The following is a 72,089-nucleotide window of genomic DNA, read 5'->3' on the forward strand; positions in this document are numbered from 1 at the left end:
GTAGTGTTCTTCATCGCTACTACATCGAGGAGCTCCTTCCTCACCTGAAGATCTCTATTAACACTTCTAATAAATATGGAAAGCTGCGCTGTTCCAGTGATATCAACACTTTCGTCCAGAGCTAGAGAATACGCCATAAAATCTTTATAGATATTTGCAAGCTGGCTCTGGACGTCGTCTGCCATGTCCTGTATGCGACGCATAATGGTCATGTCAGATAATGGCACAATCCGAAACTGTTCAACTTGAGATGGACACAAATGTTCCGCTGCAACTACCAAACATCTTTTATTAAATCGGCATCAGTGAAGGGGCGCAGGGATTTTGCTAAAAACAAAGCAATTTTGTAACTCACTCTGAGAGCTGCCTCAGTTGATTTTTCTTCGTCGTCCAGATCTTCTTCGGATAGCTTCTTTTTAAGTTTAATAACTTCCTGTGCACGATCTGGTCAATCACATTTTCCACGTCCGTTGTCTTTCGCGTGGTACGACATATAATGTCGCAGCAAATTAAATTTCCTAAAAGAATTCAGCGTTTTGTGACATACTAAACATTTTGCAACACCATCTTTTTCTGTAAACAGATACAATCCCTCCCAATTGGGGTTGAACTGCGAAAGCATGGTTGGGGTTACACAACGGCGATTTGACATGATTCTTAACCAGCGAAGTGACTGTTGGAGCTGATCGTAGTACTTTTAACGTTACACAGTCGGCGCGAATTCAATAGGCACGCTGCGGCCCTATTCAAACGTGCGCGCGCATTTCCCCTCCCTCCCCTCCCTCCCTACTCCTCGACCTTGCACCTGCTCGTGAGCACGTGCCTGAGCAGACGCGAGTACTCGCGCTCAAAACCGGCCAGTTGTTAAGCCCTGATCTACGTGAATAGATACAGGCGACCAGACAGGACGGATACGTACGTATCACCTGTCAGAGTTCCATCTAGACGTACCAGGGATCCCATATCACTCCAACCACACACGCCGCACGCCATTACAAAACCTCCACTAGCTTGAACAGTCTCCTGCTGACATGCAGGGTCCATGGATTCATAAAGTTGTCTTCATATCAGTACACGTCCATCCTCTCGACCCAATTTGAAACGAGACTCTTCCGACCAGGCAACATGTTTCCATTCATCAACAACCCAGTGTCGGTGTTGAAGGGACCAGGCGAGGCGTAAAGCTTTGTGACGTGCAGCCACCAACGGTACACGAGCGTGGCTTGGGCTCCGAAAGCCAATATCGATGTTTTATTGAACGGTTCGCACGCTGACACTTGTTGATGGACCAGCATTGAAATCTACAGCAAATTGCGGAAGGATTGCACTTCTGTAACGTTGGACCATTGTCTTCAGTCGTCGTTGGTCCTGTTCTTGCAGGATCTTTTTCAACCTTCAGCGATGTGGGAGATATGATGTTTTACTGGATTCCTGATATTCACGGTACACTCGTGAAATGGTCGTACGGGAAAATCCCCACTTCATCGCTACCTCGGAGATGCTGCGTCCCATCGCTCGTTTGCCGTCTGTAACACAACGTTCAAACTAAACTTAAATGTTGATAACCTGCCGTTGTGTATACACGGTGGTCCATTGATCGTGACTGGGCCAAATATCTCACGAAATAAGCGTCAAACGAAAAAACAACAAGCAACGAAACTTGTCTAGCTTGAAGGGGGGAAACCATATGGCGCTATGGTTGGCCCGCTAGATAGCGCTGCCATAGGTCAAACGGATATCAACTGCGTTTTTTTAAAAGTAGGAACACCTATTTTTAGTACATATTCATGTAGTATGTAAAGAAATATGAATGTTTAGTTGCACCACTTTTTTTGCTTTGTGATAGATGGAGCTGTAATAGTCACAAATATATGGCCCACAATTTTAGACGAACAGTTGGTAACAGGTAGGTTTTATAAATTAAAATACAGAACGTGGGTACGTTTGAACATTTTATTTCGGTTGTTCCAATGTGATACATGTACATTTGTGAACTTATCATTTCTGAGAACGCATGCTGTTATAGCGTGATTACCTGTAAATACCACATTAATGCAATAAATGCTCAAAATGATGTCCGTCAACCTCAATGCATTTGGCAATACGTGTAACGACATTCCTCTCAACAGCGAGTATTTCATCTTCCGTAATGTTCGCACATGCATTGACAATGCGCTGACGCATGTTGTCAGGCGCTGTCGGTGGATCACGATGGCAAATATCCTTCAGCTTTCCTCTCAGAAAGAAATCCGGGGACGTCAGATCCGGTGAACGTGCGGGCCATGGTATGGTGCTTCGACATCCAATCCACCTGTCATGAAATATGCGAGCTATGCGCCGGATATCCATCATGTTGGAAGTACATCGCCATTCTGTCATGCAGTGAAACATCTTGTAGTAACATCGGTAGAACATTACGTAGCATATCAGCATACATTGCACCCTTTAGATTGCCATCGATAAAATGGGGGCCAATTATCTTTCCTCCCATAACGCCGCACCATACATTAACCCGCCAAGGTCGCTGATGATCCACTTGTCGCAGCCATCGTGGATTTTCCGTTGCCCAATAGTGCATATTATGCCGGTTTACGTTCCGCTGTTGGTGAATGACGCTTCGTCGCTAAATAGAACGCGTGCAAAAAATCTGTCATCGTCCCGTAATTTCTCTTGTGCCGAGTGGCAGAACTGTACACGACGTTCGAAGTCGTCGCCATGCAATTCCTGGGGCATAGAAATATGGTAAGGGTGCAATCGATGTTGATGTAGCATTCTCAACACCGGCGTTTTTGAGATTCCCGATTCACGCGCAATTTGTCTGCTACTGATGTGCGGATTAGCTGCGACAGCAGCTAAAACACCTACTTGGGCATCATCATTTGTTGCAGTTCGTGGTTGACGTTCCACATGTGGCTGAACACTTCCTCTTTCCTTAAATAACGTAACTATCTGGCGAACGGTCTGGACACTTGTATGATGTCGTCCAGGATACCGAGCAGCATACATAGCACGCGCCCGTTGGGCATTTTGATCACAATAGCCATACATCAACACCCATATCGACCTTTTCAGCAATTGGTATACAGTCCATTTTTTTCTTTATTGTTATTTTAAACACCTTGTACAAAGGTGGGCTGTCAGCAGCATAGTACGCTGCTCTTCAGCCGCGAGTGGTACAATATAAGACATAAGGGAGGTACAGATGATACAATAAAAATGGTGGGCAAAAGACTGTAGACACAGAAAACAATATACACGAAGCCGTTCACGCTGGACAAGAAAAAACACTAAAACCTGTTGACACAGCGCACGAATACTGACGACTGCGACGGCACATGTGAACGGTGGGGCGTGACGGCGAAAGAACACTAAACACAAAGACGAAGGCACACCCACGAGACACTGATGGCGATGATCTCCGGCGCGCGAATGTCCACTGAGCGTGTACGAGTCCGGGGACCTGCCAAGAGAGGAGGAGGGGGGCGGGAGAGGGAGAGGGAGGAACAGAGATGCCAAGGGCAGGGGAGAGAGGGGGGAGGAAGGAAGGGAGGATGGGGGTTGGGGAAGCCCGGGGGAAGAGGGGTGGAGGAAGGGGGGATGGAGGGAAAAAGAGAGAGAAGGGAGGGAGGGTGCCTGAAGGAAAAAAACACAGGAAGTGGGAGGGGAGGATCGAAGTTGGTGGAAGGGGTAGATGGAGGGGAGGAGTGCATCATCAGAGAGAGGGTGCTGGCGGAAGCCACTCTGGGGGAGGGTAAGGAGGGTGGAGAGATGGAGAGCAGGTGGGACATGGGAATACAGGTGCGGCAGCGGGTGGGGTGGGAGAGGATGGGTGAGACAAGCGGGTGATGAGGATCGAGTTTACGGGTGTTGTAGAGGATCCATATCTTTACGATAAAAAGGAGGAGGTGGGGGAATGGAATGAGGTCGTACGGGATCCGCATGGGGGAGGGGAGACGGATGCGATAGGCGAGGCAGAGAGCATGGCGTTCAAGGATCTGAAGGGAGTTGTAAAAGGTAGGGGGGGCCGAGAACCAGGCAGGATGGGCGTAACAGAGGATAGGGTGCATGAGGGATTTATAGGTGTTGAGTATGGTGGAGGGATCCAGACCCCACGTACGGCTGGAAAGGAGCTCGAGGAGACGGAGTCGGGAGCGTGCCTTGGCTTGGATTGTCTGGAGATGGGGGGTCCATGAGAGGCGATAGTCGAGGGTGACGCCAAGGTACTTAAGAGGGGGGGGGTGAGGGTGAAAGGAGGCCATAGATGGTTAGATAGAAATCGAGGAGGCAGAAGGAAGGGGTGGTTTTGCCTACAATGATCGGCTGGGTTTTGGAGGGATGGAACTTAAGCAACCACTGGTTGCACCAAGCGGTGAACCGGTCAAGATGGGATTGGAGAAGGTGTTGGGAATGCTGCAGGGTGGGGGCAAGGGCAAGGAAGGCGGTGTCATTGGCAAACACGGTCCATTTTAACACGGGTAATGTATCACGAAGCAAATACCGTCCGCACTGGCGGAATGTTACGTGATGCCACGTACTTATACGTTTGTGACTATTACAGCGCCATCTATCACAAAGCAAAAAAAGTGGTGCAACTAAAACATTCATATTTCTTTACGTACTACACGAATATGTAATAAAAAGTGGGGGTTCCTATTTAAAATACGCAGTTGACATCCGTTTGACCTATGGCAGTGCCATCTAGTGGACCAACCATAGTGCCATCCGGTTTCCCCCTTCAAGCTAGATGAGTTCCGTTCTTTGTAGTTTTTCGTTTGATGCTCATTTCGTGAGATATTTGGACCACCCTGTATACATAAATAAGCTTGTACGAATCTCGGAGTGCGAGTCCTGCTTGCAACTGTCCAGTTTTTTTTTTTAAATTTTTTTTACGGGTGACAATGTGCGACGATATGGAGCAGCGCAGATGTAGGAGCTCTTTAAACGAGAGGATATTCGGCGAATAGACAGACCTGAACGTTCTCCCGACTTAAGTCCCGTTTAGCCAAAGCCTTCTGGATACCAGATGGTGTTGACTGAGCACGTGTGGAATGCACTGGGGAATTGTACTGTGTAATATCTCCATCTTCATACTCGCAGAATCCATGCGCAAAATAGTTTCATACAATAGCTATGCAATGAGCGCATAATTATTCTTTGTAGTACTCTCTCTGGTGGTCGTTAGGAAAAAAAAAGCTTCCGAGATTGTCTTCGTGCCGATTAGCCTGAGCTTGGTTTGAAGAATTGTAATCTGAATACTGAGATTTATGACAAAAGGTAACTGAGACGAAATTGTGCGATTAAAAGGGAAATATACAAATATACGAGTATTGCTCCTTCATACAAAAGGTGTGTATTTGACATTTGAGAATTAATGGTATTCATCGATATATTGCGTAGTTGTTCATCAGAAGGGAACTTCCGAAAGACTGGATACGAACCTGCATTTAATAATCCAAGAGCTCCATTACTTCTTCGGAAGGTTAAACTTCATCGAAGCCAAATATCCGCTTGATCTGAGGTTTCCCGACATTATATAACGCTCCCAAACATACGAGGCATTTTATTTGTACAGATTAGCAGACTGCCGCAAATCACGAGCCTGCAGACAAGAAGAATCATCGCCTGATTTCATTCTAACAAGTAAAATTTCTGAATCATTTTGAGTGACTGAGCTATGACTGTGTTTCATATTATGAATGACTGATTGCTCGAACGAATTGAGAACTACATAATTACGTAGATAGGAGGAAAAATTACAACTGCAAAACGTACACATGCACCAACGACCATCCAACAGATGTCATCCGCATTGGTGGAGAAATGGAACGCCCTACCCCAAGAACTGCCGCCGGCAGGGGGGCACGTTGCGGAGAACTGTATGAAATTCGGTCCGGGTCATTTGAGCGTTTTAGGACTGTACATGGAATTTACAGATACCTCGGGTTACATCTTTTATATGTAATAATCTTTTATACGTAATGAAACTGCAGTTGCTGGGATGCTCCGCACTCAAAATGTGCTCTAAAAGCGGAAATGAAAAGAATAAGCTACGTGCGGTGGCTGCACCTGCAAAAGTTCATCTTTCGGTCGGTCGTTAAGGGCAGCGCGGCGGCGGCCGGTGTGGCCTCTTTATTGCCGAAGTTAATGTGCTACACATACCTTTGTTCGCGTTATCGCTGCGCCATAAAAGCGCTTTAAGGACGGCGCTGGATGTCTTGAGAGTTCCTTTCAGAGCTGCTACACCGCGAGGCGTACACAGAACGAGCAAAGCCGAGTGTGGTGCTTTTCGCGAAAGCGGAACAAAAATGGACGACATGCTGCTCAAGACTCTGAAATCCTTTTGTGGCAGAACAGTAACCTGTTTGAAGAAACATTTACTTCTCTCTTTTCGGATCCGTGTGGCGCCCTTCTACATTTCCCTTTTGCTTTTTCTGTTGCTATAGTCAGGCTTACCTCTATTCTGAAGTCGTCCCCTGTCTGTTATCATCTTCGCTCACTCTAGTAGGACAAGTGGGAAGTTTCACAGCCTGATGTAGAGACAGGGATGATTTAATCTTTTTTACCTATGATTTATTACTGTATGGCTCAGCGGATAAATGATCGACCACAAATACGAGTACAAAGATCGACTGGACCTGACGGGATACCAATTCGATTCTACACAGAGCACGGGAAAGAACTTGCTCCCCTTGCCGTGTACCGCAAGTCTCTAGAGGAGCGGAAGGTTCCAAATGATTGGAAAAGAGCACAGGTAGTCCCAGTCTTCAAGTAGGGTCGTCGAGCAGATGCGCAAAACTATAGGCCTATATCTCTGACATCGATCTGTTGTAGAATTTTATAACATGTTTTTTGCTCGCGTATCATGTCATTTCTGTAAACCCAGAATCTACTCTGTAGGAATCAACATGGATTCCAGAAACAGCGATCGTGTGAGAACCGACTCGCTTTATTTGTTCATGAGACCCAGAAAATATTACATACGGGCTCCCCGGTAGATGTCATTTTCCTTGACTTCCGGAAGACGTTCGATACAGTTCCACATTTTCGCCTGATAAACAAACTAAGAGCCTACAGAATATCAGACCAGCTGTGTGGCTGGATTGAAGAGTTTTTAGCAAACAGAACACAGCATGTTGTTGTCAATGGAGAGACGTCTACAGACGTTAAAGTAACCTCTGGCATGCCACAGGGTAGTATTATGGGACCATTGCTTTTCATAATATATATAAATGACCTAGTAGATAGTGTCGGAAGTTCCATGCGGCTTTTCGCGGATGATGCTGTAGTACACAGAGAAGCTGCAGCAATAGAAAATTGCAGCGAAATGCAGGAAGATCTGCAGCGGATAGGCACTTGGTGCAGGGAGTGGCAACTGACCCTTAACATAGACAAATGTAATGTATTGCGAATATATAGAAAGAAGGATCCTTTATTGTACGATTATATGATAGCACAACAAACACTGGTAGCAGTTACTTCTGTAAAATATCTGGGAGTATGCGTACAGAACGATTTGAAGTGGAATGATCATATAAAATTAATTGTTGGTAAGGCGGGTGGGAGAGTCCTTAGAAATTGTAGTCCATCAACGAAGGAGGTGGCTTACAAAACACTCGTTCGACCTATGCTTGAGTATTGCTCATCAGTGTGGGAACCGTACCAAGTTGGGTTGACGGAGGAGATAGAGAAGATCCAAAGGAGAGCGGCGCGTTTCGTCACAGGGTTATTTTGTAAGCGTGATAGCGTTACGGAGATGTTGTAGCACCCCACCTGTCACTTAGCTGGTTTTGGCGTGTGTTCACCCAAACTAATTGACTAACAGATCAACAGAGTGTGCAAAACTGCCGCAATATCGGATAACGCAAAAAAGTAATATGGCCCTGTGACTCCTGATTGAACTGCGGTGGCAGTGTTGACATTAATTTATTCAGAATTGATCACTTTTAATTAAAAAGGGGTGCACATTGATGTTATATTCAACTATTGAACACCAGATGCAAATGTTGAACATGAAATTAATTAAGAAAGTGACTTGGGATTTCAACTACTTGACTGAAAACAGATGCAGTCGATTAGCACAAATTTATTTTAACTCAAGACCTTCAATCATGACATTACAAGACTCTCCTATCAGGCAGTGGTAATAAATTGCGTTTGCGTGGAGTAAAGCGCGATACTCAAAAGTAATTCCTATCGACTGACCCAGGCGTAATGCGAAGTGCGAGAAGAATTCTACAATACACGGCCCTCGAAACTGTCGTGGAAACTTTACCGGCGTGATCCAACAAATTAATCAGTGGCCTAACTCAAGCCGGAGCGGGCGAAATATCACCGAATACAGCGTGGCAGAGTGGCATCGTTGTGTGGATGTCAGCCGACCTCGTAGTGCTGAACCAAAACTTCCTACCTCCAAGCTCAATTGTTCCCTTTGCTAAGTCCTAAACTGCAGAGATGCTCACTCTTTCTCAGGCAAGCTGAGTCAAGAACGCCACGTCCGCACTCTAGGCAAGCTGGGAACGGAAGACCACTACAGAGACTTCTCACAGTTCGCTCTTTCCCTCGGTTTCCCCTCCAGCAAAATCACTTACGCCAATTGCAGTGCAAGTCACGTTAATTATGCGTCGCTTTCCAGCGCCGACCAATGCCTGCTCTGGGAGTGAACAAATTCCCACAAAATTTCCCTTCCTCTCAACTTCTGTTATTTAGCTCCTCCCAGGCCACCCATCAAGGTTAGCGTTTGCACATCACCAAGTTTTCCGGAATTCTGACTCCCAGGAGAGTACTTCAAATTCCTTGGTCCTACGTTCCCATCAGAGGTCGGCATATTTTATTCTGTCACTCTTCATCTGATTTGCTTCAGACTCTGCGGACCGTGAATTCAGCGTGAAGTTCCTATAGTCACGAACACACATATTTTGACCTCTGTTGACCGCTCCACCGTAGCTTGTTTCACAGAAAATGGGGCGACAGACATTTATCAACAGGTGTACAAGTTCTCCGTCTGTTTCCCGGTACCCCAGCATGGAGTCGGGGTCAACCACCCACTCACTGTCACTCATCTTAAGGCAGTTGGAGGCTGCGCCACGTTACCGCTTTCTCAGAGCTTGAGCCGCCCTAAGCTGCCTATTGTTGCTTTCCTTAGCCGCTCCCCCGGCGGCCACGGTCAATTCTGAGTTCTTTCCTGGGGTAAACTAGCCTCCAGTAAATCGACGCGTTTCCACAAAGTTTTCATGTCGTGCGAATTACTATCACCCGACATTAGTTAATCCAATACATCCATACTATACCCTCTACAAGATGCATTGTGCCTTGTCAGTCATTTTTTTCAGCCCTACTGTTCGCTTAACGTGAGTTAGGTGATCTTTAATGACTTCATGTAAGGGGCATAGTTCTTGCCGTCTTACAATGTTTAGCAAACTCAAGTGGCAGACTCTGCAAGAGAGGCGCTCTGCATCGCGGTGTAGCTTGCTCGCCAGGTTTTGAGAGGGTGCGTTTCTGGATGAGGTATCGAATATATTGCTTCCCCCTACTTATACCTCCAGAGGAGATCACGAATGTAAAATTAGAGAGATTCGAGCGCGCACGGAGGCTTTCCGGCAGTCGTTCTTCCCGCGAACCGTACGCGACTGGAACAGGAAAGAGAGGTAATGACAGTGGCACGTAAAGTGCCCTCCACCACACACCGTTGGGTGGCTTGCGGAGTGTGAATGTAGATGTAGATGTAGGTTGTTTCAAACTGCTAAGCGCGGCATCGTCGGCCAGTGGAGTACGGAGGGACAGCACGTGGCTGGTGTCACAGATAGGCCACTGCTGCGGCTTATCTGGGCCGCGCGCGCCGCCCACACGCATGTGACCTCCTACCGCTGCAGCTGTCCGTTCAGCGCACTCGCGTCCCTCCAGTCCCCGCCGGCCTTTGCCGTACAGGGCCGCGGCACACACACCTTTGCGGCGCGGGCTCCCTGCCTGCATACGCCGTACGTATACAAACACGCGGCCGGCAGTCCAGAGAAAGCGATCCTCCTGGCACTTGGGCACTGCTGTGTGTTCTGCCGGCGCGGCCGCGCAAGCCGACCGTTTGCACAGTGGGCGAAAGCCGCGACCGACGCCTGTCCGTAACCTTTGGCGCCGCGCCGTGCGTGCAGCGACGGCTCTACGCGGAGGCCTGGCGGTGGATGAAGGGGGGCGTGGCACGGACAGGAGGCGGCCAAAGCACACTAAAGTGGCGCTGCCAGGGGGCTACATGCTGCGAATACTGTAAATATACGCTACTGGCCATTAAAATTGCTACACCACGAAGATGACGTGCTACAGACGCGAAATTTAACCGACAGGAAGAAGATACTGTGGTATGCAAATGATTAGTTTTTCAGAGCATTCACACAAGGATGGCGCCGGTGGCGACACCTACCACGTGCTGACACGAGGAAACTTTCCGACCGACTTCTCATACACAAACAGCAGTTGGCCGGCGTTGCCTGGTGAAACGCTGTTGTGATGCCTCGTGTAAGGAGGAGAAATGCCTACCATCACGTTTCCGACATTGATAAAGGTCGGATGGTACCCTATCGCGACTGCGGTTTATCGTATCGCGACATTGCTGCTCGCGTTGGTCGAAATCCAATGACTGTTAGCAGAATATGGAATCGGTGGGTTCAGGAGGGTAATACGGAACGCCGTGCTAGATCCCAACCGCCTCGTATCACTAGCAGTCGAGATGACAGGCAGTAACGATCGTGCAGCCACGTCTCGATCCCTGAGTCAGACGTTTGCAAGACAACAACCAACTGCACGAACAGTTCGACGACGTTTGCAGCTGCATGGGCTATATGCTCGGAGACCATGGCTGCGGTTACCCTTGACACAGCATCACAGACAGGAGCGCCTGCGATGGTGTACTCAACGACGAACCTGGGTGCACGAATGGCAAAACGTCATTTTTTTCGGATGAATCCTGGTTGTGTTTACAGCATCGTGTTGGTCGCATTCGTGTTTGGCGACATCGCGGTGAACGCACATTGGAAGCGAGTGTTCTTCATCACCATACTCGCGTGATGGCGTGATTGTATGGGGTGCCATTGGTTACACGTCTCGGTCACCTCTTGTTCGTAATGACGGCACTTCGAACAGTGAACGTTACATTTCAGATGTGTTACGACCCGTGGCTCTACTCTTCATTCGATCCCTCCGAAACCCTACATTTCAGCAGGATAATGCACGACCGCATGTTGCAGGTCCTGTACGGGCCTTTCTGGATACAGAAAATGTTCGACTGCTGCCCTGGCCAGCACATTCTCCAGATCTCTCACTAATTGAAAACGTCTGGTCAATGGTGGCCGAGCAACTGGCTCGTCACAATACGCCAGTCACTACTGTTGATGAACTGTGGTATCGTGTTAAAGCTGCATGGGCAGTTGTACCTGCACACACCATCCAAGCTCTGTTAGACTCAATGCCCAGGCGTATAAAGGCAGTTATGACGGCCAGAGGTATTTGTTCTTGGTACTGATTTCTCAGGATCTATGCACCCAAATTGCGTTAAAATGTAATCACATGTCAGTTCTATATAGTATATTTGTCCAATGAATACCCGTTTATCATCTGCATTTCTTCTTGGTGTAGCAATTTTAATGGCCAGTAGTGTAAGTAATCCTCCGCAGACCAAGGCAGTGATGTACCGTGGTGTAAAACATAAAGATTTTAAAATTTTATTTTAATTTTAAAATTTTATTGTGTTTTGAAATCGGTATGCATGTGACAGCGTGCTCTACCTAAAACGTTCCAAAACGCCGCGCAATAAAACGGCATTTTCCGCTGGTCATGCCTCGGGTTCTATTGGTTCAAATGGCTCTAATGGCTTTAAGCACTATGGGACTTAACATATGAGGTCATCAGTCCCCAGGTCTTAGAACTACTTAAACCTAACTAACGTAAAGACATCACACACTTCCATGCCCGAGGCAGGATTCGAACCTGCCACCGTAGCAGCAGCGCGGTTCCGGACCTAGAACGGCTCGGCCACAGCGGCCGTTTGTTCTATTGGTGAGGTATGGTGAAGTGTTTTGGCTAGCCCTTGGGCTGAAGACCATTTTCATACCCAACAGAAGGATCGCCTTAAGGTCACTACCATACACTACATTCTCAAAGTATGAATATTACACACTTCCCGTGCTTAGGCAGATGGAGCAAATGGATTAGCTCTTTTTGCAATTAGTGGGCAATGGTGGGCTTGATGGGACTTACGGAGACACCATTAGTTCATGTGTGGTTCCTCGGAAAACCGTGAAAGAAGGCTTCTTGCTATATTTTCGGGGTTACCAGCGAACCAATTTGAGGATTCCAACTAAAGAACCAGTGAATTACAACCACAACAGACAACTCCACGATATATTAAAAGATATAAAAAAGGGGTCCAAACAAATGTACCCACTGTTTTAAAGTCTATAACTTACAAACTAATTGACGGAGTTGTCTCATTTTTGGTGAAAGTGTAGCTTATAGTGGAACTTAAAGATGTAACTGTAGGTGTTCGAAATGGTCACCATTAACATCCACACACAAACGATGCCGCCGAACTGCAGCACGAACTACTGACTGCACTGTTTTCAGCTGGATATTTGCCCATGAATGTACGATGGGTTCTCGAAGTTCGTCCAATGTGCGTGGCTTTTGTCTGTAAACGACATCCTTTAGTGTTCCCCACAGGTAAAAGTGCAGTGGAGTTAGGTCTGGGGAACGTGGTGGATACTCCACAGCACCTCTACGGCGTATCCATCTTCCTGGTAGAGTTTCGTCGAGATACGCCCTAACACGATTTTGGTAGTGGGCTAGGACACCATCTTGTTGAAAGTAAACTCTTCCGTCTCCATACAAGTCTCGGATGCCAGGTAAAATGGATGTCTGAAATTCTGAAGGTACACCTCACCGGTAACTGTGCTGTCAAAGAAGAATGGCCTAATCAAGCACCGGTAAGATAACCCATACCAAAAATTCGCTCCTAGGAAATTCACGACTTTGTCTACATGGACGTTCGGCTTTTCAGAGGCCCAGTAGATGCAATTGTGGCGATTTACTGTACCAATTAGATTGAACTGTGCCTCATCAGACCACACAATCGTCTCCGCAAACTCTTCATCGTTGCGCACCATGTTAGTAAACGACTCGCAGTACTCCATTCTACGATCTGGGTCGTCCTCGTTCATTGCGTGTAGCAGTCGTGGGATGTAGCACTTCCACTTTGCTGTCTTCAAAATTCGCCGAACACTTGAGGACTCACTCCAGTTTCACGGGCACACTGTCTCAGACTTCTGTGGTGAGCGAGTGAATTGTTGTGCTGCAGTTCGGCGGCATCGTTTGTGTGTGGATGTTAATGGTGACCATTTCGAACACCTACACTGATATCTTTAAGTTGGACTTTAAGCTACACTTTCACCAAAAATGAGACAACTCCGTCAATTAGTTTGCAAGTTATGGACTTTTAAACAGTGGATACATTTTCTTGGACCCCTCTGTATTTGCTCAGAGTTCTTAAAACTATCTCACAGTTCCTTTCAGGATAGATGTCGTATTGACTAAACGCACATAAGAAGAAGAACCATCGGTTGTGATTCATTAATTTCTATTTGTGACGCTGTTCCAAGACGATCTACTAGGTGTTTCAGTTGCCGCTAGGACTGAAACAATCTACGTCTGACAAGAGTAGATTTTCAGTACAACGGGAAAAGTCAAAAATCGTATACAGCGCATACAGTTAGCTATATACGCGGTAACCGTTCGTTTGCACATTTTTGACATGGTTTTTGCATTTTCTAAAATACCATTTTTGACTATGTCACGATGATTTGAAAATGGGCCCCGGACCGAAACTAGTCGTCGACTGAACAAAAAAAGACGAATTTGTAACTTTGGACAGGTTTCTCGTTGTATTGATTAACAGAAGTTGCTAACCCACAGCTATTCCAACTCGCCGGAAGTTCTTAAAGAATAGATTTTATCACATAAAATTGTTATATGTATTTAGCTAGGCCTGAAACTTACGATCTTTATACTCAGTTAACAGCGATCATTGATTTCAGTTTCATTTTCCTTCGGCAACGGCCTTGCCACAGTGGATATACCGGTTCCCGTGAGATCACCGTAGTTAAGCGCTGTCGCGCGTGGTCGGCACTTGGATGGGTGACCATCCAGGCTGCCATGCGCTGTTGCCATGTTTCGAGGTGCACTCAGCTTCGTGATGCCAATTGAGGAGCTACTCGACCGAATAGTAGCGGCTTCGGTCAAAAATACCGTCATAACGACCAGGAGAGTGGTGTGCTGATCCCCACGCCCCTTCTATCCGCATCCTCCAATGAGGATGACGCGGCGGTCGGATGGTCCCGGTAGGCCACTTGTGGCCTGAAGACGGAGTGCTTTTTCATTTTCCTTCACATCGTACAGCGCCCCATTTGACCCGCGTATCAGAATAACAGTACCCCACTTGGAAGACTACACCACATGACGCTTCGAGCCCCACTCGTGACATCAACCGGACGCGGCGCAAACAACGATAGGCCACGCCACGCCTGTGTACAATGCTTCATTAAAGTGCGCGTCATATATCTTGGCGGCCGAGTTTAGGTTCGTTCTGTGCATCTGACGTCACAAAACACAGTCAGCCAATGAACAGAGAACGACGTTGCCAGATCTCGACAGCAGTGCAGAGCACGGCCGAGTGTCTTCAGTTTTAGAAACGTTCAGTCATAAATAAAGTAATAGAACAAAAGCAATGTCTTGATAGCAGACTTTCTTTAACAGAAAGTTTGGAAAAAGCATTCTTTATACCAATTGCTTCATATTCTATTAATTAATTAAACCAAACAAGCAATAAGACTCCTAATTCAGGCGATAGCAAGGAAAGGTGTTTGTTTCAATCTCACGAACTGCTTTTTCGCAATAAAGAACAGTGGTAATTGTTTATTTCCTATTGTACATCGACGAAGTATGAGTAATTCATAGTCATACCAACAGTGTTTATAAGTAGTTGCGTAAGGTGTTAGAGTCCGTATTGAGTTACACTGTTCAAAGAGATGAGGTAGTGGAACGGTTAAGGTGTTGGGCTGCGAAGTGAAAGGTTATGAGTTCAAACCTTGTGCAGTGCTTAATATTTTCTTTATTTAGAAACAATATTGAGTGCCTTACTTCACGAATTTTATTCGTTTGAATGAAATTTCTAGTGCTTTGTCTCTTTATTAACTTTTTCGCTGCTGCAGACACGTGCTCCCCGCATTCCGCGCTGTGCGCGATTTTGTCACCCTGCACTTCTCGCCTGTGCAGACACATGGTGTTCCCACTGCTTTGACACACTTATCATTCGATTTCACAAAAACTATTTGGCCAAAAAATTTGATTTTTACACGTCTTCTTGCCTGATACCTTCCCCCCATAAATGACTTAATTTTGTTTTGATGTGCAGCATTAAATGTAGTAAACCATTGCACAAAATTTTGAAGAGTTTGCAGAGGTAAAAGTCCATAGCGTATACTTTCCGTATGGCAACTAAAATCGACCATACGGAAAGTATACTCTATGGACTTTTACCTCTGCAAACTCTTCAAAATTTCGTGCAAAGGTTTACTATATTTAATGCTGCATAATAACTGCGTTGAACATCGAAACAAAATTAAGTCATTTATGGGGGGAAGGTATCAGTCAAGAAGATAGGTAAAAATCTAATTTTTGAGCCAAATAGTTTTTGTGGAATCGAATGATAAAGAGTGTCAAAGCACACAATGTGTCTGCACAGGCGAGCAGTGCAGTGACAAAATCGCCCACAGCGCGGAATGCAGGGAGCACGTCTCTGTAGCAGCGAAAGGGTTAATGCGGCTGTGGTGGCTTTATTTCATGAACTGCGCGCTCCCCCCTACACGTAAGCTTGCGAACTATGCTATAGTATGACGCTGCTTCTATTGGCGCGTGCGTCGTGTGCAACTGGCAACGCAGCAATCTCCAGCGTCTGGGCGGGCATGCGCGAGCCGCCAAGATAAAAGAATTGAACTATAGTTAACACGGAGGTGGCTCCCGTAACAGCGCCAAAGCACAGTCGCGCATCCGCCAGAGCTTCACAGCAGCTCACTCCGGTGTGCATTGCGCTCGGGTTTTCCCCCAAATTAGGTTCCCACTGAGCAATGATATTCAATGGGGAATAATTTAGTGTCTCTCGTTGGGAGTCAACACTCTTGTGACCGGTCTGCTGCGGCCGCTGCTTCTAGTCCTGCGACTAACTCTTCATCTTTGTTTACTACTTACACTTGTATTCCTATCTACAGGTAATAAGAGACTAAAAGCAGTACATGAGTTTTGTTATTTAGGGAGAAAGAAACGATGATATCCCAATTAGAGAGGATATAAAATACAGAGTGACAACAGCAAGAAAAGAGTTTCTAAGAAACAGAAATTTGCACACATGAAATATAAATTTGTGAGTTATTAAGTCTGGAGTGTGGACTTCTATAGAAGCGAAACACGGACGATAAACAGTTCAGACAAAAGCAGAAAAGAACCTTTTGAAATGACGTGTTGCAGAAGAATGCTGAAGATTAGACTGATAGATCAAAGAACTATTTAGAAGATACTGAACCGAAACGGGAGACACAGCTAGACTAAGAAAAGGTGTCAATTGATACCACACTTCCTAAGGTATCAAGGAACCATCAACTTGGCAATTGTTTCTGCAGAGGACATCACCTCTTAACTTATCAGACCTAAAGTTTCAGTATCCTGATAAGCCACATCTCAAATGCATCAGTTTTTTTTTCGATTTTGTCAAGTACACAGACATACATTCTGAGAAATTTCTGTCTCGAATTAAGACCATTGTATGATACTAACAGACTATTTTAGCGAGGAATTCTGCTGTTGCCTGTGTTACCCTCTTTGCGTTGTCCGCATGTACTTCGTAATTACTCGTTTTGATTTTGAGATTGCCTATAATATCATTTCTGCTGCTTTTCTATACGTCTTTCTTTTACTGACATTCGAGTCACATTTTCTGCTCAGCTGACTGTTCATTCCTATTTAACAGGTCTTATAATTTTGCCTCGTTTTCGTTGTAGAGTACCACCCTTACACCCGGGTCTTTGCCTGTGTTCATGCATGGAACGCTTATTACAGAAATTTCTCCCCACCCCCCTCCCCCGCTCTCTCTCTCTCTCTCTCTCTCTCTCTCTCTCTCTCTCTCTCTCCACCTCCTCCTACACCCTCTCTCTGTCCATCTTTGGCCCTCTATCTGAACACCTCCTCTTGCCACCTCTCTCTGTTCATCTCATCCTCCCCCTCTTCTCTGTCCATCTCTTACTCTCATACATCTGTGGATCTATTCCTTCCCCCTTTCTTTGAGCATGTCATCGGCCGACTCTCACTATCCGTCTCTTCCCTCCCCTCTCTCTGCTCATTCGCATGTAAACCGCCAGGGACGCATTCCAATACTAGCAGTACAACACACCAGTGGTGCAGGGCAGCCTAGATGCCAAAAATTAAAAACCGTTTTCACTCTGTACCCCCTATGGGAACTAGGTGGTTCTTATCCCACAATATTTCTTTCCCCACAATAAGTAGTATGTATAGAAAATTTGCTTAAAATAGCTCCACTGGTTTAGGAGACGACGAGGAGTACACACACACGCACGCACACACACACACACACACACACACACACACACACACACATCTGATTATTTATTTTGTTACTTCTTCTGCTTGGTTCTTGCGCATATTACCTGTCCCTTCCTACACAACAATTACATATTTTTCTGAGGATTTCATGTCTCTACTAACCGATACAGCAACAAGTGGAGGAACATGTATTGAATAGCGGGTTCTCTTCTGGTCAACTGTTGACTGCTGAGCATTGTGAACTGAAGTAAGGAAGTCGAGGATGGCTGAAGGAATAAGCTTAGCACAAAGATTATCCCTGAAGAGGTAAAAGCAGTAAAGGAGGATTCGCTATCTCAGCCAGACTCCTGGATTTCGGACAGGGGATGTTTTGCGGTCGAGAGTCGACGTGATCCACGACTGCACCGTAAGCTGCATGCATATGGCATATATTTGGCACCGCCTTTATAGGCATAGATTTCCTGCAGAAACTTCGCTGAATCCGAGGCCAGTCGTGTGGTAGCCCTAGACCGGATTCCTTGTTTATCTTGGTCCACGTTCTGTTTCTTACGAGTGGTTCTTTCTTCGCACCGTCGCGCGCTTGCATTTCCGTGTTTGCTCCTACCGGTGCTTACCGACCCTGTGGCGTCTTTCGCCGGCGCTACGCTGCGTGTTTTTCCGCGTTCGCAGACAAAAATAGTGGATATCAGAATTACCGCTGAGCCTTCAGTTCTGTCTTAGAGAATTTTCGGTCGCAGACGCTAAAGGATAATTTTTCAAAGCGAAAACCTTGCAAAATTTCCTCAGACATCTTACGCTTCCTAGCGACACAGAAGCACGTACGCACACGCATACACAAACATATACACACACGGTTTTCGTATTTTTGTCTGGAATGATGTTATTCTAGAACCAAATCGCAAGAACTCCAAGTTAACGGTTTTCTGGAGGTTCCCATTGGTTCCCAGATGTATGCTGCAGCTTATAATTCCCTTGAAACGTTCCTCGTTATGAACCCCTTTGCTCCACGTCGTCTTCAGTGAGTTTTAACTACTGTTTATGGTGAGAAATAGATTGATCCAATTCTCTTCTTTTACGCAGTTTCCCTTATTTAGCACGAAAACCAGGGTGTCTGCTTGCCTTGATATTCAGCACTTGGATTTTAAAGTTGTTTCATTGTCTCAAACTATTTGCAATTAACAGTGTTTTAAGAAAATTCAGATGCAAATGCAGGTTTAGTTTTTTATTTTTTATTTTTGAGCAAACAGATGAACTACCACATGGAAAGGAAAAGAAAGTGTCATGTGGTAGTGTTGTCAGGAACGACTCGAAGTATAGTTTAAGACGAAGACTCGCATAGTGTTTTTCTCGTTTGAGCTGCACGATGGTGGGAAGAGGGAGACGGTAAAATCCGGTGCCAACGCACACCCTACCTGTTCCCGTGAAATAGCAGCAAAGGGTCCGTCTGGCTTGAAGCCGTCCTCACACGGGATTATAACACGTTCGTCAACGTGGAACGGGTACAATTTAAGGACGTCACAACATGGTATTCCTTTGTTCTAGAACTGGATTAAATCGTTTGCAGCTGAAGACCATATTTGGAGGGTTTTATATTGTAACTTACGTGCACATACTATGAACATATGCTGTCTCAAACAACCAGCACATCGAGAACCTTGCATGGGGGCTTAATTAAATATAATGAATGCAAATATTTTTTAATTTTTCGTAGCTGTATGTTCGGTTACGCTGTCTCGTTAACGGTTGGCCCTGACTAGTTTTAGTACGCAATCTGACTGCATAGAATAACAACAAAGAATGAAAGAAAATTTTCGTTAACACCATTAATTAACTAAGTCCCCAGCAACTATAAAACGTACGAAACCAAAGCACAAGTGTAACTGTTTTGTGTGTGGAAGTGTGATTCAACGTACACATCTGGCACGGTTCTTCTTCAATAAGACAAGAAATTTTAAATACCATTTATACTGAAGTAAAATAGAAATACTATAATTGCGCAAGAAAACCAGAATTACACTCTAATACAAGAACACAAGCCAGATGCTTTGTTGACTGAACCTGTAATGACGCATTATTTAAGACATTGAAATAATAAAAAAAAGGGAATTTTTTTTACCTTCATATATATTGACGAAAAGCACTCTGATCATTACAATATCTCCATTCGAACATCTGCTGTCTAGCCCATCAAACAACTGCATAAAACATGGAACAAGCACTCCCTACTACAACATCTCAACAAGCACTCACTACTACCACTCCACAAGCTATGACTACTACCACATTTCGACAAGCACTCTCCACCACGACTTCTCGATAAGAACTGCCAGTGGAGGCGGCCGAATAATACTCTTTGGCGCAATCTCTGGCGCTGTGGCTCAGTGTAGCCACCTTTCATATGCCCTTCCTCCACGGGCCAGAATTTAATGGTATTTTTGCCAGCATTGGTGGTGAAAATACCACCAAATTCGTCCACAAAAATACAGACAAAAATAAAAGATAATATTAATACGTAAATATCACATAATTAGATAAAATTTTGGCTTTGCACTGACCTTTCAAAAACCTAATATATAAAATACAGTAAGCAATACAAATTCTTTCATACATGTGACTTTACGTAATAGTTTACACAACACACAAAAAATCAGTTTGCACAAATGTTCACATAAAATGCTTTCAATGATTGAAAAAAAACAAGTAGTTGATAGTTCCGGCAGTAGCACCCAGCAATGGTCAACAGGTGCAAATACCAACAAGTGACATCATTTTAGTAGAAGCAGTTCCATCAGTGGCATCCAGTAATGTTGAACAGGTACAGACACCAACAAGTGACATTATGTCAGTAGAAGCAGTCCATCAGTGGCACCCAGCAATGTTGAACAGGTGCAGACACCAACAAGTGACATTATTCAGCAGAAGCAGTTCCATTAGTAGCACCCAGCAATGTTGAGCAAGTGCAGACACCAACAGGTGACATCTTTTCAGTAGAAGCAGTCCATCAGTGGCACCCAGCATTGTTGAACAGGTGCAGACACCAACAAGTGACATTTCAGTAGAAGCAGTTCCATCTGGGGCACCCAGTAATGTTGAACAGGTGCAGACACCAACAAGTGACATCATTCAGCAGAAACAGTTCCATTAGTGGCACCCAGCAATGTTGAGTAGGTGCAGACACCAATAAGTGACATTATGTCAGTAGAAGCAGTCCATTAGTGGCACCCACTAACGTTGAGCAGGTGCAGACAGCAACAAGTGACATTATTTCAGTAGAAGCAGTCCATCAGTGACACCCAGCATTATTGAACAGGTGCAGACACCAACAAGTGACATTTCAGTAGAAGTAGTTTCATCAGTGGCACCCAGTAATGTTAAGCAGGTGCAGACACCAACAAGTGACATTATCTCAGTAGAATCAGTCCATCAGTGGCACCCAGTAATGTTAAGTAGATACAGACACCAATAAGCGACTTCATTTCAGTAGAAGCAGTTCCATCTGTGGCACCCAGTAATGTTGAACAGGTGCAGACAGCAGTCCATAATATTCACTATCACTAATCACACAGTTCATCAGCAGAAATTAAACATTTCCAAGTGGCACCCAGCAATGTTGAATAGGTGCAAGCACGAACAAGTGACTTCATTTCAGTAGAAGCAGTCCCATCTGTGGTACCCAGTAATGTTGAACAGGTGCAGACAGCAGTCCATAATATTCACTATCACTAATCACACTGCTCGTCAGAGTTTATCAGCAGAAATTAAACATTTCCAAGTGGCACCAATCATGTAGAAAAGGTGCAAGTAACAGTCCATAATATTCACTATCACTAATCACACAGTTCATCAGCAGAAATTAAACATTTCTGAGTGTCACACATCAATGTTGAACAGGTGCAAGCACGAACAACAGTTTGAATTCACACACAATTGCTTTTACAAAATTATTATCAATGCTCTTTTACAAAATTATTATCAATGCTCTTACACTAAACATACAAATTATAAGAAACACACAAATGATATCAGATAATTGTCATATTAGCTATTACAAATACACAAATATCAGTACACCTATAATATTTATGGGTGTCAGTGCAAGCCACAACAAACAAGTAAGACAATATTTAGGAGATAGGTCGGTACCAATTATTTGGGATTAGGAAAGGAAAACACACAAAACACACTCACTCATCTTTCATCCACATTAATTATTACTGTGTAATTGAATAGTGTTAACTGTGTAAATGCAATTCTGTCCAAAATTTTATGTTCAACTTGTGTATCAAGTAGTAGTGACAGCAATGTATAACAGTCAATAATAGTCAACGTCGTAGTCATCATGTCAAGAGCCATGTTTGCCAAGCAAAATGTACGGTTGCTGAACAACTGTCAGTGTGCCAAGATATGCAAATACTTCCTCTCTCCAAAAAAAAGTATATACTGCTTAGTGATTTAACAAAGTATGTGTGTAGACAATCTTCCTTCTAATTGAGTGTTCTAGTCTGCCATCTTCATCCGCCTTGTTCCATATAAACCAACAAAAAAAATATGCTCCTCACTTACTTTACCTCTTATCCACCAAAACTCCAATAATCATCAGCATCACACAATCTCAATACTTCAATAATACCTCTTATGTCGATACATATAAACCTTATCATCAATATCATATACCTTACCTCTTGTCCACTAAAACTCCAATAATCATCAACTTCACACACTCTCAATACCTCAATAATACCTCTTCAATACATCGATACATATAAACCTTATCACCAATATCATTTCACTTCCATAACAACTCTTTCCTCTAGTCAGTCTCCTCGAACAAGTACAGATAAAATCCTAATGCAAACTTCATCATCCCATACAATCCGTAGACGCACAACCTGTGTGTAATCCATCTGACCCATATCTTCTACTCATTATGAATTATAAAATACATTTTGGTTACCTTGTCCATCATTAAATAAAAGAAATGCATACATGACCTCTAACAGACTTTAGTTCGAATAACTCTCAGTAATTAAGTACGATTACGGAGTGTGAATGATCACAATATTTTACAGTGTGTACACCACTTCAAGAATCATGGCAGAAGCAAACATGTGGAGTATTTTTTGTGTCAAGTGTCACTTCCTATTTCAATTGCTCACGAAGAATGCAGTGTAATAACTGTCAATGGTCTAACCCTAGTGTTGGTATGTCATGTCGTTAGCTTCCTTCTTATTAGCATAAATTTATACAGCTTCCATAAAACCTCCAGCTCATGTGACTTCTATGAAGTTTCTTGTACTAATGTCGTTCGTCGAATTATAGCAGTTCATTTTCTTATCTTAAAAATATAAGGCACTGAGCGTAAGCAAAACATGCAACAGTGAGTAAATATACCAGTAGAGAACAGAATGTCAACAAGTGGATACAGCACAATCCCTACAACGAGGCTCTGCCAAGCGAACAATCTATAATTAATAACATAGTGTGACCTAAACTCTATGTTCGTACACCGTATATCAGCATTTCTATATACCAACTTAAAGAGTAGTTATGACAACAAAACAGAAATATGTAAATATGCAATCCATACGCAAAGCAGCAAATATATATCTTACATAATAAACAGGTCATTATCATCATATCTGCATAAGCAAATAAATGTTCATATGTAATCTTAATAAGTAAACATGAAGGCGCAAGCAGATAAAGCACGAAGTATAACCTACATACATAGCCACATGAGCACAATTAATCAGGTGACAATTATAATTTAAATAAATAAGCGCAGCAGGCACATAATAGAAAAATATGACATCAGTGAAAAAGCAGTGCAGCCAAGCGATGCATAATATATACAAATAACAACCCTGTTCATTAATCAATCATTGTAAAAATCAGTTAACGTACGCAAGCACGTCGCTTCACAAGTAAATTCATAGAACATGAAATTAGCACAAAGTATGAATCACGTAATCGCGAGCAGCAAATTACGTCTAAAGTACGTACCTAAGTGGAAATATGTTATCTGAAAAATAAACTCAATTAATAGTTACCTTTTTAGTTTATTACTTTCTTCTTCGAAATGACATTCTTCCTGAAAATTTCTCGATAGCAAGTCCTCTTAACGTCGGACACACACAGAATTTACCTGAAGTTCTTAAATATTTTATACAACCGTATCCTGAAAAATACTGAACGTTAATAACATAATTTACCAAGTCACTATAGCTTTATACTGAATTTAATCGGAGAAATCAAACTGTGTATTTGTTTACGGCTGTCAGTGCAGTCGCACTGAGCGCTCGATCAGCTGTAGGCGCGTGACGTGGGAAGTGATTGTTTGCGGTCAACGACTGCCATGTGCGGCGCGCAGACTTGACTGTTGCTTTGAGTATGTGCCGCCGCCAAAACACAGCGCGGTATCCTTGTATTCTCTGCATGTTTACATGTAGCTGTTAGTTTCTCTATAGAATATAATTCCACAAAAATTTTAACGTTCGATTTATGATGTATTCCCTTGGAGCGTCGAGATTTAAGAGTTTCTACTTCAACAGTATTATCATGAATAATTCTGCGAACTCTATATGGACCGTTATAAAGCAGAAAAAATTTCCAACACAAGCCTTTTCCTTTGTGAGACAAACGATGAGACTTAATTAACACCTTCTGACCAACTGACAAAATTTTTAAATAACCAGGATGTTTAGCTGATTTCTCTCTTCTAGCAGCCGCAGATGCAATATTTTGCAGAGCCAGGTTGACAACTTCAGAATGCCGCAGTTTCCGTGAAGGCGGAAAAGGAACGATTTCAGAAATGCGATTTGTCGGTGCTTTGTTTTTTAATATCACTTTAGGCGGTAAAGAAGTTGAATCATTAGGGAGTTCATTCAGAATATTGTGAAAAATATGAAGATACTGATCCCACATTCTGTGATTCTGATGACAATAAAGCTGACACAATTTATTGATTTCCTTCATCCATCTCTCTGAAGCATTAGATTGAGAGTGAAAATGTGAAATGAAAATTGGTTTAATCTTACGACGCCGTAGAGTACGAAGCCAAATTTTAGATCGAAACTGTGATACATTATCTGATATAACCTTATCAACATGACCCACTTCTTTAAGAAAATGTTTGATGAAAGCATTAGATACTGAACGAGCTGTTGCTTTGCGTAAAGGTGTGAAACACACATATTTTGATGTCAATTCCACTGCTACTAAAATGTACGCAAAACCATTAGTAGAACGAACCACTGGACCGAACAAATCGACTGCAGCCATGTCCTTCAATTTCACTGGAATGATAGGAAACAACGGTGCTCTGTGAGAAATAGTTGGCGGCTTAGCCTTTTGACATAATTTGCATTTGGCAAGAACAGATCGAATACTTTTTTCCATATTACTGAAGTAGCAATTTTCTCGTAATTTATGAAAGCATTTTCTGGGACCAAAGTTTGCATAACTGAAATGCGTATTCCAAATCAGTTTATTGACCCACTCATCAGGAATACAAACTAACCAAACAGAGTTGTCGACCGATTTTCGTTAAAAAAGAATATCATTGCGAACTAAATAATACTGTCTAATCGCTATGCTTTCCTTTCTCCTCCACTTCTTCTTAATGTTCTTCCAGATTGGATCCTTATTTTGCTCCTTATCGATGTCCTGGAGCGAAGACGAAATAAAATTCTCAAACGCAACACCTTGAATATACATCAAACAATAATTGTTTTCTTTGCAGTCCACCTCAGCACTTTGTTTCAAACCCATAGGTGCACGTGATAAAGCATCAGCAATAATATTTGAAGAACCCTGTATGTAAACAATACTAAAATCAAATTCCTGTAGATACAACGCCCATCGTGACAATCTTCCATGTGTTAATTTTGTTGACATAAGAAATTCCAGAGCTCGATGATCGGTGTAAATCTTAGTATGTCTGCCAAATAAAAATGTGCGAAATTTTGTGAAAGCCCATACAACAGCCAAGGCTTCAAGTTCCGTAATCGAATAATTCTTTTCTGATTTAGAGAGAACACGACTTCCAAATGCAATAGTCTTCTGTACTACAACGCCGTTTTCTTCTATCTCTTGAAATAAGTGTGCCCCTAGGCCTTTGTATGAAGAGTCCGTCGCCAAACAAAAATCTTTAGATAAATCCGGATGTGAAAGAAGTGGAGCAGCAACTAAAGCATCACGAAGTTGGACAAATTCTGACTGAGCTTCCTCATCCCAACACCAATTAGAATTCTTTCCAGATAGTTCACATAAACGAGGTGTGGCCAAATTGTCCAATCTAACAAAGCGTCTAAGAAAATTACAGACACCAAGGAAACTACGAACATCACGTATTGTGGTAGGAACAGCATAATTACGAATAGCGTCTAATTTCTCTGGATCAGGAAGAATACCTTCTGTAGAAATAATGTGACCGAGAAATTTCCCCTGAGAACGACCAAATTCAGATTTTTCCAAGTTCACAGTAATGCCAACTCTTGCAAAGATACGTAATAATGAATCCAAAATTTTGTTGTGTTCACTCCAAGAACGTTTAGCAATAAGAATGTCATCAACATATGAGGCAATATTGTCACGAAGATAAACAGGTAAAATTTCGTTTAAACTACGAATGAATGCTGCTGAAGGTACAGTAAGTCCAAACGGTAATTTCCGAAATCACTTTTGGGTAAAATAGTCATATCCGGTTATTCTTTAACGATTCTCTAGATAGACTGATAGTAGAAGAGTTGTTTTTGACAGATGCAAAGAATAGTAAAAGAGTAGGCAGCGGTGCAGAAAACTAAAAGGGAAATAGCACCACTACAGCTCGGGGCCCTATGCACGCTACGGCACATATTCACTTAGTGTAGTGAATCCCCTGAGGACATTAATAACCACACATAATTTCCAGCTTGTGACTTATTGGCCAGTTTGGTGGAAGTGCGTACATAAATTGCTCTAACCATGAACATGGATGTATGTCGTTCTTAGAATTGCGAAAGATCTTAAATTTCCAAACAGTTAAGAAGTGTTTATAGTCAAAGTTTTCTCCTCGTGGCGACAAAGACCTACTGCGTCTGTCCCAGTCCGAATGTCGATTATTGTCAAGTTCGCGCGCCTGGCGCTCTCTTGTTGCATCTCGTAAATGAAATAAATTATTTTCTTCAAAGCCCTCTGCTATCTGTGATTCTAAATTACTTCTGCTGTCTTTTCCTACGATTTCGCCTTCAATTTGTTTGACTTGCTTTCGTAATGCCTCAAATTCCCTTTTGACGCGTTCATTAAATTTTCCCTGATTTTCAACTTGCTTATTTATATTCTGGTACTCTTCGGTTTCTGCAAATGGCAATGGTGCTGTATCATCTGAATATCTGTCCCCATTTAAACTAAGACTTGTCAATTTATCTGAAATCTCCTCAACTCTTTCCGATAAGTCACCTAATTGTTCTTTCTGTTTATTTACGTCTTCCGTAAGTGTCGCGACTCGGGTTTCAGTATTGACACATTTGGTAGTTAACTGTTCATATTGTTGTGTTAGGTTATTTAATCTGTCATTTGGTACGGATTCCTCGATTCTCTCAAATATTTCTTCCTTATCGTGTGCACGTTGTAAATTTAACTCTGAAAATTTTTGTACTATCATGCGATCTCTTTCTTCCTGTTCTCTATCCTGTTCCTTTTGTCTAATCTCTACTGCAATTAATCTATCATTGTGAGAATTCAAAATCGGTTGTACTTCTTCTCTGATTTCTTTCTTTAATTCATCTTTCATATTTTTGAAACATGTCCCTATTCGTGAGTCTAACCGTGTTTCCATTGTTCCCATCTCTGTTTCTAAACGTGTTGCCACTGTTTTTTATTCAGATCCTAACCGTGTTTCCATTGTTCCCATATCAGTTTCTAACCGTGTTGCCAAAGTTCCCATCTCTGTTTTAATTGTTCCTATTTGTGATCCCAGTGAGTCTAACCGTGTTTCCATTGTTCCGATACCAGTTTTAATTGTTTCTATTTGTGAGTCTAACCGTGTTTCCATTCGTGCTCCCAAATTTAATATAGCACTCATCAACTGCTCCATATCTTCTGTCGTTAATCTCGTATTCTGTGAATTTTCTGATTGAGAAAAATTTTGAAATGGTTCCGGACTGTCTTCCCGACTTATTAAAATGTTTTCAACTTCATCATTCATCATACTGTTCTCCTGTGTTGGCGAGTTCGCCATGTTAACAATTTCGTCATTCTCACTATTCATCTTTTTGCCTTTTTCATCGATCGCGTAATCATTTACAAAATGTACAAAACTCGTCACTGTACGAAAATTACACACAATGACTCATTATCTCCAACAATACCATTCACACGAAATGTTTCCCTCAAACACAATTAACGAACAATTGAAATCTTCCTAACTGCACAAAATTGTCAAACCCGTAGACAAGACAACAAAAATTAAATTCTGCAAAAAATACCATTAGAAGAATGACAATTACCAAATCTACACATGCAATATAGACTACAATTACTAAACTACAAATTACTACAACAATACTACTGTCTACTATATTTACAATCAGAAGAATTCCAAGGGACAATCCGAAGCAGCGGTCGCCACGTGCATGGGGGCTTAATTAAACATAATGTATGCAAATATTTTTTAATTTTTCGTAGCTGTATGATCGGTTACGCTGTCTCGTTAACGGTTGGCCCTGACTAGTTTTAGTACGCAATCTGACTGCATAGAATAACAACAAAGAATGAAAGAAAATTTTCGTTAACACCATTAATTAATTAAGTCCCCAGCAACTATAAAACGTACGAAACCAAAGCACAAGTGTAACTGTTTTGTGTGTGGAAGTGTGATTCAACGTACACATCTGGCACGGTTCTTCTTCAATAAGACAAGAAATTTTAAATACCATTTATACTGAAGTAATTAAAAAAAATAGAAATACTATAATTGCGCAAGAAAACCAGAATTACATTCTAATACAAGAACACAAGCCAGATGCTTTGTTGACTGAACCTGTAATGACGCATTATTTAAGACATTGAAATAATAAAAAAAGGGAATTTTTTTTACCTTCATATATATTGACGAAAAGCACTCTGATCATTACAATATCTCCATTCGAACAACATCTGCTGTCTAGCCCATCAAACAACTGCATAAAACATGGAACAAGCACTCCCTACTACAACATCTCAACAAGCACTCACTACTACCACTCCACAAGCACTGACTACTGCCACATCTCGACAAGCACTCTCCACCACGACTTCTCGATAAGAACTGCCAGTGGAGGCGGCCGAATAATACTCTTTGGCGCAATCTCTGGCGCTGTGGCTCAGTGTAGCCACCTTTCAACCTCTCGAAAACGCGTCAGTCCTCTATATCTACATCCACATGACCCCTCTGTAAATCACACTTAAGTGCCTGGCAGAGGGTTCATTGAACCGATAGAGCTACTTCCCTCTTATTTTATTACGGTGATCATTTCTCCCTATGTAGGTGGGAGCTAACAAAATGTTTTCGCGTACCGAGGAGAATGCTCATTATTGAAATTTCGCGAAAATATCATGCCGCAACGAAAAACGCCTTTGCTCTAAGAATGCCTCCACCTTCTCTCCCTCTCCCCCCTCCTCCCCCAAACTCGCTTATCCGTGGCACACTAGCCCCTGTTTCGCGATAATACGTAACGAGCTGCTCTCTGAAATTTTTCGGTGTCTACCTGGCTGCGAATCCCATACCGTGCATACACATGTTGCATCTTCTAAGTGTTCTGCCGATAAAACGGAATCTTTGGTTCGCTTTCCCCATAAAATCTTTTATGAGGAGGTGCGGATTTAAGTTATTCGTAGTAATCCCTAAGTATTTAGCTGAATTGACAGCCCTTATATTTATGTGATTTATCGTGTAACCGAAATTTAGCGGATTCCTTTATTATTTAATTATGCAGAGTCGATTGCTACTTTTCATACCTAGCAGTTATCTTGTTTACATCATTTCTCAATTAATTTTGATCACCTGATGACTTCACGAGACGGTAAACGGCAGAGTCATCAGCAATCGACGGAGGCTGCGAGGATTGTCTCCTTCATCTTTTATATAGATTAGGGTTTGCAGAGGGCTTATAACACTTCTCTTCAGCTACTATGAACTATCACCGTTCAGACAACAGTACAGTCGCACAACAGAGACGATACTCCATGGGCACGCAATTTGATTAGATGTAGAGTGTGAGAAATGGTGTCTACAGCCTACTGGAAGTCTAGAAATATGGAATTAATTTGAGGTCCCCTGTCGATAGCACCCATTTCTTTCCTGAATATAGAGCTAGTTGTGTTCCTCAAGAACGATATTTTCTGAAATCGTGCTATGTATCTACAGATACTTGCCCCCCTTCTAACAGCCGTGTACCGCAAGTCTCTAGAGGAACGGAGGGTTCCAAATGATTGGAAAAGAGCACAGATAGTCCCAGTCTTCAAGAAGGGTCGTCGAGCAGATGCGCAAAACTATAGACCTATATCTCTGACGTCGATCTGTTGTAGAATTTTAGAACATGTTTTTTGCTCGCGTATCATGTCATTTCTGGAAACCCAGAATCTACTATGTAGGAATCAACATGGATTCCGGAAACAGCGATCATGTGAGACCCAACTTGCCTTATTTGTTCATGAGACCCAGAAAATATTAGATACAGGCTCCCAGGTAGATGCTATTTTTCTTGACTTCCGGAAGGCGTTCGATACAGTTCCGCACTGTCGCCTGATAAGCAAAGTAAGAGCCTACGGAATATCAGACCAGCTGTGTGGCTGGATTGAGGAGTTTTTGGCAAACAGAACACAGCATGTTGTTATCAATGGAGAGACGTCTACAGACGTTAAAGTAACCTCTGGCGTGCCACAGGGGAGTGTTATGGGACCATTGCTTTTCACAATATATATAAATGACTTAGTAGATAGTGTCGGAAGTTCCATGCGGCTTTTCGCGGATGATGCTGTAGTATACAGAGAAGTTGCTGCATTAGAAAATTGTAGCGAAATACAGGAAGATCTGCAGCGGATAGGCACTTGGTGCAGGGAGTGGCAACTGACCCTTAACATAGACAAATGTAATGTATTGCGAATACATAGAAAGAAGGATCCTTTATTGTATGATTATATGATAGCGGAACAAACACTGGTAGCAGTTACTTCTGTAAAATATCTGGGAGTATGCGTACGGAACGATTTGAAGTGGAATGATCATATAAAACTAATTGTTGGTAAGGCGGGTACCAGGTTGAGATTCATTGGGAGAGTGCTTAGAAAATGTAGTCCATCAACAAAGGAGGTGGCTTACAAAACACTCGTTCGACCTATACTTGAGTATTGCTCATCAGTGTGGGATCCGTACCAGGTCGGGTTGACGGAGGAGATAGAGAAGATCCAAAGAAGAGCGGCGCGTTTCGTCACTGGGTTATTTGGTAACCGTGATAGCGTTACGGAGATGTTTAATAAACTCAAGTGGCAGACTCTGCAAGAGAGGCGCTCTGCATCGCGGTGTAGCTTGCCCGCCAGGTTTCGAGAGGATGCGTTTCTGGATGAGGTATCGAATATATTGCTTCCCCCTACTTATACTTCCCGAGGAGATCACGAATGTAAAATTAGAGAGATTAGAGCGCGCACGGAGGCTTTCAGACAGTCGTTCTTCCCGCGAACCATACGCGACTGGAACAGGAAAGGGAGGTAATGACAGTGGCACGTAAGGTGCCCTCCGCCGCACACCGTTGGGTGGCTTGCGGAGTGTCAATGTAGATGTAGATGTAGATGTAGTTTCCTTCGAGATAATTCGTAGTGTTGAACACAGTATGTGTTTCGAAATCTACTGCAAATCGACGTCAGTGATACGGGTCTGTAGCACAGAGGGTTGCTCCTATTTCCTTTGTTGTTTATCTGACCTGTGCAACTTTGCAATTGATTATGATTGCTAAGTATGGAGCTACTGTATCAGCATCCTCTGAAAGAAATCTGACTGGTACACAATCTGGATCGAAGGCCTTGCCTTTATTAAGTGATTTAAGCTGCTTTGCTACACTGAAAATATCTACTTCTAACTTACTCATGTGGGCAGTTGTTCTTGATTCGTATTCTGGAACATTTACTCCGTCTTCTTTGGCGAGGGAATTTTGGAAAACTGTGTTTAGCAACTCCCCTTTAATGACTGTATCATCGATACCACAACCGTTACTACTTTTTGTTATAACTGACTATCAGTTAGTGACACATTGGAGGTTTTAAAGGTTTTAGGACTTCGTAGAAGGCTCAAATACATACACTTATGTAACACCAGTTTAATATTTTTATATTTTTTATTCATCTTCACATTTCCTATAAGATTCTGGGGACTTTCGTATCGATGTAGTGGAACGTATAAATAACAAACGTGCTTTTACTACACACACACACACACACACACACACACACAGTTTCAAGTCTTGCGTTTGACGTATTCTAACAGTTCTGCCGCTGAAGAAAAGTAGTTATCTACTAAGAATGACCTTACGGCTTTAATAAAAAGTGAGACTGATGAAATCATTTTTATGTCATGTAGAAGACTATTGTAAATTTGTTTCTAACTATTAGTAATGCAAATTTTAAAAGCCGGGGAGCGTACTTTCCTTATTGTCTTGTATCATGCTAATGGGTACTGGAGTTCTTATTTATGGACACTACAGGCAGAACAATACCCCGGCCCCTATGGACAAGGGAGGATATGTGCATTTTATTTGACCTATCGTAAAAATTTTGTGCACGTCCATTCTCGTAAACAAAATGTGACCTGCCCTGCAGCAGATACTACCGACAACGGGCACGGGAGAAATCGCGAATCACAACGAGCAGCACGTTCCGTGTGATATACCAGCTCGTTTCTAAGCGTGCACCAGCCACGACGCAAATCATGTCTGGAGTACTTTAACGTTCCGATCTGCCGCACGGATCAGCGTGAACAGTGTCACATGCTCTCAGTCCACGAGACATTACCTAGAGGTTTGGAATTTGATCCGCGGTATTGGTGCAAAGTCGAGAGGTTGGCAAATGGTTCAAATGACTCTGAGCACTATGGGACTTAACATCTGAGGTCATCAGTCCCCTAGAACTTAGAACTACTTAAACCTAACTAACCTAAGGACATCACACACATCCATGCCCGAGGCAGGATTCGAACCTGCGACCGTAGCGGTCACGCGGTTCCAGACTGAAGCGCCTTTAACCGCACGGCCACACCGGCCGGCGACTCGACTAATGTCTGACGTAGTGCTGGAGGGAATTGACACCATGAATCCTGCAGGGCTGTCCATAAATCCGTAGGAGTACGAAGGGGTGGAGATCTCTGCATGTTACAAGGCATCACAGATATGCTGAATAATGTTAATGTCTGAGGAGTTCGGTGGCAACCGGAAGTGTTTAAACTCAGAAGAGTCCTCTGTAATAATTCTGGATGTGTGGGGTGTCGCATTGTCCTGCTGTAATCGCCCAAGTCCGTCGAAATGCACAATCTACATGAATGGATGCAGGTGACCAGACAAAATGCTTACTTACGTGTCACGTGTCAGAGTCGTGTCTAGACGTATCAGGGGTCTCGTATCACTCCAGCTGCGCACGCCCCACACTATTACAGAGCCTGGACCAGCTTTAACAGTCCCCTGCTGACATGCAGGACCCATGGATTCATGATGTTGTGTCCATACCCGTACACGTCCATCAGCTCGATACAATTTGAAACGAGACTCGTCCGACCAGGCAACGTGTTTCCAGTCATCAACAGTCCAGTGTCGGTGTTGACAGGACCAGACGAGGCGTGAAGCTTTGTGTTGTGCAGTCATTAAGGGTACACGAGTGGGCCTTCGCCTCCGAAAGCCCATATCGACGATGTTTCGTTGAATGGTTCGCACGCTGACACTTGTTGATGGCCCAGCGTTGGAATCTCCAGAAATATGCGCAAGGGTTGCACTTCTGTCACGTTGAATGATTCTCTTCAGTCGTCGTTGGTGTCGTTCTTGTAGAATCTTTTTCCGGTTCCAGCGATATCGGAGATTTGATGTTTTAGCGGATTCCTGATATTCACGGTAAACTCGTGAAATGGTCGTAGGGGAAAATCCCCACTTCATCGCTACCTCGGAGACGCTGTGTCCCATCGCTCGTGCGCGGACTATAACACCACGTTCAGACTCACTTAAATCTTGACGACATGCAATTGTAGCAGCAGTAATCCATCTAACAAGTGTGCCAGACACTTGCTGTCTTATATAGGCGTTGCCGACCGTAGAAAGTGCCAGAGCGTCGCAGAGATGAACAACTAACACCAGTGACAGACGCTGCAGGGGAGGCGTTATATGTCGTGGATGGGTTCACTGTTGAAATTCCAAGAACGTACGTTGCAAATGGAGTTTGGTAACAAATTACTTCTTCCCACATGCCTCTCATGAAATGGCCACGACAACAAAATCAAAATATTTCAAAATTGAAACACTAGCATCTGTCTCTTTTGCGTTTAATTTATTTATGCAACCAGTTTCGGTGCTCTACTACGCCATCTTCGGGCCCTTTGATCGACGACTTGTCGATTGATGAACGAAGAGAGAGTGTCTTGTAAATCAAAGGTCAGCGGGCACCGGTTATTTAATACTGTCTCCTGTTATGACTGTACATGAGACTGGATTTATCCCAAATTACGTTGGTCAAAGGGGCTGAAGATGGTGTAATGGAATATCGAAACTCGTTGCTTGAATGCCAAAGAGACGGCTGCAAGTGTTTTAATTCTCATTCCATAGCGAATATCCGAAGTTCCTGTAACCATCCGTCAAAAGGATATAATCAAGAAGCTACAGCTCATATGGAAGTTTACCAACAATCTTACTTCCCGGTTACCATTCACGAATGGAAGGAGGAAGAGGAAAAAGATAAACTGTGTACCGGACCGAGACTCGAACTCGGGACCTTTGCCTTTCGCAGGCAAGTGCTCTACCGACTGAGCAACCAAGAACGACTCATGACCCGTTCTTCAATTCTGCCAGTAGCTCGTCCCCTACCTTCCAAACTTAATAGACGCTCTTCTGCGAAACTTGCAGAACTAGCTCTCCTGGAAGAAAGGATATTACGAGGAGACATGGCTTAGAAACCGCCTGGGGGATGTTTGCTGAATGAGTCGTGAGTCGTGCTTGGGTACCTCAAGCGGTACAACACTTCCCCGCGAAAGGCTAAGGTCCCCAGTTCGAGTCTGGATCCGTCATACAGTTTTAATCTGCAGGAAGTTTCACGTCAGCGCACACTTCACTGCACAGTGAAAAACTCAGTCCGGAGAAAAAAGTTAGTTATATGACAAGTACCCTTATGCAATTACAGTCCGATGTGTTGTGGACCACATGTGGGTGCAGAATTGCATCACTGATTATTGCCTACTCTGCTTTTCCAGGCTGTCAGGCCTCCGACGTCCATTCTCTCGTCTGCTAAAGAACTAGCGATTCGTGCACATTCTGTAGATACCAAGCACGATTCTCCAGTTTCCATGACACGTACGCGTTCTTTGTCACTGACCAACAGTTCTTCATAACCTGCCTCTAAGCGAAACGTGTCGTAGCGCTAGCCTTGAGACTGCTGGAGTTATTTCTAAAAGTTTACCACGCGCAAGCGGTAGCTATATTTAGAAGTGCCTACAGCCCTAGCTGAATCAGCCGCAGCAGATCTCCGCTAGGGCAGACATCGTATCATGGTTTGTCTGAGTCATGTCGGGTCGCGTGTTATTTACGTGCAAAGAAAACAATAACATTTCATCTTGACGCAATGTTTATTGCGGTGACAGAGTCACACTTTCTGTAAATACACTGGTGTGAGAAACTTAAGCACAGAAGTAGCTTTCGCGTGATGTGTCACGGCCAAGAAACATAGCTCGATGAAACTTGGACCATGCGTAACGAACTTCTATACAGTAGAATAGAAAGTAACTGAAAGAGATATGCAATGAGACGAAGAGGGATGACACTTTTATTCAAAGACAATAATTACACTACTGGCCATTAAAATTGCTACATCACGAAGATGACGTGCTACACACTTGAAATTTAACCGACAGGAAGAAGATGCTGTGATATGCAAATGATTAGCTTTTCAGAGCATTCACACAAGATTGGCGCCGGGTAGCGACACCTACAACGTGCTGGCATGAGGAAAGTTTCCAACCGATTTCTCATACACAAACGGCATAGACCGACATTGCCTGGTGAAACGTTTTTGTGATGCCTCGTGTAAGGAGGAGAAATGCGTACCATCACGTTTCCGACTTTGATAAATGTCGGATTGTAACCTATCGCGTTTGCGGTTTATCGTATCGCGACATTGCTGCTCGCGTTGGTCGAGATCCAATGACTATCAGCAGAATATGGAATCGGTGGGTTCAGGAGGGTAATACGGAACGCCGTGATGGATACCAACGGCCTCGTATCACTAGCAGACGAGATGACAGGCATCTTATCCGCATGCCTGTGACGGATCGTGCAGCCACGTCTCGATCCCTGAGTCAACAGATGGGGGCGTTTGCAAGACAACAACCATCTACACGAACAGTTCGACGGCGTTTGCAGCAGCATGGACTATCAGCTCGGAGACCGTGGCTGCGGTTACTCTTGACGCTGCGCCACAGACAGGAGCGCCTGCTATGGTGTACTCAACGACGAACCTGGGTGCACGAATGGCAAACCGTCATTTTTTCGGATGAATCCAGGTTCTGTTTTCAGCATCATGATGGTCGCATCCGTGTTTGGCGACATCGCGGTGAATGCACATTGGAAGCGTGTGTTCATCATCGCCATACTGGCGTATCACCCGGCGTGATGGTATGGGGTGACACTGGTTACACGTCTCGGTCACCTCTTGTTCGCATTGACAGCACTTTGAACAGTGGACGTTACATTTCAGATGTGTTACGACCCGTGGCTCTACACTTCATTCGATCCCTGCGAAACCCTACATTTCAGCAGGATAATGCACGACCGCATTTTGCAGATCCTGTACGGGCCTTTCTAGGTACAGAAAATGTTCGACATTCTCCAGATCTCTCACCAACTGAAAACGTCTGGTCAATGGTGGTCGACTAATTGGCTCGTCCCAATACGCCAGTCACTACTCTTGATGAACTGTGTTATCGTGTTGAAGCTGCATGGGCAGTTGGACCTGTACACGCCATCCAAGCTCTGTTTGACTCAATGCCCAGGCGTATCAAGGCCGTCATTGCGGCCAGAGGTGGTTGTTCCGCGTACTGATTTCTCAGGATCTATGCACCCAAATTGCGTGAAAATGTAATCACATGTCAGTTCTAGTATAATATATTTGTCCAATGAATAACCGTTTATCATCTGCATTTCTTCTTGGTGTAGCAATTTTAATGGCCAGTAATGTACATTGAAGTCATCGCGATTCCTGATTTTTGCGGGGACGCTACAGACTGGTGTAGTTGGTGTTAGTAGGTCGTGTGATCTCCACGGTCGGCAAACCATTCTCTGCAACGTGCCACGCTCTCGTGGTAGGCAACTCCGTTCTTCCATCAAAGCGGTTGACGACGGACGGATGGTCCTCGGCGCATGCTGATGTGCTGCAATGTCTCCCCAATGCATCCCACGCTTTCTCGATGGGTTTTAAGTCGGATTACGAGCAGACCAGTCCATTACTCGAAGAGCTCTTCCACTTGTGGTGTTCGATGCGGTCGCGCAACCCTGGACGCATCCTCATAAATGTGTGTGAGTTCTTAAGGGACCAAACTGCAGAGGTCATCGGTCCCTACATCCTCATATGGCGAGACGTGGGAATAAGTAATGCATCCAGGAACGTAGTCTAAAAATACTGAGGAAGGGAAGGTGCTAGGGTCTAACGTCCCTTCGACACAGAGGTCATTAGAGACGAAGCACAAGTTCGGAATGGTCAAGGATGGGGATGGAAAACGGCCGTGCCCTTTCAAAGGAACAATCCCGGCATTTTCCGTGAATGATTTAGAGAAATCAAGGAAAACCTAAATCTGGATGGCTAGACGCGGGTTTGAACCGTCGTCCTCCCCAATGCGAGGCCAGCGTACTGCAACCACTGTGCCACCTCTCTCGGCCGAAAAATATTGTTTCGGTGGCCCAGTTGTTATGGTGTTTGGAACCATAATGTTGCACAGGCGTACTGACTTCGGTATCTTTGATTATGGTACCCTCTTCGGTCAAAGCTTGAGAGAGAACCTGCACAATATCGTTCACAATTTTCCTGATTATAGAGTTGTAATGGGGAGGGGGCAGGTAGGACTTCAACTTTTCAGCTACAGATTAAGAGAGTCACGCTATCAAAACTGATGCCGGAGACAGGGATTCGTGTGACATTATTCTGAATGTCTTGTCCGAAAATTACTTCCAGCAGATAATTAGAGAACCAGCTCGAGAAGCTAACTTAGACATCGAACTTACATAATAAGTTAACATAGTGGAAGGTACCAATGATTACAAAGCTGTGATAGCAACTACGACTATGGGTATTACAAAGAGTGTTAAGAAAGATAGAAAAATAGTTTTGCATGACAGAACGAAGCTGTGGAGCGCAAATGGAAAAATGTTCGTCGGCTGGTGTGGCCGAGCGGTTCTAGGCGCTACAGTCTGGAACCGCGCGACCGCTAAGGTCGCAGGTTCGAATCCTGCATCGGGCATGGATGTGTGTGATGTCCTTAGGTTAGTTAGGTTTAAGTAGTTCTAAGTTGTAGAGGACTGTTGACCTCAGATGTTAAGTCCCATAGTGCTCAGAGCCATTTGAACCATTTTCTGGAAAAACATTCAAAAATATCTTTCAATTCGCCTTAGGCAAGAATGATCCGTGCACCGTCTGAAGGGAAGGCGACGGCCTTGCTGCAGTGGATACACCGGTTCCCGCCAGATCACCGACGTTAAGCGCTGCCGGGCGTGGCCGGCACTTGGATGGGTGACCATCCGGGGGGCCATGCACTGTTGCCATTTTTCAGGGTGCACTTAGCCTCGTGATGCCATTTGAGGAGCTACTCGACCGAAAAGTAGCGGACCCGGTCAAAGAAAACCATGAGCATAAGGCGAGTAATGAGAGAAGCGTACAATGACTCTGAAAGTAAACTGTTGTCAGCCGATCTGTGTAAAACTACTAAGAGATTTTGGTCCCAAGCAAAATCAGTAAGCGGTTCGAAAACAGTGACCACACTGGCACCGAAACGGAAGATAACACAATACTGAGCTTAGTCTTCCGAAATTGTTTCACCGCGGAAGGTCATAACACGGTCGCTCCTTTCAATTATCCTACGAAAGTCGAAGTTGTAGATACTGAAGTAAGTGACCGCGGAACAGAAAAGCAACCACAATCGCTTGGTAGTGCAAGGGCATCAGGACCACAGGAGATACCTACAAATTCTACAAACATTATGTGAAAGAACTTGCTCCCCTTCCAGCAGCAGTTTGGTGTAGATCGCTGAAGAAACGAAGGGTACCTAGCGACTGGAAAAAGTGCAGGTCATTCCCATTTCCGATAAAGGTCATAGGATAGTTGTATATAATTAAAGCCTATATCGTTCACGTCAATTTGTTCTAGAATTATGGAACATGTTACGTGGTCGCGTATTAAGACGCATTTGGAGAATGAAAATCTCCCCCATAAAAATCGACATGGATTCCAGAAACAGAGCCAGCCAGAGTGGCCAAGCGGTTCTAGGCGCTACAGCCTGGAACCGCGCGACCGCTATGGTCGCAGGTTCGAATCCTGCCTCGGGCATGGATGTGTGTGATGTCCTTAGGATAGTTAGGTTGAAGTAGTTCTAAGTTCTAGGGGACTTATGACCTCAGCAGTTAAGTCCCATAGGGCTCAGAGCCATTTTTCTGTAAACAGAGATCTTTCGAAACTCAGCTAGCTCTGTTCGTGTGTGAGATTCTTAACGCTGTAAACAGTGGTGCTCAGGTTGATGTCCTGTTCCTTGACTTCAGGCAGGCGTCTGACAGCGTCCCACAGCGCCGTTTAGTGAAATAAAATACGAGCTGACCGAGTGTCGGACAAGATTTGCGATTGAATTATAGACTTCCTTGGAAATAGAACTCAACGCATCGCTTTTAAGGGAACAAAATCGACAGATGTAAAATTTGGAGACCCCAAGGAAGTGTGGTAGGACCGTTGCTGTTTACAGTGTGTATAAATGATCTAGTAGAAACCGTCGGAATCTCCTGAAGACTAATCGCATTGACGCGGTTCTCCATAAATAAATAGTAACGCTAGGAGACACTATAGATTTGCAGAGAACTGATGAATGGTGCAGACCCTGGTAGTTGACCCTGAACATTAAAAAAAGGTAACATATTACGCATATACAGGGAAAGAAATCCACTTGAAAGAGACAACTTACTCTCTCAGCTATTTTTCACATACAGAAAATTATTAATGATTTCATTACAACGTGACACACCTTGAGCGAGACTCTAGAAAGTTAACACCTGAGCAGACGTTGATGGAGCCTGGTAGGGCGCTAAAAGCATCAGGTATTTGTATGATTCTTAGCTCATAGAAATGGCTTGCTGGGAGTTGGACGCAATTGGCGGTGAGCCCATCCCTTAGTAAATCTTGCCAAACACCCCACATCTGTACAGGGCAGACAGAGCAGCCCCTCATTGAGACAGGGTTCCAGCAGAACAATGCCGCGATACCTGCTGTGGTGCCAGCAGAAGCCTGGGCAGAGGCGACGGTCTAAAGGGACACATCTACCCAGTGGAGTTATAAACCGGGAATTGTGTGCAGAGCCACACATAGTAAAATTTTACATGTTTTTGTGCTTGCTGATAGTGCAAGTAGGACAGTGAACCACTTCCCTCGGCTGCCTCTGTTGTGTAAGAAAACTCCGGCATCTGAGAAACGTGTAGAGATAGAATCTTTATTACGCCTCATAGCTAGGACTAACAGGCTCCAAGGCACACCTGATTTAGACAAATATGTTTGAGATTCTATCTGTTCACTTGTTGCCTTGGGAAGAGACACGACTTTGGCAAAAATCATCTCTTCCCGCTCTGTGAAAACTTAAATCTGTTAACTGGCGGTTTCTTTTTTACCAGAGACACAGATTTCTTAACCCTTGCCCTGGATCGACATGAGTTTGTGCTGTCGTGTGGGAGGGGAGATGTAGCGCCTCTAGAGCCTTGTGACTGGCTCAAGACGGGGTGAAGGCAGTGTCGTTCGTGCATTTTGCGTAGGAAAACGGATTCTTTTTTGCTGAAGAGGAGCGAAGCACTCGAGTGCAGGACTTTTGCGTGGTAAGCACTTCTAGTTGCAGCTCTGGCGTGTGTGGTTGAGGCTTGGTACCTGTCCTGAGACCGACTTCACTTGCTAGTAATTAATTTAAGGGGCTCCGGAAAGGCTCAAAATCATGAAAATTTCAATTTTTACTTTTTTGCGTTTTCTGAATCTGCAGACTATTACCATTTGATAGATATATAATTTATTCAATTCCGAAGACTACAACTATTTTTAAATTTTTTTTTGAAATGTGTTCTACATTTGCGTGACCCACTGTGGCGCTGTTAAACTGCTGTCAAATGGTGTTATTATTAACGTCCGTGTTCATCAGGTACATTTTAGTGATGTGAGATAAAGTATGTGTTGTGGCTAACCTGTGATGGTTCAATATATATCGCTGGTGTGATTGTCGATCGTTTCATGTTTATTTACTCTGTCGTTATCTCGAAAATATTCGTAATTAATTCTGTTTCTTGAGTCTCTGTTTTGTTGAAGTATAATAATGAGTAAAAGTAAAGTTATTAGAAATCCTCTGAAGGCTTTTAAGAAAAGGAGAAATGTTGGAAGGCCAAAGGTATGTGATATTACTGTAAACAATAAAGACGATAACCAAGTGAGTGAACCTAACCTCTTAAGTACACCTGCCCATAGCAGTCAAAGTGGGAAAGAAAATACTTCACAGAAGAAGCTTGGTTCAATGAGTGAAAACTATGAACGTTTTATGGGCGAATCGGATGTGAATAAAATATTTGATATGTAGGTTTTCAAGGGAATTTTTTCAAACTGCGTAAGATGTATTCATTGTAGTGAAGTTGGTCTGGAACTCTCCATAATAAAGCACGTAGGACTTGCTAGTGAAATACAACTGAAATGTGATAAGTGTTCATACATGACCACCTTTTGGAACAGTGTTGCAGTAACTGCAACTGAAGAAGATGGTAGCAAAATCTACGAACACAACAACGGGCGATGCTTGCTTTAGACAAGGAACGCCTTCGGGCTGCAGACAGGGCTGTAAAGAGTCTAGAAATACAAGCAAGAGTAAACAGGAGGAGGAACAAGAGGAAGCTGGAGGAGGAGTTTGCAGAGGATGAAGATAATCCATCCTATGGACCTGGAATGCACTAAAAAGTTAATCCAATCTTTGTCGCTCGATTCCCAAAACTTTTATTTTCTCATACTAATTACATGTTTTCTAAGGATCTTCCAAACATATTTGTTTCAAACTTTCAGTAAATGTTACACAGTACCTTCTGCATAATTTAACACAGCCTTTTTCCAAAAAACTGTATATTTTTGAATATATAAATAAAAAATTGCAAAAAAATTTGCGAATTTTCATTACAATTGAAAAAAAATCATCTTTAATAACTGAACTAAAATTTTGTAAAATCCCTGTGTTAAGTTTTAGCCCATATTCCAATAAATAATCTGTAAAAAGTTCAACTCCCTACCTCAAATACTTTGTGAGGAAAGATGTAATTTATAAGCGTTATTTTAACATTGCAAGTATAGGGCGTTCCGGAGCCCCTTAAACTAGGAAGTCTGTGGTGAAGTTCTTACTGTACCGGCAGTGTGACTCCAGACATCTCGGACTACTCATTTTCCAACGGCACACTTATTCATTTTTTTGTTTACCAGTCTGGACGTTTGGTATCCTTGGGCGCTCTGTCATATAAGTGAGCCAAGTTTGTCCTTGGTACGACCAGCGAACGAGTGTGTCAGATACTGAAATCTACCTCGGTTTCAGAGCTCTGGTAGAGAGTAAATTGCGATCCGTCTGCCCGATCGCGAGACGGTGAGATTTTCGCATTTCTTTCGTGGCCGCGATCGATTCACAGGCGCCGCCTCACGCCTCACCCCCTCCGCCGCACACATCTCGCCAGCCGCAGCTCACGTGGCTGCACAAGTAAACAGGGTGACGTACTGTCGCTCTCGCATTGTCAGGGCTTACAGATCTCAATCGCCACTTGCTCTCAGCTGCACCTATGCTGAGAAACTTCAGTAGATTTGATCAATCAAAGTCTGCTCAGCGTCAGATCAATTCAGCTTGCGTTATCCACATTTTCGGGTACTTGACTCACTGATCATCTAGTTAAACTGTCTTTTCCAGCCAGGATCCACTCAGGGAAGTTTTAAAGCCCCTGTTAGTTGTTTAGGGAATTCAATCTATGACTCGTTTAGCATAATTTATGTCTGGTTTGAAAAAAAAATGTTGTTAGTACTCTAAATTTTGCCAACATTCTCAATCAATTACAACGTCCCACCAGAGCTACCTTTCATTGTGGGGTCCATGCCAGGATCTCGGATTGATGGCACGTTCTGTGATCATCAGATCGCGTTGGCTAGCCTAGTCATTCAATTTGACGTTCCTTGCGCAGAATTCTGAAGTGATGTCACCTTCTGTGACCGTCAGATAGTGGATAGTATTGCATAGTGAAGTTTCTGTTTCCCATGTTTAATGTGGTACAATAGGTAGAATAGATTCGCGGTGCTGGTGTCTAGACACAGTACTAATACTTAATTATTGTATGTGTGTGTTTTCACGTTGTTGTTGTGACTTCTGTGTCACTTGATTGTTTCTGACGGCGAACGGCGTTGTGCTGATTTGTTAGGATAGATTGAGATTTTCGTTTGTTAGCGTAGACAAGCATGCTGTTATTTGAATTCGTTGTCAGGAACTAGGAATCAGTAGCTCACATGAGCGTAATTTAGAGTAGAGTTTGTGTGGCACAGGAATGTGTAGTGTTTAAATTCGTTTGGGTCAGAATTAGAGTGCTTGCTTACAAGAAGCAAGGCACGTTTGATACAGAGCAGTGGAAGTAATTGTATTTTGTTAACCATGGATCCACGTCAGATTATCAGCTGTGACCAGGCAGATATTACACAAGACTCTCAGGTAAATGCGGCTGCAGACCGGGCAGAAATGTCGAACGCAGAACTTGCAGAGTATGACGCCATGTCTCAGTCAGGTGACGAAAGTGAACGGGAGACCACAGCAGAGCGAAATGTAGGCGGTGATGGTAGTAAAAGCACCATCAGTGAGACTGCCAGACCAGAATCACGAACGAAACGTCACAGAATGATGGGCTCTCGTTCATCTAGTCATGGAGAAGTTAGCGGTGGATCCAGTTTGAGACTCTCTTTGAAATCCTCCAGTCGAACACTACCCTGTTCTTCCAATTAGAATACGTGTTCAAACGTAGTGCCGCCAACTCCAGTATACTTTGTGATCCGCTATTCAAATGACCGTACACAGGACGGACTCACATCTGCGACGAATGTCACCACATCTCTATTGCTCCATTATGGCCAGGGGACATCGGCTGGTGCCGGCCGCGGTGGTCTAGCGGTTCTAGGCGCGCAGTCCGGAACCGCGCGACTGCTACAGGCGCAGGTTCGAATCCTGCCTCGGGCATGGATGTGTGTGATGTCCTTAGGTTAGTTATGTTTAAGTAGTTCTAAGTTCTAGGGGACTGATGACCACAGTAGTTAAGTCCCATAGTGCTCAGAGCCATTTTTTGACATCGGCTGGTACATTGATGCCAAGCTTTCGTCTGAATCAATTGCACAATGATTGAGATTCACGATATTCAGCTATACGATAAGCTCGCTGATTCGAAAAAAGCGTACGGGGCCTGAAGATGGCAAAATGAATTGCCGAAATTGGTTGCTATGGAAATAAAATGAAATATCTTAAAGTGTACGGCTGTTGGTAAAGTTTATTGACTTGAAAAGAATGTCAGCACGGGCGTTCCTGATGCTTCACGGCCTGTTAGCTTGCTTGTGCACCTTATCTTCTAAATATCCCCGCAGAAACAAATCCGGGACGTCAAATCACGCGATCTAGCAGGCCAATTAATAGGGGCAAAAAAAATGGTTCAAATGGCTCTGAGCACTATGGGACTTAACATCTGAGGTCATCAGTCCTCTAGAACTTAGAACTACTTAAACCTAACTAACCTAAGGACATCACACACATTCATGCCCGAGGCAGGATGCGAACCTGCGACCGTAGCAGTCGTGCGGGTCCGGACTGCGCGCCTAGAACCGCTAGACCACCGCGGCCGGCAATAGGGGCACCTGTGCCGATCCACCGATCAGTAACAACACGGTCTAATACCTCCCGTGCTTTAATTGCTAATGCGCTGGCAACCGTCATGCTGTAACCACGTACATTGTCGAACGTCCAGTACAAAATCTTACACTAGTACCGGTAGTTCCTGTTCCAAAAACGTTCGACATTTGCGTCCATTCAACGTGCGGTCGATAAAATCCGGACCAATGAGTTTTTCCACATGATGCCTCACAACACATTAACCGACCAAGGACGTGATTAGAATTATATATCAATACCTTCAGCAGCTGACGGGCGCTGATATATATCTAAACGGGGAGACGTGAAAATGTGTGCCCCGACAGGGACGCGAACCTGGGAACTCCTGCTTACATGACAGACACTCTATCCATCTGAGCCACCTAGGGCACAGAGCATAGTGCGACTGCAGGGACTATCTCGCGCACGCCTCCCGCGAGACCCACATTCTCACCTTGTATGTCCACACACTACATTCGTAGTGTCCCTACCCAACACCCTCATTACTCGTGGAAGACATTCTTACCAAGTCCCATTAGAGTTCGGGTAATATGTGTGCATCCAAACAGAAGAAAAAGGGGGGCGTGCCAGAGACAAGTACCTGCAGTCGCACTATCCTCTGTACCCTCGGTGGCTCAGATGGATAGAGCGTCTGCCATGTAAGCAGGAGATCCCGGGTTCGCGTCCCGGTCAGGGCACACATTTTCACCTGTCCCCATTGATATATATCAACGCCCGTTAGCTGCTGAAGGTATATAATTCTGATTTCGTTGGCTGCAGGTCATCAGTGGTGTCTGTTCTTTCGGACATGTCCGAAAGAACTGACACCATATCCATATAAGGTTCAAATGGCTCTGAGCACTATGGGACTCAACTGCTGAGGTCATTAGTCCCCTAGAACTTAGAACTACTTAAACATAACTAACCTAAGGACATCACAAACATCCATGCCCGAGGCAGGATTCGAACCTGCGACCGTAGCGGTCTTGCGGTTCCAGACTGCAGCGCCTTTAACCGCACGGCCACTTCGGCCGGCTATCCATATAAGTATAAAGTACGTTGATGGTCAACTTGCCGTAACCAGCGGGGATTGTCTACACTCCAGTAATGCATGTTATATCGGTAAACGCTGCCATGATTTGTAAATGTAGATTCATCGGAAAATAGTACCTCAGCAAAGAAAAAATGGTTATGAGCACTATGGGACTTAACATCTGAGGTCATCAGTCCTCCAAAACTTAGAGCTACTTAAACCTAACTAACCTACGGACATCACACACATCCATGCCCGAGGCAGGATTCGAATCTGCGACCGTAGCGGTCGCGCGGTTCCAGACTGAAGCGCCTCTAACCGCTCGGTCACAACGGCCGGCTCAGCAAAGAACATGGGGGTCGTTTGCATTTGTTGACGTACCCATTCAGCAAACACAGCCTGGTTATGGAAATCGGTGGCATGACTTTCTTGATGAAGTGATAGGTGGTATGGACGATACTTCTAACGATGCAGTACTGTGACAATACTACCTACGGACATACCGCAATGGCGGGGTAATTGCCGGACACCTAGCCGTGGCTTGTGCTGCACTGTCACTAGCACAGTTATTTCATTAGTTTCTCCCCTAACACGTTTGCTTCATTTCCTTTTTCCGGTCTGTACGTTGACATCAGACATAAAGGCGTTCACAACCTTTTAAAAGAACGAACGAGAGTGAGCTTCCTCTGGAAAACGCTCGTCGTCGAAGGCAACAGTAGCTTCATTTCCCCTACATTCTGCGTAAATCAGGATCACTTCATATGTTTCTTCTGTAGTAGCAACATTCATCGTAAACATGCACGTCTGTTGTCCAAATGAAACGTACGTGTGCAGGCAATAAACACTGCGCAAGCATTGTAGTGTTTGAGCCGCTGTTTGTTTCACTTCTGCACTATACGGTGAAACGTCCCCTTAGAAAAATTAACTAAACTGCCACACAATATTTTTAGCGCAACGCAATCTGACTTTCAAAAATCCCTACAAAAGAATGGCCCTGACTAACATTAACCTATACCTTTCATGAATCACTTACCTCACAAAAATCTTCGTTACTCAAACTACTGCAATACAGCGTGCGCCAATACTGCCAGCCGAATAAAAGATTCTAAGTACTGAAGGCACTAACTACTGATAGGCATAGTTAGCAAATGAGTAAATTTTGATAGAGAACAAACAACGTATTTACCTTAATAGTGTTAAAAATCATTATATATATATATATATATATATATATATATATATATATATATATATATATATATATAAAGCCCCATGTTGCAGTCCCATCGTCCCTGCATCCTCAAAAAGTACTGGTCTGGGCCGCCATTTCTTCCAAAGGAATCATTGGCCCGTTTTTCAGATCCGAAACGATTACTGCATCACGCTATCTGGACATTCTTCGTGAATTTGTGGCGGTACAAACTGCCTTAGACGACACTGCGAACACCTCGTGGTTTATGCAAGATGGTGCCCGGCCACATCGCACGGCCGACGTCTTTAATTTCCTGAATGAATATTTCGATGATCGTGTGATTGCTTTGGGCTATCCGAAACATACAGGAGGCGGCGTGGATTGGCCTCCCTATTCGCCAGACATGAACCCCTGTGACTTCGTTCTGTGGGGACACTTGAAAGACCAGGTGTACCGCCAGAATCCAGAAACAATTGAACAGCTGAAGCAGTACATCTCATCTGCATGTGAAGCCATTCCGCCAGATACGTTGTCAAAGGTTTCGGGTAATTTCATTCAGAGACTACGCCATATTATTGCTACGCATGGTGGATATGTGGAAAATATCGTACTATAGAGTTTCCCAGACCGCAGCGCCATCTGTTGTTGAAAATTGTAACTACTGTAATTTCGAAAGTTTGTCCGCCTGAAAATGTACTGTTGTCCCAAGCATATTGCAACAAACGGTGTATTTCTATCGCTGCTCGTTTAGTTTTTATTGCCGTCTCAAATATACCGGTCATTTTTTAAACACCCTGTATATATATATATATATATATATATATATATCAATTCATGACATCCAGTCTTACAAATTTACTGTCTCTGATGGACACACATCCAGATCATCTGCTCTCAAAACTCCGCCATCTCTCTCCCCACATCCACCACTGCTGGCGGCTCACCTCCAACTGCGCAATGCTACGCGCTGTTGACATCTTGCTGCCCAACACTACAATAGCAAATATTCCAACAATGCAAACCAGCCACAAACTGCACACAGCACAGCCAGTGATTTTCATACAGAGCGCTACGTGACGTTACCAACATTAAAAACCCAAACAGCCGACTTACAACGGGAACTCCGGTCGGAGCGCACTGCCTATTAGGATGCGTTTCGAATAGTCCCTGTAAGATATGTCGGTATAATATGACATTGCGAATGGGGTTTTCAGTAAGAAGTTATGAAAGACTGACCTTTCCTATCCTCGCAACGTCAAAGTGTGGACCTGCGTGCCATTGGATATTCAAGGGCCATGGAGTAGCATGTCGTAAATTGCGATTGTGTACCTATTTCCATTTGTGACGAAACGAAGAAAATACCTCAGACAAGACTTACGTAGATTTTCTCATAGAATTGTAATCTGCAATTAAAAAAAAGGGTTCTCATTGAAGATTTCAAAAGTTGCCACGCAGGCACGGGGTGGCGTGGGGGGATTGAGTGTGATACAACTGGATACCCCCTTCCGAGACAAACAAATTGGAGTTACAACTTTTTTTGACCCGATGTGAATTTTTCGAGATATTTCGATGTCTTCGGTTAAAATGAACGCCCTGTACATGTGGTCGAATCTCTCCCCTTGGTGCGCTGTCACACAGGGGGCGTGGATCTGGCGCCTCCCGGGGTTGGACGGCGCTCGGTGCAGCAGCGACCGCTGGTGGTAGACAGTATAGTGTCCCTTTCCATATATTTGACACGAACAATAAAAATAACGACAAAAGAACTATACATGCGTAATGTTGTGTGAGCTTTAATGCCTAATTGTGATACGGACAAAGTGACGAAGTAATTTTAAAGACAATTTATCGATTCTGATAATAGAAAAAAGACATTATTCTCCGTGATATAAGATCATACGTGTGAACTAAAAAACTGAACACTATAATCTTTGTTATACTATAAAAGGACTGGAAGACAATGAACTTAGTCGTCTTCTGATGTTTTCTTGTGCCTTAGCTATTGTTTGAGTGCAGAAGGTACGGCTGTATTGTGATAGCTTTTGTCTTGCTCTCGTTTAATTACTAGAACATAATTGATGCGTAAAAGAGTTACGAAAATATAATAAGCAAATCTGGAGTGCAGAGTAATCATTTAAGGAACCCACGCCACATTTGTTATAACGCAAGAGTTTATGTAGCATTTTTTGCAGCTGCTGCGGAGCTAGCTGCGATCATCTTTGACTGAGAAAGTTGGCCGCCATTACGCGGCACATTTATACTTTTTATTTTATCATAAAGTGACTGTTTTCAGTGATACAATTTATTATAGGTCAGGTGCCTCCTTGCATAAATTTTATTACGCTGACGCATCTGATATTTGTAGGGAGCCTGGCGCTCGTTTTCAATCAGAATTTAAAGTTTAATTTGACAACCTGCAAATATAATATTGCTTATTTGTAATTGTTTCTTACGAAGTTTTATGAAAGATTGCTTTACGAAATTTAACTTCACGAACTTAATAGAACCCTCATACAACTTATAGCAGAAAGAGACATTACAACGGCCGCTGCACTTGTGCTCCCAACTTGGGAATCGTCGACGATGACGGTCCACTCTGTGGTATCGATTCTACAACAATACCACAAGGCCCCTACAATGAGTGATCTCACATGGACCGGACTTTGATATTCTTCGAGCGTCTAGGATAGGGAGTGTGTGTGTGTGCAAATAAACAGTTTTAAAAATATGTTTTCATTACCTCAGGGTACAAAGAACACCCCACCGATGACTATAAACATCTTCCAACATTAGAAGCACCATACTAACAACGTTCACAAGGAGTATCTTTGACGTTCGTTACCAATGCTTAAAAACACTCAGTATATTGATTCAAGTCAGTTGGTGAGATGCGGGATGTGGAGTTTGCGTTTATCTGCTTTTCTGCAAAGACGACACCACTTGGGCGGAAGAGCAGATTACTCGCTCTATCTGTGTGCCAGATACGGCGGTTAACGTGCTTGCGAAGTTGTGATTTGAATGCGGCATCTTGTGACCAAACCGGTATTCTCATAATAACCTCATTCTCATTAGACACACATCTGAATTATTTTTAAAATAAAAAATGTGTAGTGTATACCGTACTTTGGTGAAACTTTCTCATAAGTATACTCTGTCGTGGCTCTGATTAGATAAGTCTGAAATTATGAATGACTGTGCTGGTAATTTCTACTTTATTTGATTTTCAAACAGCTGAGCAAAACTGAACGTATTCAGACATTTCTCTCTTTACTTATTCTGATCATCACTAGACTGCCACACAATATTTTTAGCGCAACGCAATCTGACTTTCAATAATCCCTACAAAAGAAAGGCCCTGACTAACAATAATCTACACCTTTCGTGAATCTCTTACATCACAAAAATCTTCGTTACTCGAACTACTGCAATACAGCGAGCACCAATACTGCCAGCTAAATAAAAGATTCTAACTACTGAAGGCACTGCATAGCAAATGAAAGACTTTGATAGAGAACAAACAATGTATTTACCTTAATAATGTTCAAAAGTCAGAGCTATCAATTCATGACCTCCATCTTTACAAATTTCCTTTTTCTGGCGGACTCATGTCCAGATCGACCGCTTATGGCAACCTCTCAAAACTGTGGCATCTCTCTCTCCACTTCCTCCAACTGCGCAACGCTATGCGCTGTTCACATCCAACTGCCCAACACTACAATAGCGAATATTCCAACAATGCCAACCAGCCACAGACTACACACAGCACAGTCAGTGATTTTCATACACAGCGCTACGTGGCATTACCAACATAAAAACCTAAACAGCCTACTTACATGGTCGATACGCAAAAAGAGGAAGCGGACTGAAAACGCGAGAAATATATTAATATTCGTAAACAATATTGTGATTGTGTCATTTGAGTTTGTTAAATAAACATTACTTAACGTTTTTAGCTGAGCATTGTCACTGTGTTACGAACTTCAGCTCGTTTAATACATAGTTGGTAACAACATGCAAGCCGGCCGGGGTGGCCGAGCGGTTCTAGGCGCTACAGTCTGGAACCGCGAGACCGCTACCGCCGCAGGTTCGAATCTTGCCTCGGGCATGGATGTGTGTGATGTCCTTAGGTTAGTTAGGTTTAAGCAGTTCTAAGTTCTAGGGGACTGATGACCTCAGATGTTAAGTCCCACAGTGCTCAGAGCCATTTGAACCATGTTGAACAACATGCAAAAACACCTCAAAATGTGGGGATGTCTAAATGTGGTTTAAGATTTACAGACAGAAACGAATTCAACGCCGTCACAGATTGCTAAGACGGCGTACTATTTCGCCTGTTAGCTTTATCTGCTACCCATCAAGTCTCTGCTACAAGTGAGTTCTACGAAGCCTACAGATAAGTGTGTGCCACCAAGTTTCCGCTAGAAGTGAGAGTGAATCATGGGCTGCTACGTCGTTCCGCTGAGGTAAGGACTTCTTAAGAAACACCAGTTAATCACAGGGCAGACATCTCTTTACGCGCACCACTTTTCTGCTACCTCTTAAACTGAAGCGCCGTAGAAACTGGTATAGGCATGCGTATTAAAACACAGAGATGTATAAGCAGGTAGAATACGGCGCTGCGGTCGGGAACGCCTATATAAGACAACTAGAGTCTGGCGAAGTTGTTAGACCGGTTACTGCTGCTACAGTGGCAGGTTATCACGATTTAAGTGAGTTTGAACGTGGTGTTACAGTCAGCGCACGAGCGATGGGACACAACATTTTCCAGGCAGCGATGAAGTAGGGATTTTCCAGTACGACCATTTCAAGAGTGTACCGTGAATATCAGGAATGCGGTAAAACATCAAATCTCTCACATCGCTGTGGCTTGAAAAAGATCCTGCAAGAACAGGACCAACGGCGACTGAAGACAATGGTTCAACGTTACAGAAGTGCAATCCTTCCGCAAATTGCTCTAGATTTCAATAATGGTCCATCAAAAAGTGTCAAGCGTGCGAACATCATCCGTATGGGCTTTTGGAGCCGAATGCCCAATCGCGTACCCTTGATGACCGCACGACACAAAGCTTTGCGACTCGCCTGGGGCCGTCAACACCGGCATTGGCCTGTTGATGACTGGAAGCATGTTGCCTGGTCGGACGAATCTAGTTTCAAATTGTATCGAGCGTGTGCGGGTATGGAGACAGTCTCATGATTCCATGGGCCTCGCATGTCAGCACGGGACTCTTCAAGCTGGTGGAGGACCTGTAACCACGTCGGTCGTGCGCAGCTGGAGTGATATGGGACCCCTGATACGTCTAGATACGACTCTGACAGGTCACGCGTAAGTAAGCATCCTGTCTGATCGCCTGCATTGATTCATGTCCATTGTACGTTCCGACGGACTTCGGCAATTCCAGCAGACCAGTGCGACACGCCACACGTCCAAAATTGCTACAGATTGGCTCCAGGAACACTCTTCTGAGTTTAATCACTTCCGCTGGCCACCAAACTCCCGTGACATGAACATTAATGAGCATATTTAGGCTGCCTTGCAACGTTCTGTTCATAAGAGATCTCCATCCTCTCGTACTCTTCAGAATTTATGTACAGCTCTGCAGGATTGATGGTGTCAGTTCCCTTCAGCTCTGCTTCAGCCATTAGTCGACTCCATGCCTGGTCATGTTTGGGCGCTACTGCATGCTCGCGTGGCCCTATACGATATTAGGCAGGCGTACCAGTTTCTTTGGCTCTTCAGTGTAGTATCTCCTTATACTGAATTCCCGCTTTCCTAAGTCACCAAATCTTGTTTCAACCTATAGATTATACACTGCTCTGCAAAACATGAGTCTGTGTTAAATAAGGTAACACAATGCATCAGCTGCTAGGTAGAAATGAATGAAAGTGCAGGAGCATTTTGCCAGAGGTCTCCCAGTCGTGGAAAGAAAGTCAGTGTGTGTCGATCAACGAGCAGATAGGCCTACGCACTGCAAGGCACGCAAACTCGCGCTGTACAATGGCTGCTGTGTGGGAGTGGTCTCTTTGTCTGACTACCAGTATGTTGCGTTCCTTTGACACCCGCACACAGACGGCACCGTATTGCGACGGTTACAGTAGCAACAAGGCTGGGAAGGAGGTCTCGTGACAGACCGTTCCATTCCTCCAGTAGCGCGGCTGACAACTGCTGGATGGCCATTGTTGAGGAGTCACGTCGCTTGCACTTCTCAGATGAGAGCAGAATCAGTGTAAATAGTGATTCTGGATGTATCCTCATAGGGAGAGAGGTGGGAACATGTGAAGCACTCAGAAACACTGTCGAACATGATCGTTTTGGTGTTGTGGTAAGGGGAGGCATAATGTTGTGTAGGTGTACTGACCTCCAAATCTTTGAAAACAGTACACTCACCAGACAACACATTACTTCTTCGCCACAGGAATTCGGTCCTAATTTTAGTTTTGTGGATGACATTGAGCGATCATATTGAACAGTGCCGGTGGAGGAGCTCTTGGAAGGGGAGGATATTCACTGACTGGACTGGCCTGCCGGTTCCCCTGACTGAAATCCGATCGAGCATGTGTGGGACGCGTTGGGGAGACACAGCATGTCTACACACATCCAGCAGTTGTCAACTGCGCTACTAGACAAATGGCCAATATTGGAGGTCATTGCAGAGCATGCACTGCCGTTTTTGATGATCGCACATCCTATTATGGGCCATGTTCCACCTTTTGGAACGTCCAGAGAACCATTTTAAATTGCTGTGAGTTCAGAGTACTGTAATTATTATCTTTGAGTAAAAGCATCATTTCTGTTCATCTCATTGCGTTTTTCTCACAAGTACCTTCCCTATTATGCTGCTACAGTTCTTTCTATGTACTGTTGTGGGTTGGGTGCCAGGAGGTGCCATATTAAAATGCGGCAAGAACTTTCCAAGTAATTTATTTGTTTCCATTACAGGACTCCGTTCACCTCGGTCTGCATCACAGGGCCCCACAATGCTGAGGAAGCACCCCAGTGGCCACTGCAACGCAATGCTGGGTCATACTGGCCTCGGCCGGCCTGCAGAGTTCTGATGATGTCAGCAGCCACCATCGCTGTTGATTCCGCGCTGCTCTGCCAGGAGCCACAGACCAGCCGCACTGCTGCTTCTTCCTCGCTGGCATAGCTGAGAACGCGGTGGCAACGACAGCCCACGATCCAGCGTCCGAATCTGCGGCCCTCGCCTCGGAAGTCTCCGGTGTGTCTCGGGAGCTGAGACGACTGCCCGCAGTAGCGAGCCGAAGAGTGGCCTGTTGCTGGCTGGCTGCAGACAATGCGTCGGCCTCAGAGGGTCGAACCAACGACCCTCTGTGGACTGGGACGCTGGCGCCCCATCTGTTGCTGCATGTAGCCTGGTGGTGTGATACACCCCGCTGTCCAGGAGAGCCTCCACACTTGAATGAATCTCATTAGAAAACGGCACCTATTTATACTCGGCTGTGCACCTCTGTTTTGCCAAGTGCGCCGTTTCGCGTCACGTATGCATGACACTTCGGATGGCCAGTGGCCCTCTTCTGCCTGTGACTTGCGCCATCGAAACTGCTGTGTGCACCCTCTCCGGCAGTATTACACCCCTGTGGCCTCTATTTGCCTTCGCAACTGCTGGTATGCGTAACTTACTGCAATGTGGCCCGCACGTGGCTGAAACTCGTGCTCCGAATATCGCACAAAACTGACTTTTCCTATCCTCAACGGTCGTGCCGCTACAGTATGGTCCAAGTTTCATTGAGCTAGTACCTGGAAGTGTCTCATCATGCGAAAGTTCCTTTCATCCTTAAATTTTGCCTACCTGTCTATTTCTGACTTCGAAAACTCAATTTCAGTTGTTGGTGCACCACTCTTTATTACGTCTGTTTCCTGATTTGCTAAGATGGTATTTGACCCACGATCTTCGCTAGCCACCCGCGAAAGGAGCTTTAAATGTCCTTACTGGTCGCGGAAGTTTATATGCACCCTTGTTCTAACCTTCTAGGTGATCAACCTTCGAGAGTGTGTGGCATCTGTGATCTGCAAAGCTGTACCGCTTGCTCACTCAGCACAGTAAATCCAGTTGTCAGAGTCCAGGTGCCTTCCTATTTTTAATAGGTAGTCGCCAGGATTGTATCGTTACATCTTTCACGGAGATTTTACTGTCGCCATTGTTTACTGCAAGGGTGGTAAAGCAAAATAATTATGCCTTTTTCATGACACATTAACTGTTATAACTACTTGAGGTTTTCTAGAAATGGTGTTACGCAGAAGCAGAAGTTGAGAAATCATAGGCAGTGAAGGCTCACAAACATTTAACGCCCTCACCAGGAATTACGTGACTAGCAGCATTAAATCTCGGAAAGCTACATAGTGGTCCGGGCTGAATGTGGGTCTGACATGGGAAAGCCTGTAAATGTTACGCTAAATCGTCTTAGCAGTGATATGTGGTTAACCAGGAAGCGCATAAATGAGATTAGAGAAAACTGCTGGAAGTTAATAGAGAGCCTAAATTGTATTACCTGACAACATGTTGGTGAATTACAAAGTTTTATCAAACAATGTTGTAAAATATACAAAAAATGGACCTCCTGGAATTAGGTTTTGACGATGGGGCAGCTCCTTGCCTGATACACTTTGTGTCTCCCACTATCTTGATCAAATAATGGAGCTGTAGCACTGACGATACGGGGTGACTTGGCTGCGCTGTTTGCCTCAGTACATTTTTGGAACCATTCAAAACATCCTATAATTCGTAATTCTGTTTTCACCCAGATGAACTGCAGGAAAATCCTTCTTGAACGACTTGTAATCTCTTGTCATAAATGTATTAATTACAGAGATATTTGAGTCATCTTCCTTTTTCAGATGGAATTGAAGTGGTTTCTGCAGTCAGTATCGTAGTGAAGCGGCGACATAAATGTAGTCGTGAAGAAGGCAGACGCCAGATTTACTGGAAGAGCCGTAAGAAAGGGACATTCAAGTTCGAAAGAGGTAGCTTTTAAACTCCCTCTACGAGCAGGTCTAGAAAACTATTCGCCGACCTGGGACCCTTAGCACGTCGGATTAGCGGAAGAGATAGACAAGACGTGTATGATTCTTCACAGGACTGTGTTGTCAACGTGAGAGGGTCACAGAAATCGTCAAACAGCATTGGGAGATACACGGTTCAGTCACATTAAGGGGGGTAGGACGTCAAACGGGACGACTTGGAGCAGGAGAAAAACCACAGGAAGTTTCAATTTCCACTGACTATACTTTTAAAAATAAATTCATAAAACTTTGTCGGAATGACCACAAAGGATTCAGGATTTACACTTATAGTGGTGGAAGTTCAAAAATATAAGAAAATAATTTAGTTTTTTACATTTATATTTCACCTTTTTTTCACTTACCATTGGCTGCATTTGTTGATATAGGTACAGTTTTCTTCATACGTAAGGGAGATTCTTCGATGAATTTTGCACAGCATACAAACCATACTTACAGGAGTATGAAACTCTAGAATTTTCCAAATCTATTAAAAACCGTGGTAAAAATTGAGAAAATTAACTATAAAATTTACGTTTTTTCTAAACATGAAGTTTAAATTGTAACAGCACATTCATTATTTCATAAATTACATAATTTCTAGAGTTTCATACACCTGTAAGTATGGTTTGTATTCTGTGCAAAATTAATCGAAGAATCTCTCTTACTTATGAAGAAACGTGTACCTATAGCAACAAACGCAGCCAATAGAAGTGAAGAAATGATGAACTTTCACATGTAAAAAAACATTATTTTGTTATTTTTTTTGAACTTCCACTGTTATGATTGTGAATCCTGAATACTTCCTGGTCATGCAGATAAAGTTTTATGAATTTATTCGTAAAAGTATAGTCAGTGGAAATTAAAATGTCCTGTGGTGTCTCTTCTGCTCCAAGACTGCACGTTTGATGTCCTACCCCGTCCACCGTCTATGTTCGACGCCAGCGTACAATAATCACTCACAGGTGACAGGTGGGAGCACTGGCAATGGAGGGCGTATAAATCGTGTCGGGAGGACGCGGACAACACTGCAGTCGTTGCCATAATGCGAAAAAGGAGCGCTTTATCTAACGTCCGAAAAGGTATAATCATAGCCTTTCGGGCCAAGGACGCAAAAGTTTGCTGAACGTTTTATGCTCCGTTGGCGTCTGCGGCGTGCAGCGGTGTGGCAACAATCGTCGGAAGGGTACAGGTCGGAGGAGGATCTGGGGAGTGTCTTCGTGGCATTCCCTGGCTGCTGTCGTCGATCTGGAAGGCACAATTGATCAACACTAGTATCCATCTACCCTTGGGGACCACGTCAACTCCTATGTATAGTTTTCTTTTTTTCCTCGGCACGATGGAATCTACCAGCAGGACAATGCAACGTATCACACAGCTCTCAGTGTGCGTGGTGCGTGGTTCGAAGAGCACCAGTTTGAGTTTACCGTACTCGCTTGGCCACCGAGCACCCCGGATTTAAACCAAGTCGAGAATCGGTGGGACCATCTCGACCGGGCTGCTCGCGCCACGGATCCTCAACCGAGGAACCTGGCGCCGCTGGACACGATACTGGAGTCGGCGTGGCTCCACATCTCCTTTGGTACATTCCAGAACCTCACTGACGCTCTTCCTGTACGTCTGGCAGCGGTCCACGCTGCAAAAAGGTGGGTCGTTCAGGCTTTTCACAGGCGGCCAAAGTAATGTGATTGGGGCGTGTGTCATAGGAAAGACGTTGTGCATCGCGGAGAGCCTTACTCACATCACTCCAAGAGTCAACGTACCAACACACATCAAACGCATTACTTTCTCCAACATACACAGTATCTCGCATAATTACCACTATGCTAAAATTACATAAACCTATTTTCACACGGAAAGGCGCCGACAACCCATCTTCTTCCGTACTATTAACTAATGGTTGTAAAAGCGGGCACAATCTTAGAACTCTCATCAGTTTTTCCGGTTTGTGTAGGCAAATACTGCGGCTTCGTGAGAAATCATGTGATTTGTAGACAGACACCTAGTATTAGATGTCGGAGCCATTAGCTAATTGGAGGTCGGTGTTTTATGGACCAGACGAGCTTGGCGAAGAGTAATTTAAGCTAAACATTTCGTTTCTTTTGGATAAAATAATTTTGGGCATTGGACCACGCCATTGTATACTACGAAAACAACTTAACTGCCGACGTTTGTTGTTAAGGAACTTCAAGGTTTTTTTATGCCAGTTTTCACCTGCGTAGCTTTCAACAAGTAGTCTGTTTTGGGTGTGTGTGCGCGTGAGTTCCTAAGGGACCAAACTCAAGAGGTCATCGGTCCCTGGACTTACACACTCCTTAAACTAACTTATACTAAGAACAACACACACACCCATGCCCGAGGGAGGACTCGAACCTCCGGCGGGAGGGGCCGCGCAATCCGTGGCATGGCGTCTCTAACCTCGCGGCTAGTCCGCGCGGCAGTCTGTTTTGTCTTCGTGAAGACTGTCAGTGGATCTCACTCGTAGCGCTGGATGCTTTTCAGTGCAGTTGTCAGGCATCGTAATCTTTCTCAATGCTGTTGGACTGCTACAGGGCGTTTATTATTGCTATTCGAGTAGTGTCAGATCAAGGTTCGGTGTAATAACTGGATAAACCACGTTTACCTAAGTTCGAGTGAGACACAAAAAACTGCCAACAAAATGGAAAATTTTTTAATCACTCTTGTCTTATCCAAAGTTTTATTTAGGTCAGCGGAAAACAGTAATAAGTTATTACATAGCTAAACAAAGTACTCTCTCTCTTGCACCAAAACACTTCGTCTTATGAATATGATGTCAAATGAGTAAGCAACCATTAGAACTTTACAAATTACTGAATATGGGTACCCTAATAAAATGCATAGCTGCAGACAGTAATAAGTTCATTGTGCTTCTCTTTCAGATGAACAGTTCTGTCACGAATAAGATTATTACAAAATAACACGTCTGGAGCTAGAATATACATACTTCTTGGAAAGCTTCGTAACATCTTCATATTTCTCACAGAGGCACTTTACAAGGTTTTTCCTCAGGAAACGCCAATGTAGATGATGCCTTTTCAATGACGAAATCATGGTAGATTATCTGTGATAATGATTTACTGCAGCGATCTACATGCTTCCGTTCGAGATAGTAAGCTTCTCATTATTAGCACTCCTAATGTAAGATCGAATCGGTTTTCTTAGGTGCGACGAGAAGTAGAGCTTATGTAATACCAACCACAATGAACTGCTTTTGTATTTTTGACTAATTTCTTCAGTCACTTGATGAGTATAACTGCTCACGATTCCTTCTTCCCTTCTGAATAGTGTGAAGGTATAGCCACAAGGTGAAAAGCTGTGACATGGGACAGGAAAGTTCCTTTGAAAACTTGTGTTAGCAGATACTGCATCGTAATCACATTTTTCTTTTGTACACTGTTGATGTCAGTAAATATATGCAAATGTTCTACTTTTTTGCCGGAGATGTTACTAATGAAGTCGTTCGACGAATTATCACTTCACCTGGTCCTTTGCTGTCACAAGTCTCATCGTGCAGGTAGAGTAACTGCTCCCGGAGCTGGAAACTGTTTATCAGGCGCTACCTTACATTAATTCAATAAAATAAAACAAAGTAAATAAGCGTCTTTCTGGCTTAATCATGACTTTCTGTACACAGGGATGTCTCTGCAGAAATTCCTCCATTACTCTCTGCTCCTTTCACATGAAAAAATGTGACTAGTGTTTGGCGCAATGAGAAAAATTCCGGACGTCTGGTTCTTGCCCCAAATAATCGACGTCGTCAAGTCCATTCTCTACTTTATTCCGAACTGGTTCCATGGACAGGTCTCAATCTTGCACCATACGATCCAGCAATCTGAAAACTACGTAGTGGTATGAAACTTCATGGCAGATTAAAACTGTGTGCTGGACCGAGACTCGAGCTCGTGACCTTTGCCTTTCGTGCGCAAGTGCTCTACCATCTGAGGTACCCAAGCACGACTCACGTCCCGTCCTCACAGCTTTACTTCCGCCAGTACCTCGTCTCCTACTTTCCAAACTTCACAGAAGCTCTCCTGCGAACCTAGCAGAACTAGCACTCCTGGAAGAAAGATATTGCGGAGACAGGGCTTAGCCACAGCCTGGGGGATGTTTCCAGAATGAGATTTTCACTCTGCAGCGGAGTGTGCGCTGATATGGAACTTCCTGGCAGATTAAAACTGTGTGCCGGGCCGAGACACGAACTCGGGACCTTTGCCTTTCGCGGGCAAGTGCTCTACCATCTGAGCTACACAAGCACAAGTCCCATCCCGTCCTTACAGCTTTACTTCCGCAATATCCTTTCCTCCAGGAGTGCTAGTTCTGCTAGGTTCGCAGGAGAGCTTCTGTGAAGTTTGGAAAGTAGGAGACGAGGTACTGGCAGAAGTAAAGCTGTGAGGACGGGGCGTTGAGTCGTGCTTGGGTAGCTCAGATGGTAGAGCACTTGCCCGCAAAAGGCAAAGGTCCCGAGTTTGAGTCTCGGCCCGGCACACAGTTTCAATCTGCCAGGAAGTTTCATATCAGCGCACACTCCTCTGCAGAATGGAAATCTCATTCTACGTAGTGTTATTAAAATCACAATATTCAGTCAAAAGTGTACATACCTGGTTACCGTATCAATGCCTTCAATTGTACTATCTCTCATGGGTCAAAAGAAGGCTGGCGAACGTCATTGACACTGCTTCGGAGGTTCACGAGCTTAGCGTCCGACAATGTTGTGAAAGCTGCATAATATTTCAACGAGACAGCTGCTCGTCATCTTCAGGTCCTTGCTGACGTGTTGGTGCAGTGGCTCGCCAGGTACAGGCGCTGGCTCGTTAGAAAAGTGCAGGCGGCAGGGAATGGGACTACAGTGTCATCGTAGACGAATCATAGAGGACGATGACATCCAGTGACCCCTGCTGGAAAAACAAGCCACGGTCTCTGCATGTGCGTCGCGGCAGAAGCATGGCCGCTGATCGCGGGCCAGCGCGCGCGAGGTCCGAGTGTTGGCGCACGGTTAAATGACCTGACTTCGATTCCCATTCTATGCTCGTTCCATTTCAGATCGCTTTGCAACGTTACGCCTAGATGTTTAATCGACGTGATTGTGCCAAGCAGCAAATCACTAATACTGTTTTCGAGCGTTACAGGATTGTTTTTCCTACATATTCGCACTAATTTATATTTTTCTTCATTTAGAGCAAGCTACCATTCATCACACCAGTTAGAAATTCTGTTTAAGTGTCTTCTATTATCGTACACTCACTTGAAGACGACACTTGCCTGCACACTATAGCTTTTTCAGCTAACTGCCGCCTACTGGCTCTCACGCTATGCCGAAGGTTTTTTTTTTTTTTAAATATATATAGCGAACAAGAGCCAGGACAACGTATTGGGTTCTATTACTTAAAAGATCTTCCAGACACTCACATATCTGAGAGCTTATTCCGTATGCTCGGGCGTTTGTTAACAGTCTGCAGGTGGGCATTGTTTCAAAGGATTTTCGGAAATCTAGGAATATAGAGGCAGCTCTTACCTTTCATCCATGGTTCGCAAGGATCATGTGAATAAAAGGGCAAGCTAATTTCCGCATGAGTGCTACTCCCTAAATCCGTGCTCATTGGTGAACAGAAGCTTTTCTCTTTCATGGACATTGAATCTGAGTGTATTTCTTGGTCTCCCATTCTTGTTCTTTCGTCTTGGTTGTTGTACATGGGGCGACTAAAAAGTTTCCGTTTGAGGACATTCCTGCAGCGTGTTACAATATAGCACGACACCGATGCGAATATTAAGCAACGACATTAGGTAAGGGATTAGTATGGCATTCGTGTCTTTCATACACTTCTGGCCATTAAAATTGCTACACCACGTAGATGACGTGCTACAGACGCGAAATTTAACCGACAGGAACAAGATGCTGTGATATGCAAATGATTAGCTTACCGACATGAGGGAAGTTTCCTACCGATTTCTCATACACAAACAGCAGTTGACCGGCGTTGACTGGTGTAACGTTGTTGTGATGCCTCGTGTAAGGAGCAGAAATGCGTACCATCACGTTTCCGACTTTGATAGAGGTCGGATTGTAGCCTATCGCGATTGCGGTTTATCGTATCGCGACATTGCTGCTCGCGTTGGTCGAGATCCAATGACTGTTAGCAGAACATGGAATCGGTGGGTTCAGGAGGGTAATACGGAACGGGGTGTTGGACCCCAGCGGCCTAGTATCACTAACAGTCAAGATGCAGGGATCTTATCTGTATGGCTGTAACGGATAGTGCAGCCACGTTTCGATCCCTGATCAACAGATGGGAACGTTTGCAAGACAGCAACCATCAGCTCGGAGACCGTGACGTTGCATCACAGACAGGAGCACCTGCGATGGTGTACTCAACGACGAACCTGGGTGCACGAATGGCAAAACGTCATGTTTTTGGATGAATCCAGGTTCTGTTTACAGCATCATGATGGTCGCATCCGTGTTTGGCGACATCGCGGTGAATGCACATTGGAAGTGTGTACTCGTCATCGCCATACTGGCGTATCACCCGGCGTGATGGTATGGGGTGCCATTGGTTACACATCTCGGTCACCTCTTGTTCCCATTGACGGCACTTTGAACAGTGGACGTTACATTTCAGATGTGCTACGATCCGTGGCTCTACCCTTCATTCGATCCCTGCGAAACCCTGCATTTCAGCGGGATAATGCACGACCGCATGTTGAAGGTCCTGTACGGGCCTTCCTGGATACAGAAAATGTTCGACTCCTGCCCTGGCCAGCACATTCTCCAGATATCTCTCCAATTGAAAAAGTCTGGTCAATGGTGGCCGAGCAGCTGACTCGTCACAATACACCAGTCACTACTGTTGATGAACTGTGGTATCGTGTTGAAGCTGCATTGGCAGCTGTACCTGTACACGCCATCCAAGCTCTGTTTGACTCAAATGGCTCTGAGCACTATAGGACTTAACATCTGTGGTCATCAGTCGCCTAGAACGTAGAACTACTTAAACCAAACTAACCGAAGGACATCACACACAACCATGCCCGATGCTGGATTCGAACCTGCGACCGTGGCGGTCACGGGGTTCCAGACTTAAGCGCCTAGAACCGCACGGCCACATCGGCCGGCTCTGTTTGACTCAATGCCTAGGCGTATCAAGGCTGTTATTACAGCCAGAGGTGGTTGTTATGGGTATTGATTTCTCAGGATCTATGCACCCAAATTGCGTGAAAATGTAATCACATGTCAGTTCTAGTATACTGTATTTGTCCAATGAATACCCGTTTGTCATCTGCATTTCTTCTTGGTGTAGCAATTTTAATGAGCAGTAGTGTACATGCATGCGGTAAATGCAGAAACGTGAACTGTGGCGGCGGTATTACCAAATGAGTCCAAACAGGACCACAGGCAATGATTATATTCTTGGCTGCCGATTGACAAACATCGGTAAACATATATCGGAGACTGAAGAATGTATATGGAGCAGCATGTCTGTCGGGAACCACTCTTGTGGAATTGTGCGCCAAGTTCCGTGCTGGCTGCTGCTGCTGCTTCATGATAACGCACGTCCCTACATCGCGAATGCCATGACACAGAAGTTACACCATCTGAAGAGGGAGACACCTGAGAATCCGCCCTGTACTTCTGATCTCTCCCCAAGCGATTATCACTCCTTTGGTGCCTTAAAAAAAGGCCTTAAAGCGTCGACTATTCTTGTCTGACAAGGATGTGCAGCAGGGAGTTACGGACTTCCTCTCGCGGCAGAACACGGTGTTCCCTCAAACGGGTACCTTCAGCCTGGTGCGTCGGTCGGATGATGCCTCAGTGCTCACGGCGATTTTTGCCTGATTGGTATACCGATTCTGGACTGTATGGTCTTCGAAAGGAAACTTTTTGATCGCGCCTTATACACAGCGTACATTCCCCACCTACCGCTATTGTTGATGCCTATTTCTCTGAGAATCTCAAACATCTAGCGCTATTTTACGATGTAAAACGATTTTGTAGATCGACATATCACTTGAACGTAAACGTAAGTCTAGCCTCCGTTATCAAGCACAGTGGTGACCAACTTACAAGGGGAGGCCACGATGTTCGGATCAGAGATTTACTTTAAAGTCTGTACACCTCTAGTAAGCCACTAAAACAACGTAAGGTGCACTGCTCTGACAATTGCGAGAAAATCGTAAGAGAAGTTTTACGTGTCTGCTATGTGGCCTATCTATATGTGCGTAGGCGGTCAAGTGATAAGCATCTGCGCTTCGTAAGACGAGCATGTTTTATTACGCTACAGTTCGACTTCCGCTGGAACTTAATTATTAATATATTTTTTCATCACTGGTCATATTATTTAATTTACTTGGAATCTGAGAGGTAATGTAATGAAAAAAAGGTGTATTTGGATGAAGTTTCAATTTATGCTTTCCACACCTGTATGACAAATACTACCCTGCGACGTGTGATGTCAAGAACACATCCGACGAGTAATTATACAGTGTGGTCCATTGATCATGACCAGGCCAAATATCTCAGGAAATAAGCATCAAACGAAAAAACCACAAAGAACGAAACTCGTCTAGCTTGAAGGGGGAAACCAGATAGCGCTATGGTTGGCCCGCTAGATGGCGCTGCCATAGGTCAAACAGATATCAACTGCTTTTTTTAAAATAGGAACCCCCATTTTTTATTACATATTCCTGTAGTACGTAAAGAAATAGGAATGTTTTAGTTGGACCACTTTTTTCGGTTCGTGACTGATGGCGCTGTAATAGTCACAAACACGTGGCTTACAATTATAGACGATCAGTTGGTAGGTTTTGTAAATCAAAATACAGAACATAGGTACGTTTGAACATTTTATTTCGGATGTTCCAATGTGATACATGAACCTTTGTGAACTTATCATTTCTGAGAACGCATGCTGTTACAGTGTGATTACCTGTAAACGCCACATTAATGCAATAAATGCTCAAAATGATGTCCGTCAACCTCAATGCATTTGGCAATACGTGTAACGACATTCCTCTCAACAGCGAGTAGTTCGCCTTCCGTAATGTTCGCACACGCATTGACAATGCGCTGACGCATGTTGTCAGGCGTTGTCGGTGGATCACGATAGCAAATACCCTTCAACTTTCCCCACAGAAAGAAATCCGCGGACGTCAGATCCGGTGAACGTGCGAGCCATGGTAGGGTGCTTCGACGACCAATCCACCTGTCATGAAATATGCTATTCAATACCGCTTCAGCCGCACGCGAGCTATGTGCCGGACATCCATCATGTTGGAAGTACATCGACATTCTGTCATGCAGTGAACCATCTTGTAGTAACATCGGTAAAACATTACGTAGGATATCAGCATACATTGCACCATTTAATGGGCGGCCACTTATCCTTCCTCCGATAATGCTGCACCATACATTAACCCCTCATGGTCGCTGATGTTCCACCTGTCGCGGCCATCGTGGATTTTCCTTTGCCCAGTAGTGCATATTATGCCGGTTTACGTTACCGCTGTTGGTGAATGACGCTTCGTCGCTAAATAGAACGCGTGCAAACAATCTGTCGAAGTCCCGTAATTTCTCTTATGCCCAGTGGCAGAACTATACACGACGTTTAAAGTCGTCGCCATGCTATTCCGGGTGCATAGAAATATGGAACGGGTGCAATCGATGTTGATGTAGCATTCTCAACACCGACGTTTTTGAGATTCGCGATTCTCCCGCAATTTGTCTGCTGCTGATGTGCGGATTAGCCGCGACAGCAGCTGAAACACCTACTTGGGCATCATCATTTGTTGCAGGTCGTGGTTGACGTTTCACATGTGGCTGAACACTTCCTGTTTCCTTAAATAACGTAACTATCCGGCGAACGGTCCGGACACTTGGATGATGTCCAGGATACCGAGCAGTATACATAGCACACGTCCGTTGGGCAGTTCGATCACAATAGCTATACATCAACACGATATCGACATTTTCCGAAATTGCTGAACGGTCCATTTTAACATGGGTAACTTACTATGTTACTGATTTGAATAATGTCATTCGCATCATCATTTGACGAGGTTTGACTTGGGCTTTCCAAGCCTGTCCATCGTCCCTGATGTGCTGGTGGCGTACGCTGGCGCCAGCACACCATGTGGCATAGAGGTTACTAGAGTATCGATAGAGGCCAACGACAAGACTTGCTGGAAACGCGCCACCAACGCCCTCTGGGCCGCCAGTATTTAGGATCGCCTCCGGCCAGATTAGCCAGTTAGTTCGAGCCTGTTATGCCAATTTGTTCGAGTCGGTACACCGCGCAGTTCCAGTGTGTCATCGAGGCTGAGCTGCAGACTTAGCCTCTAGCACAGAGACAGGCAGCACGTAGCAACCTTATAGTGAACACAGCGAACTTCTACTTCAACTGCATTGAGGCTACGTGGGTTATACAGAAGAGAGCTTGTACCACAGCACATGGAAACTTAAGTAGCTCTTTGTTCATAAATAAGGAACCCAGTTATTAATTGCGTGCAGTTTGTGTTATAGAACGAGAATACCTGCCACCAACCAACATCCTCTCCTTGTTTCCCATGGTACAGCTCTACACTGCTCTACACAGACAATGAGACGAATTAAATGAGCCAAGGAGAATACAACACCCAAAAATTTAATTACAAATAGTAAATAGTCAAGTAACATCTCAAATCACTACAACTTCATGAAAATGCATGTCATTTTTGTTTTCATTATATTACCTCTCAAATGTCATGTAAATTGAATAATGTGACCAGTGAAGAAAAAATAAGGATTAAAAAGTAAGTGTTAGCTGGATTCGAACCGTCGCTTCCTCCACGACCTTTGGAAACACACTAACACTAACCACTTATTTTGTCTAAATCTGATTTTATTCGTTATGGCTCGTCGCGTTTGTTCGGGGGGCGGATATCCCATGACATGCATTCAAGTTCATCATTGAATCGTTCACTTAGCCCTTTTTTTTTTAAATCACAGAAGGCAGCTAACCCTCTGACCGAACACGCTGAGCTATCGTGTCAGCAATCACTTGGCGACAATGGCTTTTTAGGCTCAGTACCTTTGAACAGGTGTATCAGTGACATAACAGACGCCTAAAACTTTTCTTGCGATTTTCTCGGTTCCAAAAAGGGGTTCTACGCACTATGGGACTTAACATCTGAGGTCATCAGTCCCCTAGACTTAGAACTACTTAAACCTAACCAACCCAAGGATAGCACACACATCCATGTCCGAGGCAGGATTCGAACCTGTGACCGTAGCAGCAGCGCAGTTCCAGACTGAAGCGCCTAGAACCACTCGGCCACTGCAGCCGGCGATTTTCTCGGAACTGCCAAAGCACTGCACCTTACTACTTGCCCATTATGTTGTTTTAATGGCCTACTAAAGGTGTACAAAGTTAGGAGTAAATTCGTGATCCCAAAGTCGCTAACTCCCCTTGTTAGTGTAAAGTCTCGCGAGCTGATCGTCGTTGGAAGTGCGTTGAATATGAACGAAATCGCGAGTTAGACTTCTTGTGATCCACGGCATCTCCCATGCCCCGTCAACGGAACTGTTCAGGCTATTAAACGACCGACCCTACAGCCGCTGAATAAATCCGTTTTTTTTTTTTTTTTCTTTATTGTATTTCAATTCCTCATCGGGGCGGGCTGGCAGCAGCATATGCGCTGCTCTTCAGCCGAAAGACAGAGAACAAAACAATAGAAGACATTTAAAAACAGCAAAGGAGAGAATAAGGTGAACATAGATATAAAAAAGGGGGAACATCATGGAAGGCAATAGACAAAAAACGGAGTGACTGTAAAATGGAGATAAAAAACTGTTTAAAAGTAGCACACACAAAAAGCCACACACTGCGACAATTAAAAGAACACAAGGCACAGTATGACTGGAGCATAAAGGTGTTGACGGATGACATAGCACATAACGTAACACTGACGGCGAACCTCAAGGCAGTACACAATTAAAATCACACCTCTTGACGCACACGAGAAACAGCACTAAACACAACACTGATGTGGCACACTGATGATGATCAATACAAAGGATCTGCCAGGTTCAAGGAGGTGAGGGAGACCTGAAGAAGGGAGGGAGGGGAAGAGATGGGGGAGGGGAGCGGGGGGCGCTCGGAAGAGGGCCAGGTAGGGAGGGATGTGGGAAGGAGAGAGGCAAGTATGGGGGGCAGGGTCTCAGGGGAGGGGGGCGACGGAGGAAAATCCGCTCTGGAAGAAGGAGGAAAGAGGAGAAGGGGGCCCTGGGGAGGGGGGGGGGGAACAAGGCCAGGTTATAGTTGGAAGGAAGGGTAGATGTCACGGCGAAGTTCGTCATCCGGGAGGGGGTGGCATTGGAAATTGCCCTGATGAAGGAGATGGAGGGTGTGGAGGTGGAGAGAGGGAGGGATACAGCGATAGAGGCGCGGCAACGGGAGGGGGGCGGAGAGGAAGGAGGAAACCAGAGGGTGGGGGGGATCAACCCTGTGAACAACGTAAAGGATGCGGAGATGTTGGAGGAACAGGAGGAGGTGGGGGAAGGGGATCAGTTCATACAGGAGCCGTGTGGGGGAAGGAAGGCGGATACGGAAGGCAAGGCGGAGCGCATGGCGTTCAAGAATTTGGAGGGCAGAGATCCAGGCAATGCTGGCATAACAGAGGATAGGACGGATGAGGGATTTGTAGGTGTGGAGGATGGTAGAAGGATGCAATCCCCATGTCCAGCCGGACAGGAGTTTCAGCAGGCGGAGGCGGGAATGGGCTTTCTGCTGGATGGTCAGGAGATGGGGGGTCCAGGTGAGGTGTCGGTCAAGGGTGAGGCCAAGGTATTTCAGGGTGGGGGTGAATAAATCCCTAACTCCGCCTATTTGTTTCTCAGGTAACGTCATAGTTTTAACGAGCACCTATTCTCTTAAAGGACCTGTATGTTCATTATAGGTCAGAAACCGAGTCTAATGTTGCGAGCTGCATACTTCGAAAATCAAGGCGCCACTGTTAAATGAATACCATCATGTTGCCTTCGTTCCCGCTGTGTTCCGCGTAGTTACAGAGTCTGAGACCTGTGGAGCTGCGGTCGCTTCATACTGCTCCACTCGTTCGCTCTTACTGAAGCATGCACGAGTGTGAGGCTAGTCGTGACTTACTGTTACTACGGAAGATGGGTATACCACCTTGGTGCTGTTTAGTAGCACTGACAAGGCGAACTGACTGATTGTCGTGATCAGATGGCCCTTAACGAGACAGTGTTTTTTGAGACTGTAACACGAAAATTAATTGATTCAAAGTACACATTGGAAATGTCCCCGTTGGAGGAGAGGTCGTATCTGGAGTAAGTTTCATAGTGTAGTCCACACTTCAAACTTACAAATTTTATCGAATACAAACGCAACGAGTGTGTACTTGTTTATTCCACCTCCATCATGAGGAAATACCAAGTGCTGCGTCAAACGGAAACTGAACACAGAGCAATGTCACCTATCTTCCTGCGACAAAAAGAGGCACGCTATTTCTGTGTTCACTGGGTCACAGCGGCTTGCATTTATTGGCTAACAGCGAGTTCTGCAGCATATCATTAATTTCTGTATTTTATTTTAATAATTAATATACATTTAGTAACTGCATTTCATCGTCATGTCATGTTTTCTCCTACTGTTGTTACAGAGTGGATAACGTCTCGAAAGCTACACAATGTCAATGAAATTGTAAGACAATCTGTGAATATATATTAAAGATAAAAATAAATCTACAGCACTTTTCGAAAAATTTTTACGTATACAGGGCGACTTTTTCCACTGTGTACAAACTCTAGGGACTGATCAATGGGAGGATACGGAACAAAAAAGTTCTAATGAACTTACGTCGGGAATGCATGGTTTCCATGCTAGAGAGTAATTCAATCGTACATAGTTACCGGGAATGCGGTCTAATACGCGCTGTACCACGCATCCACAGTTACAGGTGTATGGTTTCCTCCTCGAGGGTGATACTATTCCGCATACGTCATGCCCTACCGTCATCTCCTGCCATAGCAATTGGTAATGTCGTGTCGATTCACTTCTCTTCCTGACTCATGTTGTAGTGGATGTGATACAGAGGTGCATGCAGTGGTTTCGTACTCGAATTGAGAGCTTGCCGCACACGGTGTTTACTTACGGAAAGGCAAATGGCAACAGTAAGGTTGTATCGGGAGGCCTATCCCCACTGACAACAACAACAGCATTCAATGTCTGCAATAGTGTTTCAGCTTTGTTTGAGACAGGGTGGTATCAGGAAGCAAAATCATAGGACGAACAGGAAATGGACAATGACTTGAAAGGAGGATATAACGTGAACATCAACAGAAGCAATCGAGGATAACGGAATGTAGTCCAATGAAATCAGGTGATGCTGAGGGAATCAGATTAGGAAATGAGACACTTAAAATAGTAGATGAGTTTTGCTATCTGGGGAGCAAAATAACAGATGATGGTCAAAGTAAAGAGGATATAAAATCTAGACTGTCTATGGCAAGGAAAGCGTTTCTGAAGAAGACAAATTTGTTACCATCGCGTATAGACTTAAGTGTCAGGAAGTCTTTTCTGAATGTATTTGTATGGAATGTATCAATGTATGGGAGTGAAATATGGAAGATAATTACACTACTGGCCATTAAAATTGCTACACTAAGAAGAAATGCAGATGATAAATATATTACACTAGAACTGACATATGATTACATTTTCACGGAATTTGGGTGCATAGATCCTGAGAAATCAGCACCCAGAACAACCACCTCTGGCCGTAATAACGGCCTTGACATGCCTGGGCATTGAGTCAAACAGAGCTTGGATGGCGTGTACAGGTACTGCTGCCCATGCAGCTTCAACACGATACCACAATTCATCAAGAGTAGTGACTGGCGTATTATGACGAGCCAGTTGCTCGGCCACCATTGAGCAGACGTTTTCAATTGGTGAGAGATCTGGAGAATGTACTGGCCAGGGCAGCAGTCGAACATTTTCTGTGTCCAGAAAGGCCCGTACAGGACCTGCAACATGTGGTCGTCCATTATCCTGCAGAAATGTGTAACCAATGGCACCCCATACCATCACGCCCGGTGATACGCCAGTATGGCGATGACGAATACACGCTTCCAATGTGCGTTCACCGCGATGTCGCCAAACACGGATGCGACCATCATGATGCTGTAAATAGAACGTGGATTCATCTGAAAAAATGACGTTTTGCCATTCGTGCACCCAGGTTCGTCGTTGAGTAAACTATCGCAGGCGCAGCGTCAAAGGTAACCGCAGCCATGGTCTCCGAGCTGATAGTCCATGCTGCTGCAAACGTCGTCGAAGTGTTCGAGCAGATGGTTGTTGTATTGCAAACGTCCCCATCTGGTGACTCAGGGATCGAGACGTGGCTGCACGATCCGTTACAGCCATACGGATAAGATGCCTGTCATATCGACTGCTAGTGATACGAGGCCGTTGGGATGCAGCACGGCGTTCCGTATTACCCTCCTGAACCCACCGATTCCACATTCTGCTAACAGTCATTGGATCTCGACGAACGCGAGCAGCAATGTCGCGATACGATAAACCGCAATCGCGATAGGCTACAATCCGTCCTTTATCAAAGTCGGAAACGTGATGGTACGCATTTCTCCTCCTTACACGAGGCATCACAACAACGTTACACCAGGCAACGCCGGTCAACTGCTGTTTGTATATGAGAAATCGGTTGGAAACTTCCCTCATGTCAGTACGTTGTAGGTGTCGCCACCGGCGCCAACCTTGTGTGAATGCTCTGAAAAGCTAATCAT

At 44.4% G+C, this 72,089-nt stretch overlaps 1 pseudogene; it reads left to right on the plus strand.

Moving 5' to 3' along the window:
* The first annotated feature begins 38,536 nt into the window (after positions 1–38,536).
* LOC124712737 lies at positions 38,537–38,654 on the plus strand (annotated as a pseudogene).
* The last annotated feature ends 33,435 nt before the right edge of the window (positions 38,655–72,089 follow it).

The sequence above is a fragment of the Schistocerca piceifrons genome, chromosome 8 (genome assembly GCF_021461385.2).
Source record: "Schistocerca piceifrons isolate TAMUIC-IGC-003096 chromosome 8, iqSchPice1.1, whole genome shotgun sequence".
Classification (NCBI taxonomy): domain Eukaryota; kingdom Metazoa; phylum Arthropoda; class Insecta; order Orthoptera; family Acrididae; genus Schistocerca; species Schistocerca piceifrons.